General features: G+C 42.1%; 2 protein-coding genes, 1 long non-coding RNA gene and 1 pseudogene across 5 annotated transcripts; 1 reads left to right on the top strand and 3 right to left on the bottom strand.

Moving 5' to 3' along the window:
- Window positions 1-24,019: 24,019 nt before the first annotated feature.
- On the bottom strand, window positions 24,020-38,979 carry LOC135512045 (sorting nexin-5-like). Its single transcript, XM_064933645.1, has 13 exons — window positions 38,819-38,979; window positions 35,831-35,935; window positions 35,414-35,524; window positions 32,114-32,235; window positions 31,807-31,930; window positions 31,143-31,238; window positions 30,630-30,735; window positions 29,782-29,857; window positions 29,221-29,260; window positions 28,683-28,769; window positions 28,362-28,521; window positions 28,186-28,271; window positions 24,020-27,802 (listed from the first exon to the last, which is right to left on the bottom strand). The coding sequence occupies exons 1-13, from the start codon at window positions 38,852-38,854 to the stop codon at window positions 27,752-27,754; spliced, it is 1,200 nt and encodes a 399-aa protein (XP_064789717.1). The 5' UTR covers window positions 38,855-38,979; the 3' UTR covers window positions 24,020-27,751.
- Window positions 38,980-43,588: 4,609 nt separating this feature from the next.
- Window positions 43,589-44,417, top strand: LOC135511369 (mitochondrial genome maintenance exonuclease 1-like; annotated as a pseudogene).
- A 2,823-nt stretch (window positions 44,418-47,240) lies between these two features.
- On the bottom strand, window positions 47,241-55,080 carry si:dkey-76k16.6 (uncharacterized protein LOC566817 homolog). 3 transcript variants are annotated; one of them, XM_064933644.1, is made up of 7 exons: window positions 54,920-55,065; window positions 53,599-53,645; window positions 50,953-51,063; window positions 50,747-50,855; window positions 49,952-50,078; window positions 48,554-48,750; window positions 47,241-47,605 (listed from the first exon to the last, which is right to left on the bottom strand). In XM_064933644.1, the coding sequence occupies exons 3-7, from the start codon at window positions 51,040-51,042 to the stop codon at window positions 47,397-47,399; spliced, it is 732 nt and encodes a 243-aa protein (XP_064789716.1). In that variant the 5' UTR covers window positions 51,043-51,063; window positions 53,599-53,645; window positions 54,920-55,065; the 3' UTR covers window positions 47,241-47,396. The 3 variants fall into 3 exon arrangements, with proteins under 3 accessions (XP_064789716.1, XP_064789715.1, XP_064789714.1); XM_064933643.1 differs by lacking the exon at window positions 53,599-53,645 and having other exon boundaries at window positions 54,908-55,080; XM_064933642.1 differs by lacking the exon at window positions 53,599-53,645 and having other exon boundaries at window positions 54,920-55,030.
- Window positions 55,081-63,374: 8,294 nt separating this feature from the next.
- LOC135512043 (uncharacterized) lies at window positions 63,375-68,654 on the bottom strand. Its single transcript, XR_010451359.1, has 2 exons — window positions 64,273-68,654; window positions 63,375-63,709 (listed from the first exon to the last, which is right to left on the bottom strand). It is a non-coding gene; the product is annotated as an uncharacterized LOC135512043 (long non-coding RNA).
- Between the last annotated feature and the right edge of the window lie 3,435 nt (window positions 68,655-72,089).

The following is a 72,089-nucleotide window of genomic DNA, read 5'->3' as shown; positions in this document are numbered from 1 at the left end:
ACTTCCTTAATTACTTATCGTCTTCGTCACACACACACACTAAAAAATGGTGCTGGGATACATTGTTGCTATATACACAAAGTCATAAGACGAAGAACGGAATCCGGTCAATCCTCCAATGCTTACAAAATAATTGTTCTTGTGCACACAAATATTTGTTTACCAATGACACAGTAAAAACTATAACTGCATACATAACCTAAAAAAAGGAAACGCTAAATTAATGAAAGGAAATGCTAAAAGTACTGCTTAGGATTTATTAATTTGATCCACGATTAGTGAACATGTATAATGATGTTGAACATTTTGATGTATATTGGGCCCAGCACCAGCCTGATACAGCATTTACAGTACAGCCTACCACAGTATGTTGCTAGGCAATCTGGTTTCCGAGCAAGTTATGGGTGCACCTCAGCCACACTCAAGATCATAAACGATATCATAACCGCCATTGATAAAAGACAATAGTGTGCAGCTGTATTCATCGACCTGGCCAAGGCTTTCAACACTGTCAATCACCGCATTCTTATCGGCAGACTCTATAACCTTGGTTTCTCAAATGACTGCCTCACCTGGTTCACCAACTACTTCTCAGAGGAAGGGCCTGTTGTCCGGACCTCTGGCAGTCTCTATGAGGGTGCCACACGGTTCAATTCTCAGGCCAACTATTTTCTCTGTATACATCAATGATGTCGCTCTTGCTGTGGGTGATTCTCTGATACACCTCTATGCAGACGACACCATTCTGTAGTCATCGGGCCCTCCTTTGGACACTGTGTTAACAAACCTCCAGACAAGCTTCAATGCCATACAATTCTCCTTCCGTGGCCTCCAACTACTCTTGAATGCAAGTAAAACTAAATGCATGCTCTTCAACCGATCGCTGCCCGCACCTGCCCGCCAGTCTAGCATCACTGCTCTGGACAGTTCTGACTTAGAATATGTGGACAACTACAAATACCTAGGTGTCTGGTTAGACTTTAAACTCTCTTTCCAGACTCACATTAAGCATTTCCAATCCAAAATTAAATCTAGAATCGGTTTCCTATTTAACAACAAAGCATTCTTCACTCATGCTTCAAACATACCCTCGTAAAACTGACTATCCTACCAACCGTTGACTTCGGTGATGTCATTTACAAAATAGCCTCCAACACTCTACTCAGCAAATTGGATTCAGTCTATCACAGTGCCATCCGTTTTATCACCAAAGCCCCATATACTACCTGGCTGGCCCCCGCTTCATATTTGTCGCCAAACCAACTGGCTCCAGGTCATCTATAAGTCTTTGCTAGGTAAAAATAAATGCATATATATATAATAGCTATAGTACATGGGTTAATCCATTTTAATTGAATCACTTTTTGACAGCATCCATTTTGATTTAAACAAAACTTTCCATACATGTTTGCCCATGGAAGAAGTGGTCGGAAAGTGACTTTTTGGATCTGAATCCCAAAACATTCAGGAGATAAAGGTGCTCAAAGTTGGTCCATTTTGACCATACCATGAGACATCCATGCCTTCATCACTGGGAAAGATAAACGGTTAAGTTTGATATAATTTAAAATTTTACAAACACTCTTCTCAAACAATTTGATTATTTCTTGAAATAAATATTTTAAATTAAAATTGTAATTAAAAAACAACAACTTTAATTTAATGTCAATTATCTATCCGCATAGGTTGTACTGTAGCTTAGACCTATTTCACATCGTCTGAGGATTTTGTATTTTGCCCTCATCGGTTGAGACACAACATGCTCTTGAATAAAGTGGGGCATTTCAATCTTAGAAATAACATTTATAGAATGGACCTATCCCTTCAGACCACAGACCATTAGCTGGCACACCATTGAAATTGAAATTAAATTGACATTTTTACTACTAATTACTACAACAAAGATGACCGCCGGCCCACCCACCGTTGAATGTTATGTCTGTTGTATTATCTATATTTATTTGATTTCAATAGGTTTCCTATGGAGGATTGACAGTATAATTTAAAACAACAGATATTCCCATTCAAGTCAACATTCTCTCGTGTGAACCTCCATCTTTGTGGTACCATTTGAAAGACACAATTTCAATTTTATTCGTATTTTAGTATGTTTATTAGCCAAAACATGTGTCTCAACTGATGGCGGGCACAACACAAACACCTTAGATTATGTAAAAAATGTATTTTACCTTTATTTTACTAGGCAAGTCAGTTAAGAACAAATTCTTATTTTCAATGACAGCCTAGGAACAGTGGGTTAACTGCCTGTTCAGGGGCAGAACGACAGATTTGTACCTTGTCAGCTCGGGGATTCAAACTTGCAACCTTTCGGTTACTAGTCCAACGCTCTAACCACTAGGCTACCCTGTTGTCTAAGGTACAACATACTGTATGTGAATTTGAAAACAATGTGAAAGTTAATTGATGTTAAAAGGTTTTTAAAAATGACAGAATTTGTATAATAAAAAATGTAAAAATTGTATGACAACCCTGTTTGTAAGCTTTTAAATTATATACATCTGAACTTTTTGTCTTTTCCAGTGATGAAGACATGTCTAATAGTAGGATGTCTAATAGTACGGTGGGGGATCTAAAATGAGTCAACTTTGAGCACCTTTATCTCCTGAATGTTTTGGGATTCAGGTTCAAAAAGTCACTTTCTGAGCACTTGTACAATGGGCAAATATGTATGGAAAGTTTAATTCAAATCAAAAAGGGGTGCTGTCAAAAAGTGATTGAAATCAAATGGATTTACCCAAATAGATTTATTAGACCATTGAATCTTTGACCTCAGCCTTTACCTCAGCCTTGACTTCAGCTCCATGGATGGTCACAACTGTTACTGATCCTCCTTCAGAGTAAACTAGTATTGTGGAGTAACTACAACGTTGTTGATCCAGCCTCAGTTTTGTCCTATCACAACAATTAAACTCTGTAACTGTTTTGAAGTCCCCGTTGGCCTCATGGTGAAATCCCTGAGCGGTTTCCTTCCTCTCTGGCAACTGAGTTAGGAATGATGACTGTATCGTTGTAGTGACTGGGTGTATTGATACACCATCCAATACCTAATTAATAACTTCACTATGCTCAAATGGATATTCATTATCTGCTTTTTAAAAATATTTTTACCCATCTATCAATAGGTGTCCTTCTTTGCGAGGCATTGGAAAACCCTCCTGGTCTTTGTGGTTGAATATGTGTTTAAAATTCACTGCTCGACTGGGGTACCTTACAGACAATTGTGTGTGGTGTACAGAGGTTAGGTACACAACAACAATTAGGTGTACACAGAGTCCACGCAACTTATTATGTGACTTGTTAAGTACATTTTAGTCCTGAACTTATTTAGACTTGCCATAACAAAAGGGGTTGAATACTTATTGACTTACTTTTCATTTGTTATTCACTTGTAAACATTTCTCAAAACATAATTCCACTTTGACATTATGGGGTAAGTGACACAAAATCTAAATTGAATCCATTTAAAATTCAGGCTGTAACACAACATTTGGAAAAAGTCAAGGGGTGTAAATACTTTGTGAAGGCACTCTACCTTTGACAATGTCTTGATGGGGCAGCAGTGTAGCCTAGTGGTTAGAGCATTAGTAACCGCAAGATTGAATCCTGAGCTGACAAGGTACAAATCTGTCAATCTGCCCTTGAACAAGACAGGTAACCCACTGTTCCTTGGCTATCATTGAAAATAAGAATTTGTTCTTAACTGACTTGCCTAGTTAAATAAAGGTAAAAAAATAAACACAGACTACACTCCAGTGCTCTGTGGTGTGTGAGCTTCATGTGAAGTACCTTCAGATGCACAACCGCCAACTGACAAGTCATGCGTGTGTCCCTCTGATGCACTACTGGAACCCAGGACTCCAATTTTCATCTTTAAGTTCAACCCAGCATGAAGGAGAAGCACTTAATTTCTTTCCTGGGCCTGTACTGATACTAAGAGTATGACCAAAAGCCTATGTTTTTGTGCTGTTCTGCCCTCTGGCTCGGTTTCCACAACACCATGTGACTCATATCCAGCTCCTAAAAGTAAAACATTGGATGCATCCCAAATAGCAGCCCACGCCCTATAAAGTTCACCACTGATGACCAGGGCCCATATGGTTCGGGTCAAAAATAGCACACTATATTATAGGGAACAGGGTGCCATTTGGGATGCAAACATTGTTCAATCAGTTCATAATATTCTTTTCAATTCAATTCAAGGGCTTTATTGGCATGGGAAACATGTGTTAACATTGCCAAAGCAAGTAAGGTAGACAACATACAAAGTGAAATAAACAATAAAAATTAACAGTAGACATCACACATACAGAAGTTTCAAAACAATAAAGACATTACAAATGTCATATTATTTATATATATATATATATATATATATACAGTGTTTTAACAATGTACAAATGATAAAGGACACAAGATAAAATAAATAAGCATAGATATGGGTTGTATTTACAATGGTGCGTGTTCTTCACTGGTTGCCCTTTTCTCGTGGCAACAGGTCACAAATCTTGCTGCTTTGATGGCACACTGTGGAATTTCACCCAGTAGATATGGGAGTTTTTCAAAATTGGATTTGTTTTCGAATTCTTTGTGGATCTGTGTAATCTGAGGGAAATATGTCTCTCTAATATGGTCATACATTGGGCAGGAGGTTAGGAAGTGCAGCTCAGTTTCCACCTCATTTTGTGGGCAGTGAGCACATAGCCTGTCTTCTCTTGAGAGCCATGTCTGCCTACGGCGGCCTTTCTCAATAGCAAGGCTATGCTCGCTGAGTCTGTACATAGTCAAAGCTTTCCTTAATTTTGGGTCAGTCACAGTGGTCAGGTATTCTGCCGCTGTGTACTCTCTGTGTAGGGCCAAATAGCATTCTAGTTTGCTCTGTTTTTTGTTAATTCTTTCCAATGTGTCAAGTAATTATCTTTTTGTTTTCTCATGATTTGGTTGGGTCTAATTGTGCTGCTGTCCTGGGGCTCTGTAGGGTGTGTTTGTGAACAGAGCCCCAGGACCAGCTTGCTTAGGGGACTCTTCTCCAGGTTCATCTCTCCGTAGGTGATGGCTTTGTTGTGGAAGGTTTGGGAATCACTTCCTTTTAGATGGTTATAGAATTTAATAGCTCTTTTCTGGATTTTGATAATTAGTGGGTATCGGCCTAATTCTGCTCTGCATGCATTCTTTGGTGTTCTACGTTGTACACGGAGGATATTTTTGCAGAATTCTGCGTGCAGAGTCTCAATTTGGTGTTTGTCCCATTTTGTGAAGTCTTGGTTGGTGAGCGGACCCCAGACCTCACAACCATAAAGGGCAATGGGCTCTATGACTGATTCAAGTATTTTTAGCCAGATCCTAATTGGTATGTTGAAAAATATAATATGCCCTTTTAAAATGCTGTTGTATCTCTGTTTGCGGCTCATGGCACATACTAGCATTAAGTCCGATACCGTATGATATATTGACATAAAAACTATAACACAATTGACATGAAGTACAGTATTTATGTCCCAGACAACAAGATAGAGATTTGATATGGACAATCTAAATAATGATTTATATTCTAAATGTTTCTAATCAGTGTTTGTCATGTCTTCTTGAGTATAATTTGACTCATGATCATTTTTTTGTGAGCAAACAGTATTATGAATGATGCAAGACATTGCCTAGGCAGGGCAGGGGAAACTAACCTGTCTATTTGCAGTAGTGAAATACTGACTCAAACACTCAGCACAGGCAAATCCTAATTTAGTCTGCTGCTGAAGATATGATCCCATAACAAATACCCACCGTCTTTATAGCGTGTTATGTTCAGTTGAAGCCGGAAGTTTACATACACCTGAGCCAAATACATTTAAACTCTGTTTTTCACAATTCCTGACATTTAATCCTAGTAAAATTTCCCTGTCTTAGGTCAGTTAGGATCACCACTTTATTTTTAGAATGTGAAATGTCAGAATAATAGTAGAGAATTATTTCTTTCAGCTTTTATTTCTTTCATCACATTCCCAGTGGGTCAGAAGTTTACATACTAATTGAGTGTATTTGGTAGCATTGCTTTTAAATTGTTTAACTTGGATCAAACATTTTGGGTAGTCTTCCACAAGCTCCCACAATAAGTTTGGTGAATTTTGGCCCATTCCTCGTGACAGAGCTGGTGTAACTGAGCCAGGTTTGTAGGCCTCCTTGCTCACACACGCTTTTTCAGTTCTGCCCACAAGTTTTCTATAGGATTGAGGTCAGGGCTTTGTGATGGCCACTCCAATACCTTGACTTTGTTGTCCTTAAGCCATTTTGCCACAACTTTGGAAGTATGTTTGGGGTCATTGTCCATTTGGAAGACCCATTTGTGACCAAGCTTTAACTTCCTGACTGATGTCTTGAGATGTTGCTTCTATATATCCACATATTTTCCTGCCTCATGACGCCATCTATTTTGTGAAGTGCACCAGTACCTCCTGCACCAAAGCACCCCCACAACATGATGCTGCCACCCCAGTGCTTCACGGTTGGGATGGTATTCTTCGGCTTGCAAGCCTCCCCCTTTTTCCTCCAAACATAACGATGGTCATTATGGCCAAACAATTCTATTTTTGTTTCATCAGACCAGAGGACATTTCTCTAAAAAGTATGATCTTTGTCCCCATGTGCAGTTGCAAACCTTAGTCTGGCTTTTTTTTATGGCGGATTTGGAGCAGTGGCTTCTTCCTTGTAGAGCGGCCTTTCAGGTTATGTTGATATACTGTGGATGTAGATACTTTTGTACCTGCTTCCTACAGCGTCTTCACATGGTGCTTTGCTGTTGTTCTGGGATTGATTTGCACTTTTCGCACCAAAGTACGTTCATCTCTCGAAGACAGAATGCGTTTCCTTCCTGAGCGGTATGACGGCAGCGTGGTCCCATGGTGTTTATACTTGCATACTATTGTTTGTACAAAAGAATGTGGTACTTTCAGGCGTTTGGAAATTGCTCCCAAGGATGAACCAGACTTGTGGAGGTCTACAATTTATTTTCTGAGATCTTGGCTGATTTCTTTTGATTTTCCCATGATGTCAAGCAGAGGCACTGAGTTTGAAGGTCGGCATTGAAATACATCCACAGGTACAACTCCAATTGACTCAAATGATGTAAATTAGCCTATCAGAAGCTTCTAAAGACATGACATAATTTTCTGGAATTGTCCAAGTTGTTTAAAGGCACAGTCAAAGTAGTGTATGTAAACTTCTGACCCACTGGAATTGTGATACAGTGAATTATAAGTGAAATCATTTGTCTGTAAACAATTGTCATAAAAATTACTTGTGTCTTGCCAAAACTATAGTTTGTTGACAAGAAATTTGTGGAGTGGTTGAAAAACGAGTTTTAATGACTCCAACCTAAGTGTATGTAAACTTCTGACTTCCACTGTATGTTATCATTCTGTTATGTTGTCATTTTTTTCTTGTTGTTTCCATTTTCTTCCAGTCCATTACACATCTAGAAATGTATATTGGACTGAAAGGCCTCTTGTTAAATTCACTGTTTGTCCAATGTAGAGCCTCTCACAATGGCAGGCAGAACCCCTGGGGGCGTGCAGAACCCCTGGGGGCGTGCCAGGGAAACCCTCTGCTGGTCCTGCATCAATGATAACTGTGTGTGAAATGGCACTATATAGTGAATAGAGAGCTATTTGGCCATTGACAGTCAACTCTGATAAAGCAGCCATTCTGGAACGGGGGCTTTTTTGACATCTGCAAGACGTCAATAGAGGCATGTCCAATCAGATTGCATTGCTGGATTCCGAAATGACTGTCTCAAACTGTAGTATTCTTTCTGTCTTTCGCTCATTATGGCAAGTCACTTCAGTAGTTGGTTTCACCAGGCTTCTGCTGCAGATGTGTCTATTCAAGCAAGACACTGGACATTTTTCACAAGTTATGCAATTCAATTCAATCAAATTTGATATAATTCAACACTATTGGACAAGGGGCAATTTTCCCTGCTCGTTTCTCATACCAGCATCCTGTTCCATTTTCCTATTGTGGGTGTACATAACATCCATATTTAATGTGGAGCTTACACAGGCAGCCCAATTCAGATATTATTTCCACTAATTTGTATTTTTACCAATCACATCAGATCTTTTCACATCAGATCTTTGTAGAGCTGATCTGATTGGTCAAAAGACCAATTAGTGAAAAGAAGATCAGAATTGGGCTGCATGTGTAAACACAGCCATGGTGCAACAGACAGTGAGAAGAGAGACATGCAGATAGGAGAGACAACAATACAGCTCTATCCAAGGATAGCCAGCTAGATGCTGAGAGAACATTCCAGATTCTCCACCAACAGCACTACACTGCCATCCATCCATCCATGCATCCCGCCCGCCTGCCTGTCTGCTCAGAGGATTATAGATTAGCCTGCTCTGATATCCCATGTTAATGGTTGACTCCATCCAAGTAGGACTGCAGGTTCATAGACCAGGCTGCTCTGATATCCCATGTTAATGGTTGACTCCATCCAAGTAGGACTGCAGGTTCATAGACCAGGCTGCTCTGATATCCCATGTTAATGGTTGACTCCATCCAAGTAGGACTGTAGGTTCATAGATGAGACTGCTCTGATATCCCATGTTAATGGTTGACTCCCATCCAACGGGAGAATTCAGACAGAAACAGGGAGAGACTAGCTACCTCGACTTGCTTTTGTTTTCACTTTCATGTTAGTTTTTCGCTTTCCGTTTTTCGCTTTTCCGTTGCAAAATAATTTGTTCAAGTTCAAGTTTCAACTTAATTTGTTCCAAAGGGCAATTGGTTTGCAGCAAAGAAGCATAAAAACAACATTGTACATATAAAATCCACAATGCCAGTTTAGGGAATACAGTGGACTACTACATCAGGTCATAGGGCTGACACCATCAATACAAATATATACAGTAAGCCTACTTTGTGTGTGCTCTTGTGAATACAGCCCTGGCTTGAACTTTTGATGTGTCCTCTTTGGTTCTTCTCCAGTGAGGTTTTGTGTGACACACACTGGAGTTGCAGTGGTTCCTGCACAGCCACAGGACTTACAGAGTCACATTGACTGCGGCAGTAAGTCAGTAGTAGTCTACTGTCACTGTTGCAGAGGTTCTTTCGAACTGTCAACAACCGCTGGCTTTTGGAAACAGGACCTAGTGGTCACTCTGACCCTGTGTGTCGGTAGTAGGAGGCTACAGTCAGGCCTGGTCAGGCCAACCCAACTGGGACGTGACTGGATGGATCGGAGTAAAGGATAAAAGTTGCCCGTAGCCACAGATCTAGGATCAGCTTACCATACCTAAATCCTAACCTTAACCATTAAGAGGAGAAACACAAAACTGACATTAGATCATTGACAAGTAGAAACTATATCCTACTCCTCTGTCTCATATGACTCTGGTTACCTTCTACAACTGATTTAAGATCAGCTTTCTTAACATCAACATAACTGCAGTACGGCGAAAGCTGGTGTGGCTGACTTGAGAGCCGGTTGTGTGTGTGTGTGTGTGTGTGTGTAATTGGCCTTAACCATTATGTCACCAGTCACCTCACCCAAAGAGCCAGGGAGGGGCATTGGTACTTAAAGACATTTAAACTGCAATTACCAGAAATCAAGTTTGAAATGTTTCATAACATGAGAGACAAAGAGGTAACACTTCACTATTCTTAGGATTTATTAAGGGTTTATAAGCAGTTCAGCCATATCTCTTATAATCCCAGAGTACTCCCAGCCAGCTCTGACAGCCTTGGCAACATATTGTAGTGTATGTTCCCTCCATGGAATTGACCTTGGACGAGTTCATTGAACAGAAAGGCACAGGTCTTTATCAAATCTTTTTTTTACATTCAAACAAATCTTCTAATTTACTCAAACATCAACATGGCCTATCAGACCACTTTTGTATTTATTTTTTTATTTCACCTTTATTTAACCAGGTAGGCTAGTTGAGAACAAGTTCTCATTTGCAACTGCGACCTGGCCAAGATAAAGCATAGCAGTGTGAACAGACAACACAGAGTTACACATGGAGTAAACAATTAACAAGTCAATAACACAGTTGAAAAAAAGGGGAGTCTATATACATTGTGTGCAAAAGGCATGAGGTGGTAGGCGAATAATTACAATTTTGCAGATTAACACTGGAGTGATAAATGATCAGATGGTCATGTACAGGTAGAGATATTGGTGAGCAGAAAAGTAAATAAATAAACACAGTATGGGGATGAGGTAGGTGAAAATGGGTGGGCTATTTACCAATAGACTATGTACAGCTGCAGCGATCGGTTAGCTGCTCAGATAGCAGATGTTTGACGTTGGTGAGGGAGATAAGTCTCCAACTTCAGGGATTTTTGCAATTCGTTCCAGTCACAGGCAGCAGAGTACTGGAACAAAAGGCGGCCAAATGAGGTGTTGGCTTTAGGGATGATCAGTGAGATACACCTGCTGGAGCGCGTGCTACGGATGGGTGTTGCCATCGTGACCAGTGAACTGAGATAAGGCGGAGCTTTACCTAGCATGGACTTGTAGATGACCTGGAGCCAGTGGGTCTGGCGACGAATATGTACCAAGGGCCAGCCGACTAGAGCATACAAGTCGCAGTGGTGGGTGGTATAAGGTGCTTTAGTGACAAAACGGATGGCACTGTGATAAACTGCATCCAGTTTGCTGAGTAGAGTGTTGGAAGCAATTTTGTAGATGACATCGCCGAAGTCGAGGATTGGTAGGATAGTCAGTTTTACTAGGGTAAGTTTGGCAGCGTGAGTGAAGGAGGCTTTGTTGCAGAAGAGAAAGCCGACTCTTAATTTGATTTTCGATTGGAGATGTTTGATATGAGTCTGGAAGGAGAGTTTACAGTCTAGCCAGACACCTAGGTACTTATAGATGTCCACATATTCAAGGTCGGAACCATCCAGGGTGGTGATGCTAGTCGGGCATGCGGGTGCAGGCAGCGATCGGTTGAAAAACATGCATTTGGTTTTACTAGCGTTTAAGAGCAGTTGGAGGCCACGGAAGGAGTGTTGTATGGCATTGAAGCTCGTTTGGAGGTTAGATAGCACAGTGTCCAAGGACGGGCCGGAAGTATATAGAATGGTGTCGTCTGCGTAGAGGTGGATCAGGGAATCGCCCGCAGCAAGAGCAACATCATTTATATATACAGAGAAAAGAGTCGGCCCGAGAATTGAACCCTGCCAGAGGACCGGACATCATGCCCTCCGATTTGACACACTGAACACTGTCTGCAAAGTAATTGGTGAACCAGGCAAGGCAGTCATCCGAAAAACCAAGGCTACTGAGTCTGCCGATAAGAATATGGTGATTGACAGAGTCGAAAGCCTTGGCAAGGCCGATGAAGACGGCTGCACAGTACTGTCTTTTATCGATGGCAGTTATGATATCGTTTAGTACCTTGAGTGTGGCTGAGGTGCACCCGTGACCGGCTCGGAAACCAGATTGCACAGCAGAGAAGGTACGGTGGGATTCGAGATGGTCAGTGACCTGTTTGTTGACTTGGCTTTCGAAGACCTTAGATAGGCAGGGCAGGATGGATATAGGTCTGTAACAGTTTGGGTCCAGGGTGTCTCCCCCTTTGAAAAGGGGGATGACTGCGGCAGCTTTCCAATCCTTGGGGATCTCAGACGATATGAAAGAGAGGTTGAACAGGCTGGTAATAGGGGTTGTGACAATGGCGGTGGATAGTTTCAGAAAGAGGGTCCAGATTGTCAAGCCATTGGTGCTGATAGACGTAAGACTGTATCCAAAATCGTACCCTATTCCCTATATAGTGCACTTCTTTTGACCAGAGAGCTATGGGCCCTACTTAGAAGTAGTGTACTACATGGGGAATAGGGTGCCATTTGGGACACAAACCAACGTGAACACTATTTGTCATTCTGCAGTTGAATAGTGAGTGTTATTTGCCAGCCTGTTGTGTGGGAAATGACTGTTTGCTCTCCACACATTACAACAATGTTTGCTCAGAAAGTCTAGGGCTCCCGAGTGGTGCAGTGGTCTAAGACACTGCATCTCAGTGCAAGAGGCGTCACTGCAGTACCTGGTTTGAATCCAGGCTGCATCACATCTGGCCGTGATTGGGAGTCCCTTAGGGCAGCGCGCTATTGGCCCAGCGTTGTCCGGGTTTGGTCGGGGTATATAAGAATGTGTTCTTAAATTACTTGTCTAGTTACATAAAGGTTTAAACATTTTTTAAAAGAAAGTCTCAGCACAGCTTTCACATTAGAGGAAGAGATATGCACAAATTCCACAACCTTGAAGCACATTTCCTCCAGAGCTAATGGTTCTGTAAAGAGGAAGGTAAAACGAGCTGCAATACTCGGTGCAAGAATCTCCACTGAACAAAAATATAAAACGCAACAAGTAAAAGTGTTGGTTCCATGCATCATGAACTGAAATAAAAGATCCCAGAAATTGTCCCCTCACAAAATGCCTATTCAAATCAAACTTAATTTGTCACATGTGCCAAATACAACAGGTGTAGTAGACCTTACCGTGAAATGTTTAGCTCAAACCAGATGGAATGGCGTATTGCTGCAGAATTCTGTGGTAACCAGCATGGCTAAGTGTGCCTTGAATTATAAATAAGCACCCCCACACCATCACACCTCCTCCTCCATACTTCACGGTGGGAACCACACATGCAAAGATTATACGTTCATCTACTCTGCATCTCACAAAGACATGGCAGTTGGAACCAAAAATCCCCAAATTTGGACTCATCAGCCCAAAGGACCCATACCCAGAGTCTAATGTCCATTTATTGGCACAAGCAAGTGTCATTATTATTGTCCTTTAGTAGTGGTTCCTTTGCAGCAATTCGACCATGAAGGCCTGATTCACACAGTCTCCTCTAAACAATTGTTGTTGAGATGTGTCTGTGGCCGCAACCGGGAGGCCCATGGGGCGGGAGCACAATTGACATAGCGTTGTCTGGGTTAGGCCGGCAGTCTCCTCGCACACTAGCAACTCCTGTGGCGGGCCAAGCGCAGTGCATGCTGACACGGTCGCCAGGTGTACAGTGTTGAAATGCATTCCAGGTGACTACCTCGGGAAGCTGGTTGAGAGAATGCCAAAAGTTTTCAACTTGCACTTTGAAAAATCTCAAATATTTTAATTTGTTTACACTTTTGGTTACTACATGTGTTATTTAACAATTTTGTTGTCTACACTATTATTCTACAATGTAGAAAATAGTTTAAAAAAATAAAGACCTTTGAACGAGTAGGTGTGTCTGAACTTTTGACAAGTACCCTAAGTCCTGGATGGCAGGAAGCTTGGCCCCAGTGATGTACTAGGCCGTACACACTACCCTCTGTAGTGTCTTACGGTCAGATGCCGAACAGTTGCTATACCAGGCAGTGATGCAACAGGTCAGGATGTTTTCTCTATGATGCAGCTGTAGAACTTTGAGGATCTGGGGACCCATGCCAAAATCTTTGTAGTCTCGAGGGGAGACGTGTTGTCATGACTGTCTTGGTGTGTTTGAACCATGATAGTTCGTAGGTGATGTGGACACCAAGGAACTTGAACCGCTCCACTACAGCCCCATCGGAGTTAATGGGGGCCTGTTCAGCCCACCTTTTCCTGTAATCCATGATCAGCTCCTTTGTCTTGCTCACATTGACGGAGAGGTTGTTGTCCTGGCACCACACTTCCAGGTCTCTGACCTCCTCCCACTATAGGCTCTCTCATCATTGTTGGTAATCAGGACTACCACTGTTGTGTCGTCAGCAAACTTACTGACGGTGTGAAGTCGTGTTTGGCCACGCAGTCATGGGTGAACAGGAGGGGACTAAGCATGCACCGCTGAGGGGCCCCAGTGTTGAGGATCAGCGAGGCAGATGTGTTCTTGCCTACCCTTACCACCTTGGGGCGGCCCGTCAGGAAGTCCAGGATCCAGTTGCAGAGGAAGGTGTTTAGTCCCAGTGTCGTTAACTTAGTGATGAGCTTTGTGGGAACTATGGTGTTGAATGCTGAGCTGTAGTCAATGAACAGCATTCTCACATAGGTGTTCCTTTAGTCCAGGTGGGAAAGGGCAGTGTGGAGTGCGATTGAGATTGCGTCATCTGTGGATCTGTTAGGGCGGTATGCGAATTGGAGCAGGTCTAGGGATTCCGGGCTGATGTGAACCATGACCAGCCTTTCAAAGCACTTCATGGCTACCGACGTGGGTGCTACGGGGCGGTAATCATTTAGGTAGGTTACCTTCGCTTTGTTGGGCACAGGGACTATGGTGGTCTGCTTGAAACATGTAGGTACTAGAGACTTGTTCAGGGAGAGGCAGAAAATGTCAGTGAATACACTTGCCAGTTGGTCCGCACCTGCTTTGAGTACTCGCTCTCGTCATGAGTCTGGCCCCGCGGCTTTGTGAATGTTGACCTGTTTAAAAAGTCTTGCTCACATCAGCTACGGAGAGCGTGATCACACAGTCATCTGGAACAGCTGGTGCTCTCATGCATGCTTCAGTGTTGCTCGCCTCAATGCAAGCATAAAAGGCATTTAGCTCGTTTGGTAGGCTCGTGTCACTGGGCAGCTCACGGCTGTGTTTCCCTTTGTAGTCCGTAATAGTTTGCAAGCCCGGTCACATCCGAGCGTCAGAGCCTGTGTAGTAGGATTAAATCTTAGTCCTGTATTTCGCTTTGCCTATTTGATGGTTCGTCTATGGATGTAGCGGGATTTCTTATAAGCATCCGGATTAGTGCCCCTCTCTTTGAAAGTGGCAGCTCTAGCCTTTAACTCGGTGCAGGTTTTGCCTGTAATCCATGGCTTCTGGTTGGGATATGTATGTACGGTCATTGTTGGGATGACATCATCGATGAAGCCAATGACAGATGTGGTGTACTCCTCAATGCCATTGGATGAATCCTGGAACATATTCCAGTCGGTGCTAGCAAAACAGTCCTGTAGATTAGAACTCATGTCATCTGACCACTTCCGTATTGAGCGAGTCACTGGTACTTCCTGCTTTAGTTTTTGCTTGTAACCAGGAATCAGGAGGATAGAATTATGGTCAGATTTGCTAAATGGAGGGCGAGGGAGAGCTTTGTATGCGTCTCTGTGTGTGGAGTAAAGGTGGTCTAGAGCTTTTTCCTCTGGTTGCATGTGACATGCTGGTAGACATTAGGTAAAATGTAGGTTTTCCTGCATTAAAGTCCCCGGCCACTAGGAGTGCCGCTTCTGGATAAGCATTTTCTTATTTGCTTATGGTCTTAAACAGATCTTTGAGTGCGGTCTTAGTGCCAGCATCGCTTCATGGTTGTAAATAGCAGGCTACGAATAATATAGATGAGTACTCTCTTGGTAGATAGTGTGGTCTACAGCTTATCATGAGGTACTCTACCTCGGGCGAGCAATAACTTGAGAATTCTGTAATATTAGACATCGCACAACAGCTGTTATTGACAAATAGACACACACCCCCGCCCCTCGTCTTATCAAACGTACCTGCTCTGTCCTGCCGATGCACGGAAAGCCCAGCCAGCTCTATATTACAACTTAAGATATTAGTTTTTAAAATGTCCAGTTTGTAGGATAGTCTTAATCGTAGATCGTACAGTTTATTTTCCAATGATTGCATGTTGGCCAATAGTACGGATGGTAGTGGAGATTTACTCACTCGCCTATGAATTCTCACGTGGCACCCCGACCTCCACCCCTTTTTTCTCTGTATTTTCTTCACACGAATGACAGGGACCTGGTCTCGAGAAAGCAGTATATCCTTCACATCGGTTTCGTTAAAGGAAAAAAATATTTGTCCAGTTCGAGGTGAGTAAATCGCTGTTCTGATGTCCAGAAGCTCTTTGTCATAAGAGATAGTAGCAGCAACATTATGTACAAAATTAATTACAAACTGTGAAAAAAAATAGCAGTTGTTTAAGAGCCTGTAAAACGGCAGTCATCCCCTACGGTGCCATTACTAATTTCTGTGTACAATAAAAAGGACACACAAAATGTGCAGTTTGTCACAAACTCAAGACCACCTTTGCAAATACAGCACAATGCCACAGACGTCTCAAGTAGAGGGACTGTGCAATTGGCATCCAATTTGACACACTGAACTCTATCTGAGCAGTAGTTGGTGAACCAGGCGAGGCAGTCATTTGAGAAACCAAGGCTGTTGTGTCTGCCGATAAGAATGCAGTGATTGACAGAGTCGAAAGCCTGGTCCAGGTCGATGAAGACGGCTGCACAGTACCGCCTTTTATCAATGGCGGTTATGATATCGTTTAGGACCTTGAGCGTGGCTGAGGTGCACTCGGAATCCAGATTGCATAGCAGAGAAGGTATGGTGGGATTCAAAATGGTTGGTGATCTGTTTGTTAACTTGGCTTTCGAAGACTTTAGAAAGGCACAGTAGGATAGACCTATGTCTGTAACAGTTTGGGTCTAGAGTGTCTCCCCCTTTGAAGAGGGGGGGGGGGGATGACCGCGGCAGCTTTCCAGTCTTTATGGATCTGACGATACAAAAGAGGTTGAACAGGCTAGTAATAGGGGTTGCAACAATTGTCTAGCCCAGCTGATTTGTAGGGATCCAGATTTTGCAGCTCTTCCAGAGCATCAGCTATCTGGATTTGGGTGAAGGAGAAATGGGGAGGCTTGGACAAGTTACTGTGGTGGAGGGGTGCGCAGAGCTGTTGACCGGGGTAGGGGTAGCCAGGTGGAAAACATGGCCAGCTGCAAACTTTCTACTTTTAAACTCGGACAAAACAGAGACGCTTGTTCTAGGTCCCAAGAAACAAAGAGATCTTCTGTTGAATCTGACAATTAATCTTAATGGTTGTACAGTCGTCTCAAATAAAACTGAAGGACCTCGGCGTTACTCTGGACCCTGATCTCTCTTTTGAAGAACATATCAAGACGATTTCAAGGACAGCTTTTTTCCATCTATGTAACATTACAAAAATCAGAAACTTTCTGTCCAAAAATGATGCAGAAAAATTAACTTCTTGGAACTCCCCATCCCGGATCCGGGTTTGTGACTAAAGCCTCAGGCTCATTAGCATAACGCAACGTTAACGATTTCTGAAAATCGCAAATAAAATGAAAATAATGCGTCTGCTCTCAAGCTTAGCCTTTTCTTAACAACACTGTCATCTCAGATTTTCAAAATATGCTTTTGAACCATAGAAATTGACTAATTTGTGTAAGAGTATGCAAAGCTAGCATAGCATTTTGAGTAGCATTTAGCACGCAACATTTTCACAAAAACCAGATACCAGAAAACCAAATAAATAAAATCATTTACCTTTGAAGAGCTTCTGATGTTTTCAATGAGGAGACTCTCAGTTACATACCAAATGCGCAGTTTTTCCTGAAAGCGTCTGTGTGTAGGAGAAATCGTTCCGTTTTCTACATTGCGTCTGGCTACCGAAACGAACCGAAAATTCAGTCACCTACAACGTAAAACTTTTTCCGGATTAACTACATAATATCGACCGAAACATGGCAAACGTTGTTTGGAATCAATCCTCAAGGTGTTTTTTCACATATCTCTTCATTGATATGCAGTTCGTGGAAGCTTGCTTTCCTCTCTGTATCCCATGGAAAAATACTGGCAGGTGACTTTTGCGCACCAATTTCGGCGCAGGACACCGGGCGTACACCTGGTAAATGTGGTCTCTTATGGTCAATCTTCCAATGATCTGCCTACAAATACGTCACAATGCTGCAGACACCTTGGGGAAACGACAGAAAGGGCAGGCTCATTCCTCTCGCATTCACAGCCATATAAGGAGACAATGGAAAACAGAGCCTCAAAAATCCTGTTCATTTCCTGGATGCCGTTTCATCTTGGTTTTGCCTGAAGCTCACGTTCTAGGGCACGCACAGAAAATATCTCGGTAGTTCTGGACACGTCAGAGTGTTTTCTTTCGAATGCTATCAATTATATGCATAGTCGAGCATCTTTTTGTGACAAAATATCTTGTTTAAAACGGGAACGTTTTTCATCCAAAAATGAAATAGCGCCCCCAGAGCATCAACAGGTTAATCCATGCTTTTGTCACTTCTAGGTTAGACTACTGCAATGCTCTACTTTCCGGCTACCCGGATAAAGCACTAAATAAACTTCAGTTAGTGCTAAATACAGCTGCTAGAATCCTGACTAGAACCAAAAAAATTGATCATATTACTCCAGTGCTAGCCTCCCTACACTGGCTTCCTGTCAAAGCAAGGGCTGATTTCAAGGTTTCACTGCTAACCTATAAAGCATTACATGGGCTTGCTCCTACCTATCTCTCTGATTTGGTCCTGCCGTACATACCTACACGTACGCTACGGTCACAAGACGCAGGCCTCCTAATTGTCCCTAGAATTTCTAAGCAAAGAGATGGAGGCAGGGCTTTCTCCTATAGAGCTCCATTTTTATGGAACGGTCTGCCTACCCATGTCAGAGACGCAAACTCGGTCTCAACCTTTAAGTCTTTACTGAAGACTCATCTCTTCCGTGGGTCATATGATTGAGTGTAGTCTGGCCCAGGAGTGGGAAGGTGAACGGAAAGGCTCTGGAGCAACGAACCACCCTTGCTGTCTCTGCCTGGCCGGTTCCCCTCTTTCCACTGGGATTCTTTGCCTCTAACCCTATTACAGGGGCTGAGTTACTGGCTTACTGGGGCTCTCTCATGCCGTCCCTGGAAGGGGTGAGTCACCTGAGTGGGTTGATTCGCTGATGTGGTCATCCTGTCTGGGTTGGCACCCCCCCTTGGGTTGTGCCATGGCGGAGATCTTTGCGGGCTATACTCAGCTTTGTCTCAGGATGGTAAGTTGGTGGTTGAAGATATCCCTTTAGTGGTGTGGGGGCTGTGCTTTGGCAAAGTGGGTGGGGTTATATCCTTCCTGTTTGGCCCTGTCCGGGGGTGTCCTCGGGTGGGGCCAGTGTCTCCTGACCCCTCCTGTCTCAGCCTCCAGTATTTATGCTGCAGTAGTTTATGTGTCGGGGGGGCTGGGGTCAGTTTGTTATATCTGGAGTACTTCTCCTGTCCAATTCGGTGTCCTGTGTGAATCTAAGTGTGCGTTCTCGAATTCTCTCCTTCTCTCTCTCGGAGGACCTGAGCCCTAGGACCATGCCCCAGGACTACCTGACATGATGACTCCTTGCTGTCCCCAGTCCACCTGGCCGTGCTGCTGCTCCAGTTTCAACTGTTCTGCCTTATTATTATTCGACCATGCTGGTCATTTATGAACATTTGAACATCTTGGCCATGTTCTGTTATAATCTCCACCCGGCACAGCCAGAAGAGGACTGGCCACCCCAGATAGCCTGGTTCCTCTCTAGGTTTCTTCCTAGGTTTTGGCCTTTCTAGGGAGTTTTTCCTAACCACCGTGCTTCTACACCTGCATTGCTTGCTGTTTGGGGTTTTAGGCTGGGTTTCTGTACAGCACTTTGAGATATCAGCTGATGTACGAAGGGCTATATAAATAAATTGGATTTGATTTGAACCAGGCATCCTCTACTGACGGAATGAGGTCAATATCCTTCCAGGATACCTAGGCAAGGGTCGATTAGAAAGGCCTGCTCGCTGAAATGTTTTAGGGAGCGTTTGACAGTGATGAGGGGTGGTCGTTTGACCGCGGACGCATTACGGACGCAGGCAATGATCACGGAGGTCCTGGTTGAAGACAGCAGAAGTGTATTTAGAGGGCAGGTTGGTCAGGATGATATCTAGGAGGGTGCCCGTGTTTACGGATATAGGGTTGTACCTGGGAGGTTCCTTGATAATTTGTGTGAGGGCATCTATTTTAGATTATAGGACTGCCGGGGTGTTAAGCATATCCCAGTTTAGGTCACCGAACAGTTCAAACTCTGACAATAGATAGGGGGCAATCAATTCACATATGGTGTCCAGGGCACAGCTGGGGGCTGAGGGGGGTCTATAATAAGCAGAAACAGTGAGAGACGTACTTCTGGAAAGCTGGATTTTTAAAAGCAGAAGCTTGAACTGTTTGGGCACAGACCGGAATAGCATGACAGAACTCTGCAAGCTAACTCCACCCCCTTTGGCAGTTCTATCTTGGTGGAAAATGCTGTAGTTGGAGATGGAAATGTCAGAGTTTTTGGTGACCTTCCTAAGCCAGGATTCAGACACGGCTAGGACATCAGTGTTGGCGGAGTGTGCTAAAGCAGTGAATAAAACAAACTTAGGGAGGAGGCTTTCTGAAGTTAACATGCATGAAACCAAGGCTTTTACGGTTACAAAAGTCAACAAATGATAGGGTCTGGGGAATAGGAGTGGAACTGTGGGCTGCAGGGCCTGGGTTTACCTCTACATCACCAGAGGAAAAGAGGTGGAGTTGGATAAGGGTACGGCTAAAGGCTATACGAACTGGTCATCTAGTGCATTGGGGACAGAGAATACAATGAGAAGATTTTTAGGCATGGTAGAATAGATTCAGGGCATAATGTACAGACAATGGCATGGTAGGATGTGAGTACAGTGGAGGTAAACCTAGGCGTTGAGTGACGATGTTTAGTCTCTGGAGGCACCAGTTAAGCTAGGTGAGGTCTCCGCATGTGTGTGGGGTGGGACAAAAGAGCTATATAAAGGCATTTTGAGTGGGACTGAGGGCTCTACAGTGAAATAAAACAAAAACTAGCCAATACAGCAGTAGACAGGGCATATTGACATTAGAGAGAGGTATAAAGCAATCACAGGTGTTGATCAGGAGAGCTAAGACAACAATGGGGAAATGGCGATGAATGGGCAGAGCGGGTCAGTAAGGTAGTGCATACAGGGGGCATCAGCTGTGTAGCCGAGTGATCATAGGGTCAAAAGAGCAGCAATAGGTGAGTCATGGTGCCGTTTGGTAGTCACTACTACGCTAGGCATGCAGGGGACACAGCGTTCAAAAAAAGCTAGCGGCCCGTGGTTAGTAGATGGTTTTTCAGCGATATGGTAACAGAATAGCCTGTTGCGACCACATTGGGTGATCACGTCAGCAGTCCAGTCGTGATGGCCAATTGGCAAAGTATTGTATTGTAGCCCAATAATTAGCTGGTATATGGGCCTAGCTTGAGGCTAGCTGGTGCTTGCTTCGGGACAGAGGCGTTAGCTAGCAGTAGCCACTCGTTTGCAGCTAGCTAGCTGTGATGATCTGGTGTAATGATCCAGAGCTGCAGGAATCCGGTGATTGGTAGGGAGAAGCAGTCTGATAAGCTCTGAGTTGATATAGCGCTGTGCAGACTGGCAGGTGTTGTCCGAGCTAAGGCTGGCTGGTGACCGAGAAAAAGGTGAAGACCGCTAGCCGTGACTAACAAAAGTAGCTAGTTAGCTGGCCAGCTCCTGATGGAAGTTCCAGTTATAAGAAATAAAAATAGCAGATCCGTACCACATTTGGTGAGGCGGGTTGCAGGAAAGTATATTTAGTTCGTAAATAGAAAGTGAAATTAAGATATATACGACACGGGATAAGATAAATACACACGTCCTACGTCATCTTGGATTGCCATTGACAGGCATGACTCATACTCTACACAGACCAGTGTGCCATAACCAATCAGATCTGCAGTAGGCCTATATGCAAATAGACCATTGCCATATATGAATCTCTGCCATTCACTTTGAACTGTACTGTTTTTACAACATGCGCAGTTATAGATCATTTGTAGCCAGCAATGGGGGAGTGATTGCTTCCTACAAGAGCACAAAATATGTGGATTTCTAGACAAGTCAGGTAAAGAGCTTTTGTCGTCTTAAAAGGGAAGTGTTATGTTTTGAGACAGGCTTGAATAAGCTTAGTAGCCAATAGGCAGAGGGTAGCATAATTTGTATGAGTCTCTGTAATAATGGTATGGGAATAATGATGCATTTAATTTTGTAAAGTGGTTTCTTGCATCAAAACAACATTTGTCACCTCCTTGTCTGAAGGACAAGTGGATAAACATGTTAATGTCACACCCTGCATGTCTCATGGAATGTAGGTCTACATTGAACACCGAACATTGGCTGCTATTGTAGGCTGAGTGATAATACAGCTATTTCCATGTTAAAATGTTATGGGATGCATTTAACATTCAACTAGCCATAGTAGCCTACTTGAACACTAAACGGGTACAGCCTCATTTTTTCACAGTAAACGCACGCCGGAAGTTGCACCTAAATTTCACAACTTTCAAGTTTACGCTCAGCAGACCTGAAATTTGCTGTGTCATTTGTTGTTGAGGGAACGTTGATCTCCAATAAAGTGGAATCCATAGATTAGGGCCTAATTTATTTCAATTGACTGATATCCTTATATGAACTGTAACTTTGAAATCTTTGAAATTATTGCATGTTGTATTTATATTTTTGTTCAGTGTAAATCTGATTGTAGCTAAAATGCTTGTCAGTTAAACACTTGGTTTGTACCTATGGAATTATCTTTCATCTTTGACAAACATTCAGAAAAAGACCCATTTAAAGTACAAAATACAAGATAGTGTATCCATGTACAGTTCTGTAGATTAGATAGCATCAGGTCTTAGGAAAGCTTTTACCAATTATATTCTCACTGAACCCAAACAAGCAGAAGCGTGTAAAGAGCTCGGCCAGTGAATTTCAGAGGCCCCAGTACAGGGCTGTAAAGAGCTCGGCCAGTGTATTTGAGGCCCCAGTACAGGGCTGTAAAGAGCTCAGCCAGTGTATTTGAGGCCCCAGTACAGGGCTGTAAAGAGCTCGGCCAGTGTATGAGGCCCCAGTACAGGGCTGTAAAGAGCTCAGCCAGTGTATTTGAGGCCCCAGTACAGGGCTGTAAAGAGCTCAGCCAGTGTATTTGAGGCCCCAGTACAGGGCTGTAAAGAGCTCAGCCAGTGTATTTGAGGCCCCAGTACAGGGCTGTAAAGAGCTCAGCCAGTGTATTTGAGGCCCCAGTACAGGGCTGTAAAGAGCTCAGCCAGTGTATTTGAGGCCCCAGTACAGGGCTGTAAAGAGCTCAGCCAGTGTATTTGAGGCCCCAGTACAGGGCTGTAAAGAGCTCGGCCAGTGTATTTGAGGCCCCAGTACAGGGCTGTAAAGAGCTCAGCCAGTGTATTTGAGGCCCCAGTACAGGGCTGTAAAGAGCTCAGACAGTGTATTTCAGGCTTTAGGCCCACTGGTTCGTTTGGTTTGTTTAGTAGCGGTTGCTAAGGAGCTCTCACCAAGCAAGATATGTAGCCACAGTGTGTTTTGATAGTGACAGGTCCCTGAGGCACACTGGCATTTCCTCTCCACTCACCTACAGTAGACTGTCTGTCCCAGTCTTATCTCAGGACACAAGATGAGTGACCAATCATTTTGACACACGGAAGGACACAGCGACACATACACAGTTCACTGTTCTAAGATATGGAAGTTCCTCTTAGTTGAGTAAAGTTAGTCAAGATAAGATTCACTTACAGTCCAGGAGGAAACTGCACCTGGCATTGCAACTGGGAGTCTTTCCAGCATAAATATACACCATCTTCTCATGACACTCCCAAAGATGTTGTCATCAAATCAGCATTGCCAATGACAGTCCTACTGTGGCCCTTACTGTGAGCAGGGGAAGTCAGAACAGACATACTGTAGGTTCAACAGTATAGTGGCAACGCTCTGAGAGAAAGTACATCATTACGTAGTAGTGTTGAGGTGATAGGGTCTATTCATGCATTTAACATTGTGCATAAAAATACCTTAACTCCCTACACCAACTGACATGGCCTATTGTGAGATGAGAAAAGGCAAACCAGTGCGTAAAAAATAATAATAATAATTTCCAGATATTAGTTTAGGTTGTCTACTCTCCTATCCTCTTCAGCATGCAGACTGCACCACCTGCTGGTGTGAAGATGAGTTGAATTTCACAGTTGACCTTCACTTCAGTAGTAATATGCTACCTTCAAATTTGCATACATTTTTTTTTTTTTGCATAGAGCTTATTGGTTGATTCTGATATTTAAGTCAGAAATTTCAGAATTCTGAGTTGTCTTGAACGAGTCCATAGTACCAGAGTGATTACATCACACGCAGTTGTATTACCTTAAGATAGTAACACAGCATGTATTTTGGGAAAGTAGGATTTTATTTAATGTCATTATTGCATTTTTTTTAATGTAGACGCTCCGTAAGAAAAAGAACTAGGTAAAGAAGTATTTCACACAGTTGTAATCCATTAGAAATACATTCAATTAGCAAAAAACATTTCATATTTCTTTATAAACAGCTCTCTCTGGGCTTGGAAATGATTGCTAAGTATCTATCACCTTCATAGTGCATTATATCTCATTCTTTTCTTAAGCAATTCAAAGAATTCAATCATTTGTTTCAATATGAACCCTTTCCATTTCACAGGTTAATGAGTGTAGGCATAGCCTGGTCCCTGATCTGTTAGTGCTCTTGCCAACACCATTGCTGTCATAGTAAAGCCAGACCAGGCATGACAAATCCATAAGGAGTATGCAAGAGGGCAGAAACAGACTGGTACCCAGGCTAGTTTAGCACTAGCAAAGGTTCTGTCAGTAACAAAAAGCAATAGGAGAAATATAGGCGACGCCAAACTTAATTGCTTAAAAACAAATACTGCATCAGCAGTAAGAAGCAAGGGGATTGGTGGATTGGATAGGTTAGTGTCGCTCTGTAAGCAGGTGGAGTAGGCCACTGGTAAACAACAGGAAATCAAGGAAGTGCACAGTCATGTAGTCTACTCTCTGCATCAAAATTATCCTGGTAGTGTACACTCATCCTCATCACACAATTAAAAACATTGAATTGGTATAAGCATGTCAGACTCTTTCAAATTCATGAAGGGAAGTGAACAAGTGCACACTTAGGGCAGAACATTCTAGAATTGAAAGAAACAGCTTCAAGCAGATGCTGAAGGACATGAGTCAGTCAAACTCCTCTGAATAAGTGCTAGGACCAGAGTTACTCTCCAATAGCCAATATAAGTCTAGTGCTTGATGCTTGCTTAATGTTAACTATATAATGCATGAAGCTTCCCAACTGACCAGGCTACATATGCAATGTAATGATTGGGCTGACTTGACAGAGCGCAATCCTATGGTAACTTTCAAATGTATGTCAAGCAAAATCCATTAATTAAGTTTAACAAACCATACAACTACTTTAAACATTTTAGAGAAATAAATATATTACTGGATAAACTGGGCAGATGCAAAGTTCGGTAACAGAATTATAGTAAAATGTTTAATCCTGTTACCAAACATATCTACACAGTTCTTCCTGTAAAATATGCTTTTGTAAACTTTTCAGTGGAAATGTCAATGTTTAACTTAACTTTGTTTGGTATACATTTTAAAGTGAAACATCTGAGTATAATGCCGTTACCATGGAAATTCTCGAGAGCAACTGGCTGAAGGGTGAGTGGACTAGGACCTGCTGCTGGCGTCACCCACACAGCAGGAAGTGTGTCACATAAGTCATAGGTATACAGTAGTCAGCTACTACGGGTGGACTTCACTGACTGACTCAAATTAGTCCACTGAACATTCACTCAATGAGTACAGAAACCAGTGCTCCCTGGCAGTCACTAGACATAGCAGAATAAAGAGAGGGGGAGGGGGGGTAAAAATAAAATAGTCACGTATCACATGTTTGGCACGTATCACATGTTCAACTTTGACAAAGGGACAACTACCAGTCCTGACACTCAAAAGGGCTGTGGTGAAAATAATCTATTGGTCCATATGTGTAAGTAAACTTGTCAAAAGCAATGTGAATCTTAAGAATTTAGCTCCAGTTACTGGGAGTAATGTAGACGAATGTGAGAAGAACCATGTTTCCATTCCTGAGGAACAGCCAAAGCATTTGTGTGGTACCACACAATATAGATACACTACCACACACACACTAGTGTCTACTCAGCGTTCCTAACCATGAAAAAGAGCACTTCACTGGTGGTTTGAGAGAGTTTGGCCCAGACTAATCTCAGTATATAAGTCTCAATTCTCCACTCTTCTCCCACTTCCTGTCATGGATTTAACAGTGGTGGAAACTCATCAGCCAATGCTTATATCAACCCAATGTATTTAAATCCAGGACGAGAGTGTGCAAGTGCACACTTTGGTAGAAAGGTGGACAACTGGGACACAGTCATAAGGACCTTTATTTAGGCACTAAGTTAATCTCTCTCCCTTTTCCATCCACTTTATATGTTCTTTATGAACAGTTGCTCCATCTGGGTCGTATTCCCTAGGCACAAAACCGAAGGAAAATCTGAACTTGTCCAATAAGAAATTGTTTTCATTTTCTATTGCAAAATGTTTTGCTACACAGTGGCCTAATGAATAGGACCTTTTAAACTGTTCCATTACAAACCAGAGAAGCAGTAGCTGAGCTCAGTTGTCAGTTATTCACTATGTGATTCCTCACAGTATTTCTGGTTTAAGGTGGAGTTGCAATAAGAAACAATTATAGATAGCTATACACGCACCATAAAAACCTCAAGTTATTCCGAAACAACTCTGCCTAGTTAAACTCTACAGATTCACATTCAAGCTACAGATCCACATTTAGTAGGTCCAAATTCCACCTAAATTAAACACTTGTGTTCTGTTGCAAAACAGTTTGCTACAGTTCCCTAATGAACACGACCCAGATGCGTTTACGTATATAAAAGTGCGGGACCTAACGGGGTTAGTTACGAGTGTGCCGTGAAAAGCAAGCAAAACATCACAATGAGGCTATTATTCCACAATCAACATCGTTAAAAGGAAAATACAATACAAGGAGAGAGTAATCCATCCAGAATAGAAAAAAATGTATCACAATCTATGGGTGCATTGGTAAATTCACTCTCGAGTGCCAAAGGGCCCTCAAGAGTGCGCTCGGAGCGTTCGTAAATTCAGAGCGTTGTCAGATTGCTAACTGGCTAAAGTAAGTTAGCTTGCTAGTTACTTCCAGACATAAATGATAGAAAACCTCACTCTGCTAGGGCAAGTAAAGTGGTCAGAGGTGGTTAGGCTGTTTTCACATTATAGAGCGTTGGTGACTAACTGTGCAGCAATTGAATTATGTTTTTTTGCCAATGTTTTCAGACAACGGCCATATTCAACAGGTGTTGAGCGTTCCTTCATCAGTTATTCTGCATTCTGGCACACTTAGACGAGAGCGCTCTGAAATCGGAGTAGATAGCCAGAGTGAATTTACAAAGGCGCCCAGATGAAGAGGATTATCAAAAGACAATGCAAGCGGCTACATTGTCCCTGTTCCGCATTGCTGGCATCACAAAAGGTGAGTGTTCCATGGGACATGAGGCGGAGTAGAAAGAGGTGGGTTGCCAGGTGGGCAGGGACTATGTAAACCTTGAGACAGACTAAAAAACAGAGAGAATGCAAATAGACGGCTGCATGTTCCTGTGCAGGTTTCTGAAATGGCATCATTTGGGGGTGGAGGTACCCAGGATCGTGTTTAATAGGCACAGAATGCTCCGAAATCGAGGCAAACGGTGAGGGACTATCTAATCCTGTGCAATAAGAAAGGCTCCTTTTCTTTTGCAAATGTATGTTTTTCTGCCATGCGCCCTAATGAACACGACCCAAGGTCCCCTGGGGGTAGAGTGTGGTGGGAAGGGGTATCCAGGTTCCCTTCTCAAAGGCTGGGTCAGTAGCCTGGTTCCAGATCCGGTTGTGCTTTTGCCTACGCCATTGTCATGCAGAACCGTGCCAGTTCCATACGGAGTTGGCAAGACAGCAAAAAACAGACTGGCACCCAGGCTAGCCGGTCAGTGGGTGGTGGTCTGGCGGTCTGGGAGGATTGGTAGGAGACAGGAGGTTCAGTTGCTCTTGAGAAGCTCAATGCAGCCCTGCAGCAGAGCCATGTTGTTCTGTGGTTACAGAGAGAACAGGGATATCAGTATCATATCCATTCAACAACAGACATTTCACAAGGATCAGGGCACAATGTACCACATAACATGAACTACATTTTGCTCATAGCTGCTACATATATAATATCCACTGAAAGTTCCTGAACAGTCCAGTCCATCACTGAGAAAAGTGCCAACAAAGTAGTGTTGTGTCTGCGGGTGGTCTAGTGGGGAACACCTCCTGTAGCACATAACAGTTTAGTGATATTGTGGGATTGTATCCCACGACTTCTAATTGTGTCTTTCGATCTCTCCCCTCCCCCTATATTTCATTACTGCATATTCCCGAAAAAAAATCTCAAACACAGGAAGGAAAAAGAACTCTGTGCACCCTGACTGACCTTGGCGTGTTTGATCTCGAGTTCAGCCATCTCTATTAGGTTCTTACGGAAAGCCACCACTCTCCTGCCCTTAAAACTGGTCAGCTCTGGGAGGAGAAGACCATACTGTCAGTTTACTCACTGTACTGTATTACAGAAGAACATGTTAACCCAAACCCACACAGTCTTAAACAAACCTCTTTTTCCAGACTCAGAGAGCTTGTCAAACTTCTGCAGACACTGTTGTTGGTGCTCCTCAGCCTGGGTGATGTCTTTACTCTTCAGCCGGGCCTTGTCCAGGGCCTTGTTACTGTTCTCATAGTCAGCCAGGGCCCGGGCCCGCCTGTACAACAGGTCCTGACACACATGTAGAGGTTAACACACAAACAGCATTTCTCAGAGAATTAATGTAATATGCATGCCTACCGTGTTTCCACGTGATTTTAAGAAAATAATTAATGATTCAATAAGAAGTTGCTGAGGTTTTTTGAGAGAGAAACAGACTAGACATGGCTCACCTTGGCTGCCTGGATGTCCAGCATGTAGTAACGGAGCAGCTCCGTGAGCTTCAGCTCCTCGTCTGACGCCACTCTGCCCTCCACTTTCTACAGGCAGGACCAAATAGATACAACATCAACGCTACCGCCATGCTCAAAGAACATAAGATAAACATTTAAAAATGTGTGTGTGTGTAATATATACACACACACACAACTGACACGTGCACATTTCCAACGAGCACAGACCTTGCTGATTGTAAGTACAATTTTCCTCTAAAGCAGATATGACAGAAATGTTGTCTCCCCTAGCTATCTTAAGATGACCTGCATGTCGTGCTGGATAAGAGTGTCTGCTAAATGACTAACTTGTAAAAAAAAGGTAGACATTTGCACAGCTCACAAAAGCAAAATGCACACACGTGTTTAAATGTATTGCTGACCTCACAAAATTTGAATTTGCATGGAGACGGACAATAGCGGATTATATAAAAACATACAATTAATAGAAAAACAGTCCAGGTTGAGAAGTGCAGAAGACCAGCACTGTGGTTCTTACCCTTAGTTTCTCAAACAGGTCTGCAAACTTCTCAAGGTGCCTGAAGAGAATAGACAGACCTTGAGCAAAGTCACAATTTGTTGTCGCTGATATTGGGTGAGATGTAAACCATTCATTTAGCAACCCATAAACTCTTGTAGCTAGACTACATAAACAAACATGGTACCCTAGATCGATCTTTATACTATGGGCTCCGATAGCTAACAAGCAGCAATAGTTCCAGTGCTTGGGTTCTCAATCACTGATTATTTGGACAAGTCATGATTTTGCAGGTGTTCGCATTTTTCTGAATTTCAGAAGGGGGGGGGGCGGCATTTTGCCCATATAATAATTGCCCGTAATTTGCAGAGAGAGGTTGGGGCTCCATGTTCTGGTTCCACTCCTCATTCTAGCATCTCTTCTCTTAACACGTATGATCCCAGAAATTAATCAAGCTTCTGACCAATTATGCAGGACTTTCGTTCTGGGTTATCCCGAGATTAAGCCACCCGTAGTTGGCTTGAGGAAATAACGGCACCATTCGTATACCTCGAACTATAGTGTATTCATATTGTTACTCACTTTTTAAGTGCGGTGTTGTCATCGACAGAGAGACTGTTCAAAGTGGCAGAGATGTGGATGTAATCATCAGCAACATCTGAGACAAAATACAACATGTTAAAATCTAAATTCTTGGCCCACTTTAAATCTGAACTCGGCCCCTGAGTGACTTCAAGAGGTTAGGGGTCACCATAATACAAAACCTGGTATCCTAGGTGGTCTCCTTGAGGCCAAGGGTCAACGGCTGTGAATTCCATGCAATCAATAAAACTCAGTATGGGTAACATACTGTAAGAAGTTGCACCACAATGATACCACACATCCTGCTGTTCATCTATAAACATTTAAATGCCTTGAAAACCGATCTGGCCTTAATGGCTACATGTACTCTTAAATCTCCACTCGGCACAGCCAGAAGAGGCCTGGCCACCCCTCGGAGCCTGGTTCCTCTCTACCCGGCACAGCCAGAAGAGGCCTGGCCACCCCTCGGTTCCTCTATGTTTCCTAGACACTGTGCTTCTGCATCAGTATTGCTTGCTCTTTGGAGTTTTAGGTTAGGCAGTTTTTGACTTGGGCAGGAGCTGAGTACCAGCGCCTCAAATATTCTGTTCCTCTCAGAATATTAGCAAAAGTATTGTGGAGCTTCTGCAACTAACTATAAAAACAATACCAGCACCTATTTATTCCCAAGTCCAGCATTGCGGCTAGGTATCTCCAAAGCAATATGTGACAACTGCTGATGTTATTTAAAAGGGCTTTAAATTACATGTGATTGATTGAGCCAGATATAAGGGGGAGAAAAAAAGAAGAAAAAAGTCAATAACTCAAAAAGCTCCAATTCAAGTTGGTTGTTGATTTCATAGTCATACTTTTGTGAGAGCGGGTCATCTTCTCTGCCCTGGCAGTGGAGTCTTTGATCTTGGATGAATAATCAAGCAGGAAGGTCTTCTCCTGCTCAAAGAAATCATCTACTTCCTGCAAGAAAAAAAATATTTTAAGACATCAACCTTCCTCCTAAGACACACAAAAAAAAAAACAAAGCCAGATCTTCATTCTGGATACGAAGGTCCCTGCTCAGCTTGTAAACCGTTACGATTTGTAGCTGCATTTGTTTCTCTTTGTTGAAGTCTGCTACTGTAATGCATTGACTTTCTGCCTCTGGTTTGTAATGCATTGCTGATTTCACAAAATGACATTTCATGGAAATGGACAATAAAATATTGGGCTGGTTTGACAATGCAGGCAAACTGCTGACTGATCCTGAAATCACCTTGCATAAATTATTGTTTGTAGGTCAGTCAGTCAGAATTTAACCACAATGCCTCAGATGTGATGCTCAAACTTGGCTAGTATTGTATGATATGCGAGGAGGCCACACCTACCTTTATCCCAGAGATGATGACCTCGTCAGCACTCTTGACCATGTTCTTAAAGAAACTCCCAAACGTCTCCTTGGCGTTCTTCCTTCGTACACTCAGCTACGTGAACCCATCACAGGGAGGGAAATTATTTAGTTAACCATTGAGACCACAGAACAAGTTTGCAATGTAAAATTGATTACGTAAGCTACAATAGCTGTGGCGCTGTCTTGTGGAAGCCTTGAGTTCCACATAGGAATGAAGTGAGTAAGAACTACAATAAGTGTTAGGGTTTTTCCTAATAATTTTATAAAATGCCTGTATAACATTTCCCAAAAGGACAAACAAAACCATCTCAGCAGACCATAGCTGACTCGAAGCTCCACTGACCGAGTGGTTTGGAAATAGAGCTGAACTCAGCAGCAGGATGTGTCCTAGGTCTGCTTGCTTATCTCCCTCCATCCCCCTTCCTCCCCCCCATCCATCCCCCTTCCTCTATCCCCCTCCCTCGTGTTCACTAGGCACAAAACGGAAGAAAATGACTGGATGTACTAACTGAACTGCATTGGGAAATGTTTTTCAACGGTGTGCTTGAGTGAACATGACTCAGCAGTTAACTAGGAAGTCAGTACTGCTGGAAAATACGCAGTCTGTCTTCTTCATTTCCTTTTCCAAGTGTCAAACTCACATCCTGGTCATACTCCAGGAATATCTGGAAGTTTCTGTCCTTGCTCAGGATCGGGTGAGAAGATAGTCGCTGCAGGAATACCTCGTGGACTTGTACAGTCTTCTTAAATACAGCCAGGTACTCACTGGGAGAGAGAGCCAGAAGATGGCAAATTAACAACTGAGAGTGCACATACAGATACACAATCTTGAGATCACCAGAATCATTCCCACAGGAATCATAATACAACATTTAAAAATACACAGAACTGCGCCGATTACGCTTGGCCACAGTGACAAGGGGTAAAGGAGGAAAGGTCAGAACTCACGCCTCTAACTCCTGCTTCATCTTGGTGTATTCCTCCTTGGTCATGGTGGCTTCTCCCTCTCCCAGTTTATGCATCTTCTCCCTTGGGCTCTCGAAGTCTGGCTTCGGGGGGGCTGGAGGGATCTAGACAGACGGGGAGGAAAAGAGCAGAGGGGGAGTAATGGAGGAAAGGGAGAGAGGTAGAGAGGAAAGAGGGAAAGGAGCAAGGGCAGAGGAGAGGCAGAAAGGAAGGTGTAGTTGAGGAGAGGGAGATGCGGAGGTAGGGGAGAGGAGAGGCAGAAAGGAAGGTGTAGTTGAGGAGAGGGAGATGCGGAGGTAGGGGAGAGGAGAGCAGTTGGAGCTTCTAGTAAGATTTCCTACACAGGCATTTCCCTGCAATAAAACTCAGCTGATAGACGATGGTATTTAAAATAAAATTTGAGCAGATAGAGTCCCTTCCACCTTCATCAAATAACACTCACATGTCCTGACAGTGAACTTGCGAAATTACATTCAGTGGCAGCATTGGCTGTGAGTGTGAACTATACTGTAATTAAGTGGTGTGTCAAATCAAATTCTATTTGTCACATACACATGGTTAGCAGACGTTAATGCGAGTGTAGCGAAATTCTTGTGCTTCCAGTTCCGACAATGCAGTAATAACCAACGAGTAATCTAACCTAACTCCACAACTACTACCTTATACACACACAAGTGTAAAGGGATAAAGAACATGTACATAGGAATATATGAATGAGTGATGGTACAGAATGGCATAGGCAAGATGCAGTAGATGGTATCGAGTACAGTATATACATATGAGATGAGTAATGTAAAGATTATATTAAGTGGCATTGTTTAAAGTGGCTACTGATACATTTTTTACATGTATGGCAGCAGCCACTCAATGTTAGTGGTGGCTGTTTAACAGTCTGATGGCCTTGATAGAGAAGCTGTTTTTCAGTCTCTCGGTCCCTGCTTCGATGCACCTGTACTGACCTCGCCTTTTGGATGATAGCGGGGTGAACAGGCAGTGCCTCGGGTGGTTGTTGTCCTTGATGATCTTTATGGCCTTCCTGTGACATCGGGTGGTGTAGGTGTCCTGGAGGGCAGGTAGATTGCCCCCGGTGATGCGTTGCGCAGACCTCACTACCATCTGGAGAGCCTTACGGTTGTGGGCGGAGCAGTTGCCGTACCAGGCGGTGATATAGCCCGACAGGATGCTCTCGATTGTGCATCTGTAGAAGTTTGTGAGTGTTTTTGGTGACAAGCCGAATTTCTTCAGCTTCCTGAGGTTGAAGAGGCGCTGCTGCGACTTCTTCACAACGCTGTCTGTGTGGATGGACCAATTCAGTTTGTCCGTGATGTGAACGCCAAGGAACTTAACTTTCCACCTTCTCCACTACTGTCCTGTCGATGTGGATAGGGAGGTGCTCCCTCTGCTGTTTCCTGAAGTCCACAATCATCTCCTTTATTTTGTTGAGTGCGAGGTTATTTTCCTGACACCACCGAGGGCCCTCACCTCCTCCCTGTAGGCAGTCTCATCGTTTTTGGTAATCAAGCTTATCACTGTAGTGTCGTCCGCAAACTTGATGATTGAGTTGGAGGCGTGCGTGGCCGCGCAGTCGTGGGTGAACAGGGAGTACAGGAGAGGGCTCAGAACGCACCCTTGTGGGGCCCCAGTGTTGAGGATCAGCGGGGTGGAGATGTTGTTGCCTACCCTCACCACCTGGGGGCGGCCCGTCAGGAAGTCCAGTACCCAGTTGCATAGGTCGGGGTTGAGACCCATGGTCTCGAGCTTGATGACGAGTTTGGAGGGTACTATAGTGTTAAATGCTGAGCTGTAGTCGATGAACAGCATTCTCACTTAGGTATTCCTCTTGTCCAGATGGGTTAGGGCAGTGTGCAGTGTGGTTGCGTTGTCTGTGGACCTATTGGGGCAGTAAGCAAATTGGAGTGGTTCTAGGGTGTCAGGTAGGGTGGAGGTGATATGGTCCTTGACTAGTCTCTCAAAGCACTTCATGGTGACGGAAGTGAGTGCTACGGGGCGGTAGTCGTTTAGCTCAGTTACCTTAGCTTTCTTGGGAACAGGAACAGTGGTGGCCCTCTTAAAGCATGTGGGAACAGCAGACTGGGATAAGGATTGATTGAATATGTCCATAAACACACCAGCCAGCTGGTCTGCGCATGCTCCGAGGACACCGTCTGGGCCTGCAGCCTTGCAAGGGTTAACACGTTTTACTCACGTCGGCTGCAGTGAAGGAGAGTCCGCAGGTTTTGGTAGCGGGCCGTGTCAGTGGCACTGTATTGTCCTCAAAGCGAGCAAAGAAGTTGTTTAGTCTGTCTAGGAGCAAGACATCCTGGTCCACGACGGGGCTGGTTATCTTTTTGTAATCCGTGATTGACTGTAGACCCTGCCACATACCTCGTGTCTGAGCCGTTGAATTGCGACTCGACACTGACGCTTAGCTTGCTTGATTGCCTTGGAGGGAATAGCTATACTGTTTGTATTTTGTCAGGTTTCCGGTCACCTTGCCCTGGTTAAAAGCAGTGGTTTGCGCTTTCAGTTTTGCGCGAATGCTGCCATCAATCCCTGGTTTGGGAATGTTTTAATTGTTGCTGTGGGTATAACGGCGCCGATGCACTTTCAAATAAACTCGCTCACTGAATCAGCGTCGTCGTCAATGTTGTTGGACGCAATGCGGGACATATCCCAATCCACATGATCGAAGCAGTCTTGAAGCGTGAAATCAGATTGGTCGGACCAGTGTTGAACAGACCTGAGCGCGGGAGGTTCTTGTTTTAGTCTCTGTAGGCTGGAAGCAACAAAATGGAGTCGTGGTCAGCTTTTCGGGAAGGAGGGCGGGGGAGGGCCTTATATGCGTCACGGAAGTAAGAATATCAATGATCCAGGGTTTTACCAGTGTGTGTGTGTATGTATGTTCCGTAGACTACTCCATAGAGCGATAAACTGAAAATGATCAATACAGACCACTTATCACAGGCATTTTGCTGATATCGTTCATTACGATAAGTAGCCGATACTAGAGAAGTTTAAAATTAAATATGTTTGCTAATCTCGGTCACTTAATGGGACAACTGATGGCTACAACCATCAATCTAGTATTAGTAGTTAAGGATAAAGATAAACATCTGTGATGTACATTAAAATGTTAAACTACTCATTATCACATCAATCCAGGCAATTTATTGCGATATGGTCTTTTATTCCATATCACCCAGCTCTACTACTCAAATCACTGAGCCCAACCTAGTCCCAAACCAGTGTGTGTGTATGTGGTGGACTTAATAGGTCACTCACAATGAGCCCAGCGTAGTCCTCAGTCTCAACCAGCACGTCATGGAGCCATATGAAGTCCTCATGTTGCCTAGGCACAGAGAAGTCTGGCTTCTGGAAGGAGCTCAGGGTGGTCTGGCAGAAAAGACAATTCAAGCTCCATTTAAAGTGCATTAACACAAGGTTGTAATATACTTTAGAAGTAAGACATCTAAGAGAGAGTTACTGTTATTTATTTTTCACTGACACTGATCCAGAGTGACTTACAGTGCAGCATTCAACTAAGGTAGGTAAGACAACCACATTCGACATAGAAACAACATAAGCTGTAGTTCTAGCCTGCTGGACACGAAGAGCATTATATATTATTTGAATAACTGACAGGAAAGTGAGGGAACTAGCAGTGACCCTTAGCTTAAGAACTGAAACTGCTGTTTTTACCTTGGTGTGGACAGTGAACTTGACTTTGTCACGTTCACAAAGTGCATCAGGAATGTCGATGAGTAGAGAAGCGTCGTTGTTAAGGTCCACAGACACAGAGCGTGCCTAAGACAAGGGGGAACAGGTTAAAGGACAAGGTTATTTCAGCTTTTATTCTTTTCAGCACATTCCCAGTGGGTCAGAAGTTTACATACACTCAATTAGTATTTTATAGCATTGCCTTTAAATTGTTTAACTTGGGTCAAACGTTTCAGGTAGCCTTCCCCAAGCTCCCACAATAAGTTGCGTGAATTTTGGACCATTCCTCCTGACAGAGCTGGTGTAACTGAGCCAGGTTTGTAGGCCTCCTTGCTCGCACACGCTTTCAGTTCTGCCCACACATTTTATATAGGCTTGAGGTAAGGGCTTTGTGATGGCCACTCCAATACCTTGACTTTGTTGTCCTTAAGCCATTTTCTCACAACTGTGGAAGTATGCTTGGGGTCATAGTCCATTTGGAAGACCCATTTGCATCCAAGCTTTAACTTCCTGACTGATGTCTTGAGATGTTGCTTCAATATATCCACCCTCATGATGCCATCTGTTTTGTGAAGTGCACTAGTCGCTCCTGCAGCAAAGCACCCCCACAGCATGATGCTGCCACCCCCGTGCTTCACGGTTGGGATGGTGTTCTTCAGCTTGCAAGCATCCCCCTTTTTCCTCCAAACATAACGATGATCATTATGGGCAAACAGTTATATTTTTGTTTCATCAGACACTAGGACATTCTCCAAAAAGTACGATCTTTGTCCCCATGTGCAGTTGCAAACAGTAGTCTGGCTTTTTTTATGGCGGTTTTGGAGCCGTGGCTTCTTCCTTGCTGAGTGGCTTTTCAGGCTATGTCGATATAGCACTCATTTTACTGGGGATATAGATACTTTCGTACCTGTTTCCTCCAGCACCTTCACAATGTCCTTTGTTGTTGTTCTGGGATTGATTTGCACTTTCCGCACCAAAGTACGTTCATCTCTAGGAGACAGAACGTGTCTCCTTGAGCGGTATGACGGCTGTGTGGTTTCATGGTGTTTATACTTGCATACTATTGTTTGTAAAGATGAATGTGGTACCTTCAGGCATTTGGAAATTGCTCCCAAGGATGAACCAGACTTGTGGATGTCTACAATTTCTGAGTTCTTAGCTGATTTCTTTTGATTTTCCCATGACGTCAAGCAAAGAGGCACAGAGTTTGACGGCAGGCCTTGAAATACATCCACAGGTATACCTTCAATTGACTCAAATAATGTAATTAGCCTATCAGAAGCTTCTAACGCATTGACATCATTTTCTGGAATTTTCCAAACTGTTTAAAGGCACATTTAACTTACTGTATGTAAAATTCTGACCCACTGGAATTGCGATAAATTATTTCAGACAAATTCACTGTGTCTGTAAACAACTGTTGGAAAAATTACTTGTGTCATGCACAAAGTGGATGTCTTAACAGACTGGTCAAAACTATATTTTATCAAGACATTTGTGGAGTGGCTGAAAAACGAGGTTCAACCTAAGTGCATGTAAACTTCCGACTTCAACTAATACTAAATAAATATACACACACATACATACACATATATATATATACATACATATACACACACAAAAAAACATATATATAAAAAAAACACACACATATTATAAAATAAATAAATAAATAATATATATATATATTATATATATATATATATATATAAATATATATATATATATATATATATATATATATATTTATATATATATATATATATATATATACACACATACATACACACACACACATCTTTGGGATTGAATTACACACACAGTACTTGAAGCAATAACTCCAGCTTTCCCAAAAGGGTCAGTCAGTGTTCGCAAGAGTCTGCTAGCTAGTGCACATTTCTCCTAGCATGGTCCTGAATTTGTTTGTGCCATCCTACCACTCCCTATGGTCATTATTGTCAAGGCTACGTTTCTCCCATCTTATCAGCTGTTTCTGTTTGAGTAGGAGAAGCCTTGATCGTACGGGTGGCCCCAGTGGGAACTGACCCACTATCCTGGCGTTGCAAGCACCATTCTAACAATTTAACCAGTACTTCCTGTGTGAATGACCCACTAAGCCTCAGTGTTTCACCATACTACTACCCGAACTCTGCTATTCAGCTTGACAGAGTCAACCGAAATAAAGCAGAGTAAGTCTCCTCTGGAAAGTCTCAGAGGAAAAAAAAAAATACAGAAAATTCCATACCAGTCCATATGTAAGCCATCTGAGTTATTCTGTCATTGGCCAGGACAAAACTAGCCTCTTACTGCCACGTTGCAAGTCCCCAAAGGCAATGGTTAGATCAGTGGTCGGTGATCCATATTCTAAAATCAATAGCCCTCTAGCCAGATAATTCAAAATAGTAATGGGGTAAACAGGAAAAGAAATTAAACCTGCGAGAATTGACGTTATTGGGGAAGTGCAGTGACTACAAGCCCAACTCATGTCAGAGGAACACTTTAAAGGCTACGACATCAAGTACGTATGGAAAACTAAAGTAGCCTGGGGTAGTGACAATACAATAATGGATAAGACATCTTGTGACAACATTCATCTGTGAAGTAGTTAGCTAGCTAGGCCAATGCCAAAGATGGTGGTAGAATGCTTTCTATACCACCTCCAATTCTCGTTGACGTTATAAGTTACACTGTTGCTTTCAAAAGACTGCAGCTGTTGAGTCCTCTAGATAGCTATTTAGCTAGCCGGGCAACCTTATTTTCAGGTTATTAGCTAGCCAGCGAAATTTATCATAGATAGCTGACTGTATGAATAGCGTTTCCTAAATACTGCAGTTGTGTTTAAAGCAAGTGAGCATCTCATGAACTTCCTCGCTAGCTAAAATATAGGCTACAGTTAGCTTGCTATTTAACATTAAGCGAAGAGCTAGGTAGTTGGCTAACAAAGACGATAATATATCGCTCATAACGTACCTTTTCTTTTTCGCTATCATCAAAAGTAGATGTCATGATTATAAAACTACAACAACGCTGCAGATCGTCGTGCTGTGCTACAAGTCTAGCTATATTCGCTATCTACACAACCCCCGTTTCGCTCTTCCTGTCTCATGACAGATAAATCCCGCCCAATAACTGAACGTCAATCAAAATAGTTCGTTGCTTTTTTTGTCCAACCCAAGTCGCATTTCGAACATACGTTACCGATACAACAATTAAACATACTCAATTATTACATATTGTAATGATGTACTGTATATGGCCACAGCGTATGTGGACTTTTCGAAGTTCACTTTGGTTCCATGTCAGGAAAACACGGAACAGTTTCAAAGACCCACCTTCAAGGGATTACTAGACTAGTTTTGTCTATCATGTCCCATCAATAATTTACTTGAGAGAAAAAAACTACATGCCTTCCTTCCTCGGTCAAAATGTTGTGTAACAAAACAAAAATCGCGCGATGTTTGGGAGGTAACGACTTTCCACCACATGTATTTATTGTTTTCCATATATTCAGTAATCATTTCATGTAACCAAAGCATAGCCTAAGGTACTCCCTGTTCACCCATGACTGCATGGCCAAGCACGACTCCAACACCATCATTAAATTTCCCGATTACACAACAGTGGTAGGCCTGATCACTAACAACAACTAGACAGCCTATAGGGAGGAGATCAGAGACCTGGTAGTGTGGTGCCAGGATAACAACCTCTCCCTCAACCTGATCAAGACAAAGGAGATGATTGTGGACTACAGAACCAAGCATACCCCCATTTTCATTGACGGGGCTGTAGTGGAGCAGGTTGGGAGCTTCAAGTTCCTTGGTGTCCACATCATCAACAAACTATCATGGTCCAAACACACCAAGACAGTCGTGAAGAGGGCACAACAATGTATATTCCCCCACAGGAGACTGAAAAGATTTGGCATGGGTCATCAGATCCTCAAAAAGTTATAAAGCTGCAACATCGAGAGCACTGCCTGATACGGCAACTGCTCGGCTTCCGACCGCAAGCCACTACAGAGGGTAGTGCTTACGGACCAGTACATCACTGGGGCCAAGCTTCCTGCCATCCAGGACCTCTATATCAGGCGGTGTCAGAGCATGGCCCAAAAAAAATTCTAAGGACTCCAGCCACCCCAGTCATAGACTGTTCTCTCTGCTACTAAGTCTAGGTCAAAAATGCATCTTAACTGCTTCTAACCCCTTTAAGACTCTTGAACAGTTAATCTACCCGGACTATTTGCGTTGTTCCCACCTCACCCCCCATTTTACACTGCTGCTACATTCTGTTTATTATCTATGCATAGTTACATTACCTCTACCTACATGTATATATTACCTCGTCTAACCGCTGCCCCCGCACATTGACTCTGTACCGGAACCCCCTGTATATAGCCTCGCTACTGTTATTTTATTGTTGCTCCTTAATTATTTGTTATATTTCTATTTATTTATTTATCTAAAACTGCATTGTTGGTTAAGGGTTTGTAAGTTGTCACGCCCTGGCCTTAGTTATCTTTGTTTTCTTTATTATTTTGGTTAGGCCAGGGTGTGATATGGGTGATTTATGTGTTTTACTTGTCTAGGGTTTTTTTGTAGATTTATGGGGTTGTGTTCAGTTTAGGTGTCTAGGTAAGTCTATGGTTGCCTAGATTGGTTCTCAATCAGAGGCAGGTGTTAATTGTTGTCTCTGATTGGGAACCATATTTAGGCAGCCATATTCTTTGAGTATTTTGTGGGTTCTTGTTTTCACGGTTCTTGTTTTCACGGTTCTTGTTTTGTAGTTGTGCTCATGTTTGAGTTTTCCTATTAAAACCATGGACACTTACCACACAGTGTATTGGTCCGATCCCTGTTTCACCTCTTCAGAGGAAGAAAACCGTGACATAAGTAAGCATTTCACTGTAAGATCTACACCTGTTGTATTCGGTGCATATGACAAATAACATTTTATTGTATTGAGTCACTCTAAATACAAAGCCGCAAAAGAAAGAACAGATATCAAATGTATTTATAAAACCCTTAGATCAGCTGATATCTAAAAGTGCTGTAGAGAAACCCAGCCTAAAACCTCAAACAGCAAGCAATGCAGGTGCACAGTGGCTAGGAAAAACTCCCTAAAAAGGCGGAACCAGCCTCCAGCTGTTTGCTTAAAAATTCTAGGGACAATTAGGAGGCCTGCGTCTTGTGACCGTAGCGTACATGTACAGTAGGGAGAACAAGTATTTGTTAATGCAAATTAATTACTTAAAAATCATACAATGTGATTTTCTGGATTTTTGTTTTAGATTCCATCTCTCACAGTTGAAGTGTACCTATGATAAAAAAATTACAGACCTCTACATGCTTTGTAAGTAGGAAAACCTGCAAAATTGGCAGTGTATCAAATACTTGTTCTCCCCACTGTAGGTATGTACGGCAGGACCAAATCGGAAAGATAGGTAGGAGCAAGCCCATGTAATGCTTTGTAGGTTAGCAGTAAAACCTTGAAATCAGCCCTTGCCTTGACAGGAAGTCAGTGTAGGGAGGCTAGCACTGGAGTAATATCATCAAATTCTTTGGCTCTAGTCAGGATTCGAGTAGCCGTATTTAGCACTAACTGAAGTTAGCATGGATGAATTCTTCTGCATCATTTTTGGACAGAAAATGTCTGATTTTTGCAATGTTACGTAGAGGGAAAAAAAGCTATCCTTGAAACAGTCTTGATATGTTTGTCAAAAGAGAGATCAGGGTCCAGAGTAACACTGAGGTCCTTCACAGTTTTATTTGAGACGACTGTACAACCATCAAGAGTAATTGTCAGATTCAACAGAAGATCTCTTTGTTTTTTGGGACCTAGAAAAAGCATCCCTGTTTTGTCTGAATTTAAAAGTAGAAAGTTTGCAGCCATCCACTGCCTTATGTCTGAAACACACGCTTCCAGCGAGGGCAATTTTTGGGGCTTCACCATGTTTCAGTGAAATATACAGCTCTGTGTCAACCACATAGCAGTGAAACGTAACATTATGTTTTCAAATGACATCCCCAAGAGGTCAAATATATAGTGAAAACAATACTGGTCCTAAAACGGAACCTTGAGGAACACCGAAATACACAGCTGATTTGTCAGAGGACAAACCATCCACAGAGACAAACTGATATTGTTCCGACAGATAAGATCTAAACCAAGCCAGAACTTGTCCGTGTAGACCAATCTGGGTTTCCAATCTCTCAAAAAATGTGATCGATGGTATGAAAAGCAGCACTAAGGTCTCGGAGCACAGATGCAGAGCCTCGGTCTGACGCCATTAAAATGTCATTTACCACCTTCACAAGTGCAATCTGTTGGGGAATAATCAGAATTAGTTGGTAACATAGGTAAGATGTTTTATATTCATCATATGTTTGTAAGTTACTTCTCATCAGAATGTTTTTGTATAATACTGTGGCGGGGTTTGCAGTCATCTGGTCTCTGTCAAGACTAAGTTATGTGGGCCGGAGAGAGGGGAGAGGTCAAGCGTGGATCTCTTGGCTCCACAATGTCTGTGTGCCAGTAAATGTGTCTCTGATCTTGTCAAGATAGGATGGATTTGATATTTGGCTGTTAATATGGAGGATTTGTTTATGGTTCTGAGTTTGAGAAAAGAACATAGTTTAGGAGACAAAGCTGAATGATAAATTATGCCTATGCTGTCTGGCTATATGTGTCTTTGCTATAAAGGATCTCAGTTGCAATGTGTAAGGGACTCTCAGAGAATTCATTGATAGACACTGAATTGATCTGAGAGTCACAGGGTTGTGATAGAGCTCATATAATTAAAGATGGACTTAGTGATAACTAACTCTGACTTGTGTGTGGTTTGCTCTCATGATTTGGTAAAGAGAGGAAATTTCCACAACAAATCTCAGTGCTATGATGGGGTTTAAAACCAGACTGAAGCATTTCGTATACATTGTTTGTCTTCAGGAAGGCAGTGAGTTGCTGCGCAACAGCTTTTTCTAACATTTTTGAGAGGAATGGAAGATTCAATATAGGCTGATAGTTTTTTATATTTTCTGGGTCAAGGTTTGGCTTTTTCAAGAGGCTTTATTACTGCCACTTTTAGTGAGTTTGGTACACATCCGGTGGATAGAGAGCCGGTTATTATGTTCAACATAGGAGGGCCAAGCACAGGAAGCAGCTCTTTCAGTAGTTTAGTTGGAATAGGGTCCAGTATGCAGCTTTGAAGGTTTAGAGGCCATGATTATTTTCATCATTGTGTTGAGATATAGTACTAAAACACTTGAGCGTCTCTCTTGATCATAGGTCCTGGCAGAGTTGTGCAGACTCAGGACAACTGAGCTTTGGAGGAATATGCAGACTTAAAGAGGAGTTCGTAATTTGCTTTCTAATGATCATGATCTTCTCCTCAATTAAGTTGGAAAAATAGGATGATCGAGCAGCAGTGAGGGCTCTTCGATACTGCATGGTACTGTCTTTCCAAGCTAGTTGGAAGACTTAGTTTGTGGCGCCATTTCCGTTCCAATTTTCTGGAAGCTTGCTTCAGAGCTCGGGTATTTTCTGTATACCAGGGAGCTAGTTTCTTATGACAAATGTTTTTAGTTATGAGGGGGGCGACTGCATCTATGGTATTGCGCAAGGTTAAATTCAGTTCCTCAGTTGGTTAACTGATTTTTATCCTCTGACGTCCTTGGGTATATCTCCTACAACTTTCACTGTGTACTATTGTATGTGGCTAGCTAAGTTATCTAAGAAACTAGAATGCATTTCCATCTGCTGTTTAGATGTGCACATCGTGTGTGGGAGCCAGCTAGGGTTGTGACTGGACTCTTCTCCCATTGTACCCCGACTTCCGTGAATACTTTCTCCGCTTCCAATATATCTCCAGCTCGTAAGAAACACAGTCCATACAGTTCCATGGACAGCAGACGCTACTCTACACTTGTCAAGTCAGTTGTGTCCCACTGAGTCAGTGCTCAAAATACCAAGATCCTAGAGGAGCCAGATGCTCAAATCTACGGACATGGGAGAAAATCCCAAACACCCTCCTAACGACTGCCACCCAAAGTGTTTAAAATTCTCCACCCGTTGCTTAACCGCAACAGGGCATTTTAATCTGGCGAAACTGAGCTTGGATGTGTGATCCATATCCTTCAGCAGACACTTTACCCGGAACAAAAGTTTTACCTGGAGAGGTGTAGGAGGAAGATGATCATTCAACTGATAGAGGACGGCTTTAAGGAATACAATATGAGGTAGTAGGTGTAAGCAGAACCCTCTGATTGTAAAAGTTGATTTAATCATGAGGACATGATACACACAAACAAACATGTCAGATCTATTCAGGCAAGGGAAGCTTTTCCACATGACCGTGGGGAGTGTTTGCCCATGGTCAACAGAGGAGGCCCCAGGGGAAGACACAGCAGATCCTGAGAAGGCGCCAGAGGTTCCAGCAGAGGTAGAGGGGTACATGGAGAGTATACACCATGTGTTGGAGGACGTTAGGGGAGTGAGAGCCATCGAGAGCCGTGTGCAGCATGACAAACTAGGCTATCTTTGATTTGTGGACTGCGTTGCTTTCTACAGGTGAGGATGGCCACGTTCCAGGCTAACTACATTGCAGACGACTACCAGATCTCTCAACGACTGGATAGATGTACAACATATCAGCCAACCACATAATTTGATGTCATGCAACGTCTGCAATGTTGTCAGCCTGGAACGCGACCAACATCTTATCAAAGAAAGGACTAGAGGCTCTACCTGACCTGTAAGTTTATTTGGCCAACTCAGACTTTGTTATTCTTTCCAGACACAGCCTAGTCCTGGACTAAAAAGACATGCATGCTCAATGGAGAATCTTAATTGAAAGTGCTTTTAACGGAAACATCAGAGGTTGAAAACTTTCCTCATCAACACGTACAACAACCCCCTACAGGTAGCAGACTATGTTGGGGCCTTAAACAACGACGTGAACTACAAATACCAGGTGTGAATGACCTAAACTACAACTACCATACTCTCTCATCCTAATTCACTTCATACAGCTCCTCCTTGGCACTAATCCTTCAATGTTAGCAGTTCTGAAGATTCTGGATAGAAATAAGCAGTGTAGTGATGGAGCTAACAGTATTGCTGCCACCATACAGAAATGCAAACATCGAAGAGTTAGGGCCAAGGTGGAAGAGCTGTGAGTTAAATGAGTCTCTCTCTCTCTCAAATGTCTTTCTCACATAATACACAATGTGCTTCATTTCCTCCATGGGTTCTTGCTCTCCCTGCAGGTTGAGAATGGACAGATTCTAGTGGCCTATAAAGATGGTTCCCTGGCCCATCTACTTAGCTCAGATCCGGTGCTAAGTTACTGGGAGAGATGGCTGGTAAGGCTGGAGGAGAGAGGATGTGGATTAATGGTGTCTTTGCTGCGGATGGTGCAATTGGTTTCATCTGCATGTTTCATGTCTACGGGCGGTAGGTAGCCTAGTGGTTAGAGCATTGGGCCAGCAACCGAAAATAATTCCCGAGCTGACATGGTGAAAATCTGTTGTTCTGCCCCTGAACAAGGCAGTTAACCCACTGTTCCCCGTTAGGCCGTCATTGTAAATAATAAATTGTTCTTAACTGACTTACCTGGTTAAATAAAGGTTAAATTAAAAAATCCTTTCAGTAAGGTGATGTAAGAAAAATGTGCCCATTTGATTGCTGACTTGGAGTAAGGAGTGTGACAGTTGGCTCAGTATCTGACAATTAAGCATTTCATACTATGTCCTGTGACTGTATTTTTATCCATTACTCTATTTTGAGCCTGACACATTTGACAACCATTATTTTAATGTTGTGTTATTGGTGTTATTTCAAGCTGGAAAATGCATCATTGACCTTACACTGTGTTGAGAATGTAAAATTGTTGTCTTAAACAACCTTTCCTCTAGTCTAGGTTTTTTTTTTTTTTTGCTTTTCACTTCTGAGGAACTCTAACCACTTTGGTAGCATCAGCCTGCGAAGTTCAGTACTAAACAAAGATGAATAAGAAATGTTTTCTATTATGTTTTACACTATATTAACATGTTTTACACAATTGATAGTCCTCTCACTATCAACTGCATTTATTTTCAGCAAACTTAACATGTGTAAATATTTGTATGAACATAACTAGATCCAACAACTGAGACATAAACTGAACAAGTTCCACAGACATGTGACTAACAGAAATTCAATAATGTGTCCCTGAACAAAGGGGGAGGGGGTCAAAATCAAAAGTAACAGTCAGTATCTGGTGTGACCACCAGCTGCATTAAGTACTGCAGTGCATCTCCTCCTCATAGACTGCACCAGATTTGCCAGTTCTTGCTGTAAGATGTTGCCTCACTCTTCCACCAAGGCACCTGCAAGTTCTAGGACATTTCTGGGGGGAATGGCCCTAGCCCTCCGATCCAACAGGTCCCAGACGTGCTCAATGGGATTGAAATCCGGGCTCTTCGCTGGCTATGGCAGAACACTGACATTCCTGTCTTGCAGGAAATCACACACAGAATGAGCAGTATGGCTGGTGGTATTGTCATGCTGGAGGATCATGTCAGGATGAGCCTGCAGGAAGGGTACCGCATGAGGGAGGAGGATGTCTTCCCTGTAACGCACGGTGTTGAGATTGCCTGCAATGACAACAAGCTCAGTGCGATGATGCTGTGACACACCGCCCCCAGATCGTGACGGCCCCTCCACCTTCAAATCGATCCCATTCCAGAGTACAGGCCTCGGTGTATTCCTTCGACGATAAACGCGAATCCAACCATCACCCCTGGTGAGACAAAACCGCGTCTTGTCAGTGAAGAGCACTTTTGCCAGTCCTGTCTGGTCCAGCGAAGATGGGTTTGTGCCCACAGGCAACGTTCTCAGCCTAATGTGGACAGTCTGAGCACTGATGGAGGGATTGTGCGTTCCTGGTGTAACTCGGGCGGTTGTTGATGCCATCCTCTACCGGTCCCGCAGGTGTGATTTTCGGATGTACCGATCCTGTGCAGTTGTTGTTATCTTTGAAAGACAGTTTCTTTTTTTGTTGAGTTTAATTATATTTATTTTTTTCTATTTTTTGTTTTTGTAAACATTCCCTCATTTGAGTGTTCAAATTAACATTTGGAATCAAATCTAAACAACACTGATGAAGTGTTATAGCTCAGAATACAATTAGCATATTTTACTATGCAGCATTCTAATTACACCACACTGAAAATAAGCCTGGAGAAACAAACATCATGGGGTGCCGTGTGGCTCAGTTGGTAGAGCATGGCGCTTCCAACGACAGAGTTGTGGGTTTGACTCCCACAGGGGACCAGTAAGAAAAAGAAAAATGTAAGCACTCTGGATAAGATTGTCGCTAAATGTAAAATAATGGAATCGTTGCCAGTCTAAAAGGTATTTGAATTGTGTGCATAGATATTTAATAACTGTTCAAAGTAACATTTGCTCAAAGTCCATCCTGCAATGATATGATCTCTTAACACACTGTCTTTTTTTTGGAGATAATAGCATAGCTTTTAATGTCAACATTGATCTCTATGCACGACCTTAATCACAAACTGTTAAAGTCAAACCATGCAGCCCTGTATTGAGGGTCCTCAGTAAAGCCCAGGTTGGTGTAGAGGTTGTAGGACAGTGTATTCTCCTCCTCAACGAAGCAGTATACTGGGAAGCCCTGAGAATAGAGTCTCCTGGACATGCTGCTGACCAGGGCTTTGGCCAGGCCCTGTCGTCTGTGCTCCTGAAGGGTGTACAACATACCTGTGACGGGGTAGGAACCATAGTTTTGGTAATTGTTTCCCAGTACGCCCAAAATAAAGAGGGACATGTAAAATGTATAAAAACATTCCTTAGTCCTGTTCAAGTGAGAGTTGTGTACAGTGCCTTCAGAAAGTATTCACACCCTTTAACTTTTTCCATGTGCAATAATAATGTTCAACATGATTTTTGTAATGACTACCTCATCTCTGTACCCCACACAGAATTATCTGAAGGTCCCTCAGTCGAGCTGTGAATTTCAAACACAGATTCAACCATAGTGGTGGCTGCATCATGCTATGGGTATGTTTGTAATCATTAAGAAGAGGGGAGTTTTTCAGGATACAAATTAAATGGATGGAGCTAAGCTTAGGCAAAATCCTAGAGGAAAACCTGGTTCAGTCTGCTGTCCACCAGACACTGGGAGATTAATTCACCTTGCAGCAAGACAATAACCTAAAACACAACGCCAAATCTACACTGGAGTTGCTTAGAAGTTGCAAGAAGACATTGAATGTTCTGAGTTACAGTTTTGACTTAAATCTACTTGAAAATCTATGGCAAGATCTGAACAAATTTTACGATTTGACAGAGCTTGAAGAACTTTGAAAATAATAAAATGGGGAAATATTGCACAATCCAGGTGTGGAAAGCGCTTAGAGAATTACCCAGAAAGACTCACAGCTGTAATTGCTGTCAAAGGTGATTCTAACATTTATTGACTTAGGGGGTTGAATACTTACATATCTAATCAAGATATATGTGTTTTATTTTTTATGAAGTTTTTACAAATGTTACATTTTTTCTTCCACTTTGACAGAGTATTTTGTGTAGATTGTTGACAAAAAAATGACAATTAAATCCATTGTAATCCTACTTTCTAACAACAATGTGGAAAAAGTCAAGGGGTGTAAATACTTTCTGAAGGCACCATATATATATTCCACATACCCATGGCACAGGATGGATAGGTCAGAACCCAGGCTATGGGCTGCTGGCTCTCTGCATCCAGCACACAGCAAGACGGGTAGTGCCGGATCATGTTCCGGATCATCTGGAAACTGTTCTCCGTGTTCCCGAACTTCCAGGTTTTGTTGACTAGATCAGTATGGGATTCATCCAGTGAGGATATCATTGATTCAATTGCACTGTGGATTTGAGAAGGAAAGAAAGAAGAGGTGTAGGATAGATAGCACATCGTAGAGCGGCCGCCTGGGGTAACTCCGTCGGGGTCTCAAATTACCGTTGAGAGTTAGAAAAGTAGAATACACAAGGTTCACTTCATATCATTAAGGACCTAAGCCACCGAGCCATGGTCTGTTCACTCTGCTACCATCTAGCAGGTGCATCAGAGCTGGGACTGAGACTGAAATACTGCTTCTATCTCAAATCAAATTTTATTTGTCACATACACATGGTTATCAGATGTTAATGCGAGTGTAGCAAAATGCTTGTGCTTAAGTTCCGACCATGCAGTAATATATAATAAATAATTTAACCTAACAATTTCACATCAACTACCTTATACACAAGTGTAAAGGAATGAATAAGAACATGTACATACAAATATATGAATGAGTGATGGCCGAACGGCATAGGCAAGATGCAGTAGATGGTATAGAGTACAGTATATTATCTCCAGGCCTACAGACTGTTGAACAGCCATCACTAGCCGGATACCTGCCCGGTACTCTGCCCTGCACCTTGAGACTAATGCTCCATGTATATAGAGACATTTAACACTGGTCACTTCATTTACTTTTTATATACTGTTGTTTACTCACTGTGTATGCATACTGTAGTCTCCACATAGCTCATCCTAATATACCTACTACTGTACCTACCATTTTCTTTTCCAAATGATATACTGTCTATACACACCATGTATTTATATTCTGGATTTTTACATCGCTCACTCTTATATAGTATCTACTTTGGATTTTTAATTGTACTTGTTCTCGTTTATTGTTTAGATTTCTTTATTATTTGTGTATTGAATTTGCTAGACATTCTACTGCACTGTTGGAGCTGGTAACATAAGCATTTCACTGCACCTGCTATAACAACTGCAAATCTGTGTACGCGACCAATAAAATTTGATTTTAAATTTGGTATAGTGCATCCTCAGTTTTCCTCTTGTTATATGTCAGTCACTGACAGTCACTCAAGTAGCCCATGTCAGCAATGGTACCCCCCATGCATGCAGTGCACTTGCCATTGATTTTGTTTGAACGTGACACTCAGATATCATAAGTCATGGCAAAATGTGTAGAATTGCAGAAAATAAGCTTTACAATTGCAAAAATGTCTCTCCCTATGGTAAAATGAATCGAGCTGAGCCCATCATACCTTTCTACAGGTGGAAGGCGGGATGGATCCTGGAGCATCATCATGTGAGACACAGACACTTTATTCACGGGCACCTTTCTCTCAGAAGCCACCGCCATCACCATCTCCTCATAGCAAAGACTGGTGCCTAAAATAGCAGAGGGCTGTGAAGTTGGCAAACAACTTCTACGAAATTGAAATTTGTGCTATATGGTGTGTGACTAATGAAACCACCCCAGATCCCAGCAGTCTAGAGACACCAGGGGCCGTATCTATCAAGCGTCTCAGAATAGGAGTGCTGATCTAGGATCAGTTTCTTCTTCTTCATAATTATGCAAAACTGATCCTAGATCAACACTCCTACTCTGGCAAGCTTTATACATACAGGCCAGGTCTTTCTTTACTTGTAAAAGAGGTCTTCTGACCCCAATGGGACTTCCTGGATAAAGCAATAGGTTAAATTAATAAAACACAATGGGGAGCTCACCATCCCGTTTTATGGCCTGCTAGGCTGAGATTGTGTGTAGCTCTGGTCCATGTTGTTGGTGCACATTCCTCCACTATTTTAGTAGGGGAAGGTGCAATAATGACCTGAACCAGAGCTCAGTTTGGGGGAGCATGAGAGAGAGCCAAAGAGGGCGTTACACTCCGAATGGGGAATTCTCAACATGGTACATGCGTTTTAAGGTCCATGGGTGATGGTTTTAGGAGAAAGAGAGAAACTTACTTTAGTTTTAGGAAAGAGAAACAAGAGAGAGGGGGTGGGGCAAGCAGGCAAAGTGCAAGTGGCAGGTACTGTAATTACGTTGTAATTACCTAAACAGAGGAACTTTGTCCAGTCAATTATGTTGTTCTCTCCAAGGATATTCCTAAAATAAGCTTCATCTTTAGTAAAAACACATGTGTCTTTAAATAGGTCCCCCTCCTGCAAAATGAGCAAATGAGGAGTTGAGCCAACAAAATACACATTATTTCTATTAAGTTTGGGACATGTGTATCTTTATAAATTTATCTAATGTTACCTTCTCATATGGTGGTTTGCAGAGAATGACATTGAATTCTGGCCAGCGGTCCACAAAAACCTGAATCGGGTCAGCCATAACTCTGTTCATCAGGAAAATGTAACCATAAACCTTGACAGACGAGGCAAAAATAACTCTTAGACACTACAGATAAAATCGGACATGTACCTGACAGTTCTCTAGCATTTGTATCTGTTATGTTTAAAGTCCTGTGTGGCACAGTTAGTAGAGCATGGCACTTGCAACACCAGGGTTGTAGGTTCAATTCCCACGGGGTGCAGTATAGGAACAAAAATATTAGGAACACCTTCCTAATATTGAGCTGCCCTCAGAATAAACTCAATTCATCAGGGAAAGAATTCCACAGGGATGCTGACCCATGTTGACTCCACACAGGACTTTAAACAACTTGACACAGTTGTGTCACGTTGGCTAAATGTCCATTCTTGAAACACATGGGAAACTGTTGAGTGTGAAAAACCCTGCAGCGTTGCAGTGCTTGACACACTAAAACCAGTGAGCTTGGCACCTACTGACATACCCTGTTCAAATATTTTGTCTTTCCCATTCACCCTCTGAATGGCGCACAATCCATGTCTCTCTCTTAAAAGTACTTATTTCATATGTCTCCTCCCCTTCATCTACACTGATTGAAGTGGATTTAACAAGCGACATCAATAAGGGATCATAGCTTTCACCTGGTCAGTCAGTGTCATGGAAAGAGCAGGTGTTCCTGATGTTTTGTACACTCACTAAGTTTTAATACATGCTTTTTATTTATTCATTTTACTTCACCTTTATTTAACCAGGTAGGCTAGTTGAGAACAAGTTCTCATTTGCAACTGCGACCTGGCCAAGCTAAAGCAAAGAAGTTTGACAAATACAACAACAGTTACACATGGAATAAACAAACATACAATCAATAATACAGTAGAAAAAAATATATACAGCATGTGCAAATGAGGTAGGAGAAGAGAGGTAAGGCAATAAATAGGCTATGGTGGCAAATTAATTACAATATAGCAATTAAACACTGGAATGGTAGGATGTGCAGAAGATGAATGTGCAAGTTGAGATACTGGGGTGCAAAGGAGCAAGATAAATACATAAATACAGTATGTGGATGAGGTAGATTGTATGGGCTATTTACAGATGAGCTATGTACAGGTGCAGTGATCTGTGAGCTGCTCTGACAGCTGGTGCTTAAAGCTAGTGAGGGAGATATGAGTCTCCAACTTCAGTGATTTTTGCAGTTCATTCCAGTCATTGGCAGCAGAGAACTGGAAGGAAAGGCAGCCAAAGGAAGCATTGGCCTTGGGGGTGACCAGTGAGATATACCTGCTGGAGCACGTGCTACGGGTGGGTGCTGCTATGGTGACCAGTGAGCTGAGATAAGGCGGAGCTTTACCTAGCAGAGACTTGTAGATGACCTGGAGCCAGTGTTGTTTGGCGACGAGTATGAAGCGAGGGCCAGCCAACGAGAGCATACAGGTCACAGTGGTGGGTAGTATATGGGCTTTGGTGACAAAATGGATGGCACTGTGATAGACTGCTTCCAATTTGCTGAGTAGAGTGTTGGAGGCTATTTTGTAAACGACATCGCCGAAGTAGAGGATCGGTGAAGATGGTCAGTTTTACGAGGGTATGTTTGGCAGCATGAGTGAAGGATGCCTTGTTGCGGAATAGGAAACCGATTCTAGATTTAATTTTGGATTGGAGATGTTTAATGTGAGTCTGGAAGGAGAGTTTGCAGTCTAGCCAGACACCTAGATATGTGTAGTTGTCCACATATTCTAAGTCAGAAACGTCCATAGTAGTGATGCTGGACGGGCGGACAGGTGCGGGCAGCGATCGGTTGAAAAGCATGCATTTAGTTTTACTTGCATTTAAGAGCAGTTGGAGGCCACGGAAGGAAAGATGTATGGCATTGAAACTCATCTGGAGGTTAGATAACACAGTGTCCAACGAAGGGCCAGAGGTATACAGAATGGTGTCGTCTGCGTAGAGGTGGATCAAAGAATCACCAGCAGCGAGAGCGATATCATTGATGTATACAGAGTCGGCCCGAGAATTGAGCCCTGTGACACCCCCATAGAGACTGCCAGAGGTCCGGACAACAGGCCCTCCGATTTGACACACTAACTCTATCGGAGAAGTAGTTGGTGAACCAAGCGAGGCAATTATTTGAGAAACCAAGGCTGTTGAGTCTGCCAATAAGTCAAAAGCCTGGCTGAGCGTGGCTGAGGTGCACCCATGACCAGCTCTGAAACCAGATTGCATAGCGGAGAAGGTACGGTGAGATTCGAAATGGTCGGTAATCTGTTTGTTAACTTGGCTTTCGAAGACTTTAGAAAGGCAGGGTAGAATATAGGTCTGTAACAGTCTGGGTCTAGAGTGTCTGTTTTAGTATGGTCAGTGCATGAGTTGGGTGGGTTGTCTATGTTCCGTTTTCTATGTTGTGTTTGGCCTGGTATGGTGTGGTTCTCAGAGGCAGGTGTCGTTAGTTGTCTCTGATTGAAAATCATACTTAGGTAGCCTTTTTCTACTTGTATTTCGTGGGTGTTTATTTTCACCGTTCAGGACTGTTAGTTTGCCGTTTTATTTCAGTGTTCACTATTCGTATTAAAAATCAAGATGAACACTTACCACGCTGCACTTTGGTCCTCTCCTTCATACGATGACCGTTAGTTATACTATTTTGGGATTTTCAGAAAGCATTTGATACAGTAAGTCACAATTTTATCTTTGATTGTCTTAAGCATTTGAAGTTGTCTTATTTGTTGTTGATGCTATTAGAACTCTGCATAATGGTGGATAGCTGTATCAAACTCTCATGGAACATTTAAGATTTAACATTTAGAAAGAAATACAAGGTTGTCCAATCTCAAATTTTATGTTCATTAGTTCATAAGTCCATTTGAAGGCATTACATTCTAGGCCAGAGAAATCAAGATATCCCAACTGGCAGATGACACTTTTAAGTGTCACAAGCTAGATTAGCATTGGATATCGTATGGATATCGTATTTCTAAATATATACCTGATGTTACCAGTGAATTCAGTTTTGTGAACTAGAAACTGAATTTATTGAACACTTATTGTCATTGTTTATATAGTCAAGTGTTCTGGACTGATGTAAAACTATATATTGGCCTCAAATTGCATACAACCATTGACATTTCTAAATTTGACATATTTTACTACACTGATTCCATAATTGAACGTGAGTATGTCATAAATCTCTTTATTTTATTAGGAAAATGTTTCTTACACAAATCAAAATTTATAAAGAAAAAAACCCTTTTCTCAAATGTTTTATCTGATGTGGAATGCTATTTAGAGTCATTAAAATGTATACAAAACAAAATGTTTAAAAAATGTATTCGCTACATGTCTGTATTTGAATTGATATAATGTGGATTAGTTTTTTTTTTCTTTCTCATGTCTTTGTGGAATCCCTCTGGCTGTTATGTTTATGTTTTGCATGTTACTGTTAATAAAAAATCAAATAAAAAACAACCCCCCCTTAGCTAGTAAGCTGGCTAGCATCAGTTGAGGTATTCCAGTTCGGAGGAAAATAGAAATACTTTAGAAAAAAAAACAGATCCACGCCACATTGGGTGAGGCGGGTTACAGGAGAGTATTTTGAAGTTGAGGTTTAGGAAAACTATTAAAGAGAATGCGAAGTCTGACTGCTACGCCATCTTGGAAATCATTAGGCAATATCTATTCCGACTTGCCACAACTAAAGTAGTTTTTAGTTATAATATAATATAAATATAAAATAAAATATAAAATTATGTTATAATATATAATAATGTAATCTATTCCAAAAATCATTCTTTGAATTATCAAATCACCTTACAATTTTTTAAAAGTGCATTTAAACCTTAATAAACTTCACACAAAAAGTATAATTGAATAATACAAATTAATATAATGCACACTATACTACCTTAATACCCACCTGCTGCGACTGAGGAAATAGCTCTTTCAGTTGGGTCTCGACCGTCTTCAGCTGCATTTCATTCAGTTGCTCCATGGTTGTTCCTCGTTCTGACTCTTGCATGACTTGACACTAAACAAACGACAATGCGGGCAAATCATTCCATTGCTTCCTGAATTTATTACGCAATAGTGAACACTTCACTTTTACTTCAACAAGTTTTACAACCTTCAGCACTTCACATCGGCCACTATGCAAACATATAGAAACTATGCATAGATTAATGTGGCGAACTGCCATACTAACAGCCGTTTGAATAAAACATCCCGAATCAGCTGTGAAAATAAGGCACATGCTGCAAACACTGCATACAGGCAAGGTTGAAGATGGTATATTTTGAACCAACCATGAAGATAAATATACTGTTATAAAGCGGGCAAGAATATTAGTTGTTCATTTTATCGAAAGCTAAAGGCACAACGTAGATTCGAGCCAATTACTTAAGAAGTTGTATATGGTATTACTCCAACTTCGTGAAAGTGACAAACTGACACGTTTTTATTTTTGTCAAAAACAACTTAAAATCGAACGAGTGTCTATGCACATGCGCAGTTCGGCGCAAGACGACTGTTAGACCCGATGAGGTTTTGTATGCTTACATGTATCTTGCGAACGTCGCCATGACATCGCCTACCAGCCTGATTGTGGATTTATATTCGAGAAACAGTTTTAGCCTGTCTTCATACTGTTGTAGTCCAAAAAACAGGTACCAATTAGTTACCTCTGGTTATTTCAGCCATTCCTATGGGGAAAATTAGTCGGGAAAGAATTGGGTTTTGGGATAAACGCCGAAAATAAGGTCTGAGGTGAACACAGGCTGAGGTTATCTTATAAGTTTTGTTCTATGAGATAATATCAGTCAGTTAACATGACCTTTATGCTTTCTGATGTTTTTTTATGTGCTTTTTTAAATGATTACATAAATGCTTCAAAATTCTCAAAAAGTGACAATCAGTTTAAGATTATCTCAACAACATTTATAAAATCTGCTAAACCTGTGTTTACCACATACCTTATTTTCTGGGTTTATCCAAACACCCTTAACATGCACTTAACATGTGTAAATATTTGTATGAACATAACAAGATTTAACAACTGCCCCAACTACCCTCCACCTCCAAATCGATCCCGCTCCAGAGTACAGGCCTCGGTGTAACACTCATTCCTTTGACGATAAACTAGATTCCGACCATCACCCCCGGTGAGACAAAACTGCAACTCGTCAGTGAAGAGCACTTTTTGCCAGTCATGTCTGGTCCAGCGACGGTGGGTTTGTGCCCATAGGCGACGTTGTTGTTGGTGACGACTGGTGAGGACCTGCCTTTACAACAGGCCTACAAGCCCTGAGTCTAGCCTCTCTCAGCCTATTGTGGACAGTCTGAGCACTGATGGAGGGATTGTGCATGCCTGATGTAACTCGGGCAGTTGTTGATGACCCCCCGAAACCTGTCCCGCAGGTGTGATGTTCGGATGTACCGATCCTGTGCAGGTGTTGTTACACATGGTCTGCCACTGCGAGGAAGATCAGCTATCCGTCCTGTCTCCCTGTAGCTCTGTCTTAGGCGTCTCACAGTAGGGACATTGCAATTTATTGCCCTGGCCACATCTGCAGTCCTCATTCCTCCTTGCAGCATGCCTAAGGCACGTTCACGCAGATGAGCAGGGACCCTGGGCATCTTTCTTTTGGTGTTTTTCAGAGTCAGTAGAAAGGCTTCTTTAGTGTCCTATGTTTTTATAACTGTGACCTTTAGTTCATACCGTCTGTAAGCTGTTAGTGTCTTCACGACCATTCCAGAGGTGCATGTTAATTTCTTGTTTATGGTTCATTGAAGAAACCTTTGAAGAACCCATTTGAAGAACCCTTTTTGGTTCCATGTAGAACCGTCAGTGAAAAGGATTCTACATGTATCCCAAAAGGGTTCTACCTGGAACCAAAAAGGGTTCTTCAAATGGTTCTCCTATGGGGACAGCCAAGGAACCCTTAGGTTTTAGATTTAAAAAAAAATAAGAATGTGGCTTACTTTCCAGTGCCTAACTATACAACCTTGTAAATCATGTTTACACTGTGTTGTAGGAGTATGGATTCCTGTATGGTATCAACAGAAGTAAGCCAAACACATTGGAAATAGTTATGACAGCAGGCCTGATTTTAAGGTTGTTATTGCGGACCAGACACAAAGGTGGTGTCACATAGGTCCATTAACCACCACAGTCCACACAAAAGTCAGTCATATGTCAATAATTTTAATTTAGTCACATGAGGCTTGTATGTAGACACCTGCTCATTGATCATCTCATTCCAAAATCATGGGCATTAATATGGAGTTGGTCCCACCTTCGTTGTTATAACAGCTTCCACTCTTCAGGGAAGGCTTTCCACTAGATGTTGGAACATTGCTGTGGGGACTTGCTTATTCAGCCACAAGAGCACGAGTGAGGTCGGGCACTGATGTTGGGCGATTAAGCCTGGCTCGGAGTCAGCGTTCCAATTCATCCCAAAGGTGTTCGATGGGGTTGAAGTTAGGGCTCTGTGCAGGCCAGTCAAGTACTTCCAGACTGATCTCGACAAACCATTTCTGTATGGACCTCGCTTTGTGCGCAGGGGCATTGTCATGCTGAAACAGGAAAGGGCCTTCCCCAATCTAATGCCACAAAGTTGGAGGCACAGAATCGTCTAGAATGTCATTTTATGCTGTAGCGTAAAGATTTCCATTCACTGGAACTAAGGGGCCTAGCCCAAACCATAAACATCCCCAGGTCATTATTTTCCTCCACCAAGCTATCCAGTTGGCTCTATGTATTTGGGCAGGTAGCGTTCTCCTGGCATCCGCTGAAACCAGATTTGTCTGTCGGACTGCCAGGAGGTGAAATGACTGCCAACATTTGGCATTGTGCATGGTGATCTTAGGCTTGTGTGCGGCTGCTCGAGCATGGAAACCCATTTCATGAAGCTCCTGATGAACAGTTTTGTGCTGAAATTGCTTCCAGAGGCAGGCAGTTTTGAACTCGGTAGTGAGTGTTTCAACCGAGGACGGATCGTTTTTATGCGCTTCAGCACTCTGCGTTTCGGTTCTGTGAGTTTGTGTGGCCTATCACTTTGTGGCTGAGCCTTTGTTGCTCCTTGACGTTTCCACTTCACAATAACAGCACTTACAGTTGACCAGGGCAGCAATTTGACGAACTGACTTATTGGAAAGGTGGCATCCTATGACGGTGCTACCTTGAAAGTCACTGAGCTCTTCAGTACAGGCCATTCTACTGCCAATGTTTAACTATGGAGATTGCATGGCTGTGTTCTCGATTTTATACACCTGTCAGAAATGGGTGTGGCTGAAATAGCAGAATCCACAAATTGGAAGGGGTGTCCACATACTTTTGTGTATCACTCAAAAACGAAAAGCCCATTATGAATAGATTTTGTTTTCATGAATAGAACAAACATGACAGAGTTCATGAAAAAAGTACATTTCTTCTGCATGGATGAAGAGCTCTTGAAAAGAATGGTGACTGAAGAAAATGCCATTTCAGACGCAGTCAATATGAAGGGTTTTACCCTGGTGCAGCTTATGATGTTACCAGACCCTAGTCTCCTGCTCCAACTGCACAGGTACTCACAGACGGGTTTAGTAACCTAGTGATATCTTGTGATGTATGATGTACACTGAGTGCACAAAACATTATGAACACCTGCTCTTTCCATGACATAGACTGACCATGTGAATCAGGTGAAAGCTATGATCCCTTATTGATGTCACTTGTTAAATCCACTTCAATCAGTGTAGATGAAGGGGAAGATACAGGTTAAAGAAGGTGCAACGGTTTGTGCCAAGAACTGCTACACTGCTGGGTTTTTCACACTCAACAGTTTCCTGTGTGTATAAAGAATGGCCCACCATCCAAAGAACATCCAGCCAACTTGATACAACTATTGGAAGCATTGGAGTCAACTTGGGCCAGCATCCCTTTGGAACGCTTTCGATAGAGTCTATGACCTCAGAACAGCCTCAATTCGTCAGGGAAAAAGGAGGTGCAACTCAATATTACGAACATGTTCTTTATGTTTTTTACACTCAGTGTATTTTCTAATTAAAAGCTTTGAAGCCACCGGTCGGCCATATTGGCCATCCCCAGAAGGCGTAAATATTGGCAAAAACAAATGTAGACATTAATGAATGAATCCATTTCTATAGCTTCCAAAATATGTTTTACAAGATGGAGGCTCTGTGGCTTCCAAACAGCAGCCAATGTTAGTCATCTAATGTACATATAAATCATTGGGTTAAACACCTTATGTGTCGTTCTCCCGGGAGGGACATTCCCAGGGGAACTATGTGGAGTGGGCATAGTGGGAGAGCAGGTGTACTGTTGGCTATTCAGGGTCACTCTCCACACACAGTTTTTTATCTTAAAGATGATTTTGAATTGAAGATACATGTAACCACAAGTCTTATTTAGCTGATAGTCATTTACTCGCTTTTATTTTGTAATGTAGTGTTAATTCATTCATGGCTAATACATCCTATTAGTTGAATTGAGTAAATGCAATCCTTGTGTTATTTGATTGACATTTATAGTTTAGTAGGTCGATTGATAGTTGTTATCTACACGACACATAGTACATGCTTGGCTACCACCTTTAAACATTGGTCGCCAGGATTAGCTATTTGTAACTATTCTTTTAATATTTGCAGAACGGTGCAAGATAGACACATGTTCATTATAGTTATATGTAATTAGATTCCTCCAGAAACACACAGAGCCTGTTTCTATTCACATTATATTGGAGTCAGATTGATTAATGTAGTTTATTATTATATTCAACATCATTTTCCTTCAACCATGTGTCTGTATCATCATATCCATTCTCTTTCCTCTACAGTGGCATTGAATTGAGGGTCTCCTCCCTGAACAAATCACACATTGACTTCGTTCGATGGGGACTAGCAGGGCTACAGGAACATTAAACACATCAGTCACTTACTTGCATTTCCCCAACTAATGGTTAAGGTTAGTATTGTGGGAGGGGAAGCTGATCCTAGATCTGTTCCTAGGGGAAACTACACCCCGGATAATGTAACATCTACACAGGTCTCACCTGAACCGTACCAAGGGATGCTTTATATGTTCCCCCTGGGAAACAATTACCAAAGCTGTGCTTCCTATCCTTCTCCAGGTATGTTGTCAATAGGAACAGAGGACAGGGCCTGGCCAAAGCCCTGGTCAGCAGCATGTCCAGGAGACTGTATTCTCAGGGCTTCCCAGTGTACTGCTTTGTTGAGGAGAATACACGGTCCTACAACCTCTACACCAACCTGGGCTTTATTGAGGACCCTCAATACAGGGCTGCAGGGTACCAGTTCAATTATTAGTGTTAGCCAGTTGCTGTTCAGTCATTGCGCTTCTCGATTATAAATGTAAATTGTGAAATGTAATCTACGCAGAATCATATTTGTTACGCTATCCATGTCTATTCATGTTGAGATCAAATAAAACATGTTTATATATTTTTTAATCAGAAGCCTATTCATTTCATAAAATGTGCTTTTTTTGTTGTCCTGTCCTACTTTTCTTGAATGGCAAGCCATGCAACCATGATTTAACCAACAAAAATAATGATTTTAATTGTATTGAGTCATGGACATGTCTGTAGTCTTGTATTATGAAGCCAAGACAAGATCTATCTTAGTGACGTGCCAAGCAGAAGTTATCACTGAAAATTAACCAGTGGTGTAATGTGCTTAAGTAAAAATACTTTTAAGTTCTGCTTGAGTAGTTTTTTTGGGTATCAATACTTTAGTATTTATATTTTTGACAACTTTACTTCACTATATTCCTAAACAAAATGATGTAGTTTTTACTCCATTTTCCCTGACACCTAGAAAGTACTCATTACATTTTGAATGCTTAGCAGGACAGGAAAATGGTCTAATTCACACACTTATCAAGAGAACATCCCTGGTCATCCCTTCTGCCTCTGATCTGGCGGCCTCACTAAACACATGCATTGTTGGTAAATGTGTTGGATTGTGCCCCTGGCTATCTGTAAATAACACAACTAGAAATGTGGACTGCTTTGCGTAATTTATGGAATTTGAAATGATTTACACTTTTGATACTTAAAATATATTTTTATCAATTACATTTACTTTTGATACTAAAGTATATTTAAAACCAAATACTGTCACTGATGTGGTGTTTTATTGGAGTCATTTTCTATTTAGGTATTTTTACTCATACTCAAGTATGGCAAATGGGTACTTTTCCCACCAGTTAACACATCAGTAACGCCGCAGTTATTCAACACTCTGTCGAGACTGGAATGAGAAAGTTTCTCAAATGCTTCAATATTTTCCCGCAAATGTGGGTGTATACCACAGCTAAGGGCTGTTCTTACGCACGACGCAATGAGGATTGCCTGGGTACAGCCCTTAGCTGTGCTTTCATGCATTTGGAAAGTATTCAGACCCAGACCTTTTCCACATTTTGTTACAGCCTTATTATAAAATGGATTAAATTGTCCCCCCCCCTCAATCAATACACAATATCCCATATTGGACAAAGCAAAAACAGGTTTAGATATTTTTGCAAATTAATCAAAGTAAAAACGCAAATATCCTATTTACATAAGTATTCAGACTCTTTACTGAGTACTTTGTTGAAGCACCTTTGGCAGCGATTACTGCCTCGAGTCTTCTTGGTTATGACGATACAAGCTTGGCACACCTGTATTTAGGGAGTTTCTACCATTTTCTATGCAGATACACACAAGCTCTGCCCGGTTGGATGGTGAGTGTTGCTGCACAGCTATTTTCAGGTCTCTCCAGAGATGTTCGATTGGGTTCAGATACTGCGTTGTCTTGGTTCTGTGCTTAGGGTCGTTGTCCTGTTGGAAGGTGAACTTTTGCCCCAGTCTGAGGTCCTGAGCACTCTGGAACAGGTTTTCACCAAGGAACTCTGTACTTTGCGCAGTTCATCTTTCCCTCGTCCATCTTTCACCTCAGCATTATGCTGCCACCACCATGCTTCACCGTAAGGCTGGTGCCAGGTTTCCTCCAGACGTGACTCTTTGCAGGCCAAAGAGTTCAATCTTGGTTTCATCAGACCAGAGAATCTTGTTTCTCATTGTCGAAGTCCTTTAGGTGCCTTTTGGCAAACTCCAAGCGGCTGTCATGTGCCTTTTACGGAGTGGCTTCCGTCTGGCCACTATCATAAAGGCCTGATTGGTGGAGGGCCGGAGAGATGGTTGTCCTCTTGGAAGGTTCTTCCATCTTCACAGAGGTGCGTTTTAATAGTGACCATCAGGATCTTGGTCACCTCCAATTGCTCAGTTTGGCTGGTCAGCCAGCTCTAGGAAGAGTTTTGGTGGTTCCAAACTTCTTCCATTTAAGAATGATGAAGGCCACGGTGTTCTTGGGGACCATCAACACTGCAGAAATGTTTTGGTACTCTTCCCCAGAGCTGTGCAAAAATCCTTTCTCGGCATGCTACGGACAATTCCTTCAACCTCATGGCTTGGTTTTTACTCTGACATGCACTGTTAACTGTGGGACCTTATATAGACAGGTGTGTGCCTTTCCAAATCATGTCCAATTCAATTTACCACAGGTGGACTCCAATCAAGTTGCAGAAACACCTCAAGGATGATCAATGGGAAAAGGATGCACCTGAGCTCAATTTGAGTCTCATAGCAAAGGGTCTGAATACTTGTAAGTTTGTTTTTTATAAATTTGCCAACATTTCTAAACCTGTTTTCACTTTGTCATGTGTAGATTGACATGTTTGTATTAAATCAATTTGAGAAAAAGGCTATAACGTAACAAAATGTGGATAAAGTCAAGGGGTTTGAATACTTTCCGAATGCAATATAGCACAAAGGTATCTTATTGCTATTATAAACCAGTTACCAATGTAATTAGGTCAGTAAAAATAAATGTTATTTCATATCCGTGGTATACAATGATATACCATGACGTTCAGCATTCAGGGCTTGAACAACGCAGTTTATAATAAAGTATAAATAGCCAATAATCCCTTATGATGTCCCTGGTCTCTGACCTATTGTCAATTTACAAAATGCTGTGATATACAATAGGTATGCTGCGTCACGGGCGGACTGGTACCAGAAACCGGCCCTGACATTTCAAACACAGGACACCCATTAGGCAGATAATGACAATTATTCACAACATAAAAAAAGTGACAGGTCCACTGGACTAAAAACGGACCAGCCCATCTGTCTTATTACATTTATCTGTCACGTACTGTTTTCTGTGGGTTCTGTGACTCATTGGGCGTGTGACTGGCAGCTGTATTTCTCAACTTGACACAATCATGTGAAAAGAACGCATATAGAACTTACTTTGTAAAGGAGCGGTTTGGGCATATGGCAACTAAATGAAGCAAATAACCACATGTAAACGTTCCAAAACATTTATTTAGTTAACTGTTGCATCATTTTAATACTATATTCTCAAGACAGCAATGTTTGCATTAAGTGCTTATATTAATGTGGGCATGCAATACGTTTGAACATCTTTTACTAGTGGGATTCTCTGAACACATCCTAGACAAGGAGGTTGAACTGCATTGGTAAGACTAACAAATAACACTAGTACTAGAGAGTAGTTATTGGGTAGACTAGACGCTGATTGAAGTTCTCTTCACTGGGTCTTAACTTTCACACTGGTTCTTGACCATCTGGATATCGCTCATCCAGGGGCGGCTCCACACCTCGAAGGTGCACTTGTAGGGCTGAGGAGACAGAAAGCAACATGAGTTGGCATAGTAACACAACCTTTTAGCAAGCAGAACACTTGACAATGGACTTGTTCGACATTGCAGCAGACTGCCTGATATACAAATCAACTTGCGTCATAAATAACGACTCATCATTTGTAGATCAGTCACAATTTACACACAATATATTAGTTGTTATGCTCTTGAACATGGGCAAACGCTGCACACACAGCCTCAATTCATTAAGGCATGGACTGAATGAAGTGGATTTAACAAGTGACATCAGTTAGGGAACATAGCTTTCACCTGGTCAGTCTGTCAAGGAAAGAGCAGGTGTTCTTAATGTTTTGTATACTCAGTGTATAGCAATAACAACTGAACTGAGCAACTTTTAATTAGTTTATCAACGGTTGTCTAAACTCTTAGTTACCGATGTGCTATGACTGTTTGTAACATGTTGCAAACAATCTATGGACCAGTCATAAGCCGGACATATAGGAAGCTCTGATTACCGACTGGCACTGGTTGAGGACAAACCGATCTGGGAACAGGCTTGTCTAGGCCCTAGTGGTCCTTACCACAGCCATCTGTGGGTCCTTGTGCACGGAGCAGACCTTCTCAACACCTCCCTTCCTGCATGGGGTCCTGCCCATCTGCACTGTGAAGATGTACTTCATCCCAGATACCACCTATAGGCAAGAGGGTGGGTTACACAAACAATCATTTTATGGGATCATATCATTCACATATACAGAAATCACACCTGCTTTCAAAGTCATTTTGAAAGTTTGATTGTACATGTCATGTTAGATTAGGCCATTCTGTTTCTGCTCTTTTGCCAAATCCTGGCAGAACTGTCATGCAAAACACAGTACATTAAAGCAAAAACAGATTGGCACTCTGACCATGTTAGGCTATGAGGTCAACTAACTGAAGTGATAAACAGCATTTTGGCCTAATTCTAGATTGGTCTTCTCCCTATCATGCACGGATGATAAACAATTGAAATGGAAAAAACAGAATCCAATTCCCTTCCGCATTCTATGCTGTGTTCTCAAATTAGCGCAGATGCCCGCCTGGTATAGAAATGAATAGTCCTCTGCATAATGGTAAATGTGCATTGATCCAGAGGGGTTGGGAAATTGACATATAAACACAGAATCATTGAGCTTTCAATATGGTGGTGTTGGATCCTGTATTTTGCATCATTGCCATTACCATATATATGATTGAATATTATCTGCTGTTGGCTTGTGTGGATGTATGTATGTGTTATGCAACATAGCTGACTTGAAACATTGTTAAAAGTATCAGGGCCATGGGACTTTCTCATGATGGAAAAATACAGAGAAGCTTGAAGACAGGAACTGTTCAAATGAGTTGGGAGGGGGGCACATTCAGAGCGGGGTGTTGCGAGAACAAGCAGTCTTTTGTTAGATAACAGGAGCCAGGTGCGAGATAACGGTATGGAGCATGAGAGCCTGGATGTTCTTCACAAGCAAGTTACATCTATCAACAGAAGCGCCAAGAGGCGGGGACCCGCCTGAGCGCCTGCAATAGGCTGGACAAGTTTAAACCACGCCCAGTCTCTACTGTGATAGGCCAACAGAAGGGGTTGGAACTGTCTATCACAGTATAAAGAATACTGTTTTACATACGTCTTGTCAGTTCCCTGTCCTGCGTGGTATTACAGTGAGCCCGTATATACGAAAGTTGCATTTGCCATTTATTATTTTCTCCCCCCCCCCCCCTTAAATGATTTAGATGCACTATTGTAAAGTGGCTGTTCCACTGATGTCAGAAGGTGAATTCACCAATTTGTAAGTCGCTCTGGATAAGAGCGTCTGCTAAATGACTTAAATGTAATGTAATGTATTACTTAGCTAATAAAAAATACATAGTATAAAAATCGGTGACTCATTGTTATATTTATCCTGATACCAGATTTGAATTTACGCAACTCTAACAGTGGTACTCTTGTGTTCATCTGATGAACTTCCTGACAATAAGACCCATTCCCATTTTCAGTCATTTAGCAGGTGCTCTTATCCAGAGCGATTTAGTTAAATTACTAAACCCATTTCACTTGAGGAATGAAACATGAGCAAACACAATAAGCATGGATTGGCGCCCGAGGTCTTTTGGGCGTCTATGTTTGGTTAAGATTTGGTCCTGCCTTGACTTGTCCCAATCATAGGCGTCTATGTTTCACAGCACAGTACAGAAGAGCGCAGCACAGCACAGTAGAGAAAATGAGGTATAGTTGAGTACAGTAGAATGTACCATATTGTACTCTACGGAATTAAACTATATTGTACTGTACTCTGAATAGTACTGTGCCATAATACTGTTCAAACTTGTGAAACAGCCTTGACGTCTATGATTCTTTCAGATTTGGTCTGGGCCGGACTAACCAAATTGGTACTTGTTTGTTGGTGACTTTTATTAGGATAATACCCAGCATGCCTTGTTCGGTTTTTTATATATATTTTTTTAATTTTAACTTTTAGGTCGTTCAGCTTATCCAGAACGACTTAGTCAGTGCATTCAACTAATGTAGATATACAAAAATATATCAGTCATAACAAGAAACATTTCTATAACCGTTACAATGAATGCTATTGTAGTTGGTTTATTTTTTTCAACGTCACTGACATCGTTAAAGCTAATTTATAAAGCTTACATAAAATGCATGTGACAGATTGGCATATTTATTAAAATAAATTCCACCCATACTGCAAACATCCACAAAATACGCATTTTGAACATACATAAGTGAGAAAATACGTATTTTCTACGTCATTTTGCTCACTGGGTAGACTACACAAACTAAAAAATATATTATTTTTATTTCCTGATGCGCATCAGTTCATAGCGCGTCAATATGTTTTATGGAAAAAGGGTTGGGAATATGTGTCTCCATAATGACAATCTACCTACAACTGGTTAAAAGTTGTCATGCCGTGCGAGCGTGCTGCTCATGTGACTTATGCCTGCTGCGGCGCTCAGTCTCAACATACGCACACCCCTCCCCCCTCCCCACCACTAACGCACTCAGCAACAGGCTGCCTTACTACCTGTCAGAAATGGGTGTGGCTGAAATAGCAGAATCCACAAATTGGAAGGGGTGTCCACATACTTTTGTGTATCACTCAAAAACGAAAAGCCCATTATGAATAGATTTTGTTTTCATGAATAGAACAAACATGACAGAGTTCATGAAAAAAGTACATTTCTTCTGCATGGATGAAGAGCTCTTGAAAAGAATGGTGACTGAAGAAAATGCCATTTCAGACGCAGTCAATATGAAGGGTTTTACCCTGGTGCAGCTTATGATGTTACCAGACCCTAGTCTCCTGCTCCAACTGCACAGGTACTCACAGACGGGTTTAGTAACCTAGTGATATCTTGTGATGTATGATGTACACTGAGTGCACAAAACATTATGAACACCTGCTCTTTCCATGACATAGACTGACCATGTGAATCAGGTGAAAGCTATGATCCCTTATTGATGTCACTTGTTAAATCCACTTCAATCAGTGTAGATGAAGGGGAAGATACAGGTTAAAGAAGGTGCAACGGTTTGTGCCAAGAACTGCTACACTGCTGGGTTTTTCACACTCAACAGTTTCCTGTGTGTATAAAGAATGGCCCACCATCCAAAGAACATCCAGCCAACTTGATACAACTATTGGAAGCATTGGAGTCAACTTGGGCCAGCATCCCTTTGGAACGCTTTCGATAGAGTCTATGACCTCAGAACAGCCTCAATTCGTCAGGGAAAAAGGAGGTGCAACTCAATATTACGAACATGTTCTTTATGTTTTTTACACTCAGTGTATTTTCTAATTAAAAGCTTTGAAGCCACCGGTCGGCCATATTGGCCATCCCCAGAAGGCGTAAATATTGGCAAAAACAAATGTAGACATTAATGAATGAATCCATTTCTATAGCTTCCAAAATATGTTTTACAAGATGGAGGCTCTGTGGCTTCCAAACAGCAGCCAATGTTAGTCATCTAATGTACATATAAATCATTGGGTTAAACACCTTATGTGTCGTTCTCCCGGGAGGGACATTCCCAGGGGAACTATGTGGAGTGGGCATAGTGGGAGAGCAGGTGTACTGTTGGCTATTCAGGGTCACTCTCCACACACAGTTTTTTATCTTAAAGATGATTTTGAATTGAAGATACATGTAACCACAAGTCTTATTTAGCTGATAGTCATTTACTCGCTTTTATTTTGTAATGTAGTGTTAATTCATTCATGGCTAATACATCCTATTAGTTGAATTGAGTAAATGCAATCCTCGTGTTATTTGATTGACATTTATAGTTTAGTAGGTCGATTGATAGTTGTTATCTACACGACACATAGTACATGCTTGGCTACCACCTTTAAACATTGGTCGCCAGGATTAGCTATTTGTAACTATTCTTTTAATATTTGCAGAACGGTGCAAGATAGACACATGTTCATTATAGTTATATGTAATTAGATTCCTCCAGAAACACACAGAGCCTGTTTCTATTCACATTATATTGGAGTCAGATTGATTAATGTAGTTTATTATTATATTCAACATCATTTTCCTTCAACCATGTGTCTGTATCATCATATCCATTCTCTTTCCTCTACAGTGGCATTGAATTGAGGGTCTCCTCCCTGAACAAATCACACATTGACTTCGTTCGATGGGGACTAGCAGGGCTACAGGAACATTAAACACATCAGTCACTTACTTGCATTTCCCCAACTAATGGTTAAGGTTAGTATTGTGGGAGGGGAAGCTGATCCTAGATCTGTTCCTAGGGGAAACTACACCCCGGATAATGTAACATCTACACAGGTCTCACCTGAACCGTACCAAGGGATGCTTTATATGTTCCCCCTGGGAAACAATTACCAAAGCTGTGCTTCCTATCCTTCTCCAGGTATGTTGTCAATAGGAACAGAGGACAGGGCCTGGCCAAAGCCCTGGTCAGCAGCATGTCCAGGAGACTGTATTCTCAGGGCTTCCCAGTGTACTGCTTTGTTGAGGAGAATACACGGTCCTACAACCTCTACACCAACCTGGGCTTTATTGAGGACCCTCAATACAGGGCTGCAGGGTACCAGTTCAATTATTAGTGTTAGCCAGTTGCTGTTCAGTCATTGCGCTTCTCGATTATAAATGTAAATTGTGAAATGTAATCTACGCAGAATCATATTTGTTACGCTATCCATGTCTTTTCATGTTGAGATCAAATAAAACATGTTTATATATTTTTTAATCAGAAGCCTATTCATTTCATAATCCAGAGCGATTTAGTTAAATTACTAAACCCATTTCACTTGAGGAATGAAACATGAGCAAACACAATAAGCATGGATTGGCGCCCGAGGTCTTTTGGGCGTCTATGTTTGGTTAAGATTTGGTCCTGCCTTGACTTGTCCCAATCATAGGCGTCTATGTTTCACAGCACAGTACAGAAGAGCGCAGCACAGCACAGTAGAGAAAATGAGGTATAGTTGAGTACAGTAGAATGTACCATATTGTACTCTACGGAATTAAACTATATTGTACTGTACTCTGAATAGTACTGTGCCATAATACTGTTCAAACTTGTGAAACAGCCTTGACGTCTATGATTCTTTCAGATTTGGTCTGGGCCGGACTAACCAAATTGGTACTTGTTTGTTGGTGACTTTTATTAGGATAATACCCAGCATGCCTTGTTCGGTTTTTTATATATATTTTTTTAATTTTAACTTTTAGGTCGTTCAGCTTATCCAGAACGACTTAGTCAGTGCATTCAACTAATGTAGATATACAAAAATATATCAGTCATAACAAGAAACATTTCTATAACCGTTACAATGAATGCTATTGTAGTTGGTTTACTTTTTTCAACGTCACTGACATCGTTAAAGCTAATTTATAAAGCTTACATAAAATGCATGTGACAGATTGGCATATTTATTAAAATAAATTCCACCCATACTGCAAACATCCACAAAATACGCATTTTGAACATACATAAGTGAGAAAATACGTATTTTCTACGTCATTTTGCTCACTGGGTAGACTACACAAACTAAAAAATATATTATTTTTATTTCCTGATGCGCATCAGTTCATAGCGCGTCAATATGTTTTATGGAAAAAGGGTTGGGAATATGTGTCTCCATAATGACAATCTACCTACAACTGGTTAAAAGTTGTCATGCCGTGCGAGCGTGCTGCTCATGTGACTTATGCCTGCTGCGGCGCTCAGTCTCAACATACGCACACCCCTCCCCCTCCCCACCACTAACGCACTCAGCAACAGGCTGCCTTACTACCTGTCAGAAATGGGTGTGGCTGAAATAGCAGAATCCACAAATTGGAAGGGGTGTCCACATACTTTTGTGTATCACTCAAAAACGAAAAGCCCATTATGAATAGATTTTGTTTTCATGAATAGAACAAACATGACAGAGTTCATGAAAAAAGTACATTTCTTCTGCATGGATGAAGAGCTCTTGAAAAGAATGGTGACTGAAGAAAATGCCATTTCAGACGCAGTCAATATGAAGGGTTTTACCCTGGTGCAGCTTATGATGTTACCAGACCCTAGTCTCCTGCTCCAACTGCACAGGTACTCACAGACGGGTTTAGTAACCTAGTGATATCTTGTGATGTATGATGTACACTGAGTGCACAAAACATTATGAACACCTGCTCTTTCCATGACATAGACTGACCATGTGAATCAGGTGAAAGCTATGATCCCTTATTGATGTCACTTGTTAAATCCACTTCAATCAGTGTAGATGAAGGGGAAGATACAGGTTAAAGAAGGTGCAACGGTTTGTGCCAAGAACTGCTACACTGCTGGGTTTTTCACACTCAACAGTTTCCTGTGTGTATAAAGAATGGCCCACCATCCAAAGAACATCCAGCCAACTTGATACAACTATTGGAAGCATTGGAGTCAACTTGGGCCAGCATCCCTTTGGAACGCTTTCGATAGAGTCTATGACCTCAGAACAGCCTCAATTCGTCAGGGAAAAAGGAGGTGCAACTCAATATTACGAACATGTTCTTTATGTTTTTTACACTCAGTGTATTTTCTAATTAAAAGCTTTGAAGCCACCGGTCGGCCATATTGGCCATCCCCAGAAGGCGTAAATATTGGCAAAAACAAATGTAGACATTAATGAATGAATCCATTTCTATAGCTTCCAAAATATGTTTTACAAGATGGAGGCTCTGTGGCTTCCAAACAGCAGCCAATGTTAGTCATCTAATGTACATATAAATCATTGGGTTAAACACCTTATGTGTCGTTCTCCCGGGAGGGACATTCCCAGGGGAACTATGTGGAGTGGGCATAGTGGGAGAGCAGGTGTACTGTTGGCTATTCAGGGTCACTCTCCACACACAGTTTTTTATCTTAAAGATGATTTTGAATTGAAGATACATGTAACCACAAGTCTTATTTAGCTGATAGTCATTTACTCGCTTTTATTTTGTAATGTAGTGTTAATTCATTCATGGCTAATACATCCTATTAGTTGAATTGAGTAAATGCAATCCTCGTGTTATTTGATTGACATTTATAGTTTAGTAGGTCGATTGATAGTTGTTATCTACACGACACATAGTACATGCTTGGCTACCACCTTTAAACATTGGTCGCCAGGATTAGCTATTTGTAACTATTCTTTTAATATTTGCAGAACGGTGCAAGATAGACACATGTTCATTATAGTTATATGTAATTAGATTCCTCCAGAAACACACAGAGCCTGTTTCTATTCACATTATATTGGAGTCAGATTGATTAATGTAGTTTATTATTATATTCAACATCATTTTCCTTCAACCATGTGTCTGTATCATCATATCCATTCTCTTTCCTCTACAGTGGCATTGAATTGAGGGTCTCCTCCCCCTGAACAAATCACACATTGACTTCGTTCGATGGGGACTAGCAGGGCTACAGGAACATTAAACACATCAGTCACTTACTTGCATTTCCCCAACTAATGGTTAAGGTTAGTATTGTGGGAGGGGAAGCTGATCCTAGATCTGTTCCTAGGGGAAACTACACCCCGGATAATGTAACATCTACACAGGTCTCACCTGAACCGTACCAAGGGATGCTTTATATGTTCCCCCTGGGAAACAATTACCAAAGCTGTGCTTCCTATCCTTCTCCAGGTATGTTGTCAATAGGAACAGAGGACAGGGCCTGGCCAAAGCCCTGGTCAGCAGCATGTCCAGGAGACTGTATTCTCAGGGCTTCCCAGTGTACTGCTTTGTTGAGGAGAATACACGGTCCTACAACCTCTACACCAACCTGGGCTTTATTGAGGACCCTCAATACAGGGCTGCAGGGTACCAGTTCAATTATTAGTGTTAG

The sequence above is a fragment of the Oncorhynchus masou genome, chromosome 24 (assembly GCF_036934945.1).
Source record: "Oncorhynchus masou masou isolate Uvic2021 chromosome 24, UVic_Omas_1.1, whole genome shotgun sequence".
NCBI classification, from domain to species: Eukaryota; Metazoa; Chordata; class Actinopteri; order Salmoniformes; family Salmonidae; genus Oncorhynchus; species Oncorhynchus masou.
The sequence above is the reverse complement of the archived record's forward strand: the minus strand, read 5'-3'. Positions and strand labels throughout refer to the sequence as shown.

Bases quoted from the DNA above. Each gene is read 5' to 3' on its own strand.
- si:dkey-76k16.6 (XM_064933643.1), bottom strand. From the start codon at position 55,021: ATGCAAGAGTCAGAACGAGGAACAACCATGGAGCAACTGAATGAAATG. The intron at 50,856-50,952 runs GTAACATTAGAT...CTCATTTTGCAG, and splicing joins GCAAACCACCATATGAGAAG to GAGGGGGACCTATTTAAAGA. The intron at 48,751-49,951 runs GTATGATGGGCT...TCAAATCCACAG, and splicing joins CGCCTTCCACCTGTAGAAAG to TGCAATTGAATCAATGATAT.
- LOC135512045 (XM_064933645.1), bottom strand. From the start codon at position 38,854: ATGACATCTACTTTTGATGATAGCGAAAAAGAAAAG. The intron at 32,236-35,413 runs GTGAGTGACCTA...CCGTCTGTCTAG, and splicing joins AGGACTACGCTGGGCTCATT to ATCCCTCCAGCCCCCCCGAA. The intron at 30,736-31,142 runs GTAGGTGTGGCC...TTTTTCTTGCAG, and splicing joins TCATCATCTCTGGGATAAAG to GAAGTAGATGATTTCTTTGA.